The sequence below is a fragment of the Takifugu flavidus genome, chromosome 15 (genome assembly GCF_003711565.1).
Source record: "Takifugu flavidus isolate HTHZ2018 chromosome 15, ASM371156v2, whole genome shotgun sequence".
Taxonomy (NCBI): domain Eukaryota; kingdom Metazoa; phylum Chordata; class Actinopteri; order Tetraodontiformes; family Tetraodontidae; genus Takifugu; species Takifugu flavidus.
This window is the reverse complement of record NC_079534.1, coordinates 3,814,826-3,882,288: the sequence shown is the minus strand read 5'-3', so window position 1 is coordinate 3,882,288 and position 67,463 is coordinate 3,814,826. Positions and strand designations below refer to the sequence as shown.

Here is a 67,463-nt window from a genome sequence, read left to right as displayed (position 1 = left end):
TGAGTCCCCCCAGCTGCATTCTCACCCCGAGGTGCCGTTAAAACGTTTTGATGGTGACACTTAGCAAAGCTCGCAGCGTTAGCAGTTAGCATGGCCTGATCTGGGCTGGTGGATGCGGACCGAGCGGACGAAATGATGGGATACCTGATTTTTGTTACGCGGGCTGATAAGATGGACGTGTACAGAGGCAATTTTGCTGGTATTGATTCTCTTATCTAACCCGACCTGCCACAAAAGCAGCAGTCAAAGAGCAGCGGCCGCGGTGGAAGGATGGTTATTATGGGATGGGTATTATTAAGCTGATTGATGGGCAGGAGCACAGCAGCATCTCCAGGAAAGGGCAGCTTCCTCTGACTGTTCCTGCATCTACCAGGTGCATTTGTGGTTCCTGCAGCTAGGCTACAGCGCTGTCGCTAAGGATTAGCACAGCAAACATGTGCTTAGCGTCAGGAAGAGCTGGACTCTCCGTTAACGTTGGACTCATTTCTTACTGAAGATCAGAGGCGCTGCAGGGGATACCCAGCCCTGACCTCTGACCCCTTCATCCGGTCGGTTGCTTTCAATTTTCAGAGACTTTTAACTTCAGAAAGGCAGAAAAGGAGCGAGACATCGGGGGAAAAATGAAGTAAGGCCAGAATATCAGCTCAGGCTGCATCGCCGTTGAACTTTAGAGGGTTTGGGAAAATGACTTTGGACATTCGGAGATGGAGAAAAGAATTCATCCTCAGCCCAACCGGCTCATTTGCACTCTTCTTTTCCAGCTGCAGGAGGTCTCATTTCTCTCTGCAGGTCACCAACAGTGTTAGCGGCTCGACTCCTGTAGGAGTTTATTTTAATCACGGCCTTCAGCTCAGCCTGAAGAGACCCCAGAAACAGAATGACCACCGTCGCGTAGCAACACCTCACCACACGGACGTGGTGGTGGTGGTGGTGGTGGTGGTGGTGGTCCTCTGAAGCTGAACCTCATCGCCGCGTTTCCCTTCACACCAGGCAGACGGAGGATTCAAGGGCTTCAATTTATGGCTGGGACACCTGAAACGTTAGCTTGTTTCAGCTACGTGTGCTAATTGGATCGTCAACATCAAGAGCAACACCTGAGCCATGTGCGGCGCGCTCGTCACAGCATGTGAAGGGTCACGGCGACTGAAATAATGAAGAAGCACAACATCCACCATGACAACCACCAGCCAACAGGAGCAGCAGTCAGAAATGCCTCATATACAGCCGGTCTGACCGCCCCGAGCCTCTGATTGGATGATTGCAGCCTTCAGTAATCAGCCTGACCTGCTTCACCTGTAGCTCCACCTGTAGCCCCACCTCTACCTCTAGCCCCACCTCTACCTCTAGCCCCACCTCTACCTCTAGCCCCTCCTCTACCTCTAGCCCCTCCTCTACCTCTAGCTCCACCTTTAGCCCCTCCTCTACCTCTAGCCCCTCCTCTACCTCTAGCCCCACCTCTACCTCTAGCCCCACCTCTACCTCTAGCCCCTCCTCTACCTCTAGCCCCTCCTCTACCTCTACCTCTACCTCTACCTCTAGCTCCACCTCTAGCCCCTCCTCTACCTCTAGCCCCACCTCTACCTCTAGCCCCACTCTACCTCTAGCTCCACCTCTAGCCCCTCCTCTACCTCTAGCCCCTCCTCTACCTCTAGCCCCTCCTCTACCTCTAGCCCCTCCTCTACCTCTACCTCTAGCCCCTCCTCTACCTCTACCTCTAGCTCCACCTCTAGCCCCTCCTCTACCTCTAGCCCCTCCTCTACCTCTAGCCCCACCTCTACCTCTAGCTCCACCTCTAGCCCCTCCTCCACCTCTAGCCCCTCCTCTACCTGTAGCTCCACCTATAGCTCCACTTGTAGACCCACCTGCAACCCCACCTCTGGCCCCTCCCCTAACCCCTCCCCTTCCATCATGCAGCCCCAGAAGTTGACAGTTTCAACTTTCCCTGAACCCCCCTCCCCCCCATTGTCTTATTTTATGAAACAAAGAAAATCAATTTCCTCTGTTATTAGTGCCGCTGGCTGCTCTCCTGACGCTATTTTCTTTGCAACAGGCAGCAAAGATCCCCGAGGAATCACCTGGGAAGGAAAACAAAACAGCTTTGCCTCTTCTGTGTTCGTCACGGTTCAGCTGAATGGCGCCGACGCGACGGCGCCGTTTGCTAATGAACCCTCCTCTGATCTCCTGGTCGGGCTGCTGCGGCTGATGTGTGGGCTCTGGGGGGTCTCGGGGGGGTTGACGAGCACTGGAACGCTCCTCAGCCGTCTCAACAAAACAAGTACAGGATCCAGTTTAGGTTCTGTGTAGAGGAACCGCCGAGGATGTAAGAAGGTCCCAGAGGAGACGGATTCCTCCGAGGAAACATTTGCCGTTCTGATGTTCCGGCTGTAAAACTTCCGCCTCTTTAAAAACAAGGTTTCTTTGGTCTGAAGGTTCAGAGAGCTGATTTGATCTCGTCCTCTTAAAATTTGCCTGGATGCTCCTCTCAATTGCCTCTTTTCTCCCCCCCGACCGGGGCGACCAAATGATGGTAATCAGGAGGTGATTCAGGTGAGAAGGTTCCATCCGGCTGATTTCCCCGGAGCCTCGTTGCTCCTCGTCACAACCTTTTGTCAGGTAATCTCTGCTCAGCGTGAAGCCCCCGAAGCTCCGTCACAGCCCCCAATATCGGATTTTTCTGTCCATCCACCAGACGCTGCTGTAGTATTTATTTTTTTAGCCCAAACTGCTGCCGCTGCTGCTTTAATCGTGCGGTATTTGCAGCCTGTATTGACCGGCTCTTCCCTGAAGGAACGCAGCTTGTTACTCCATCAATTTGCTGATGGCCTGTGGTTCCGTGAATGACTCAGCTTGAAACCAGAGGCTCGCGCGCACGCGTCATCAGTCATTTGATACTTAGCTTACGCTAGCTTAGCACGGTCCCGGTTACGGCCTCACTCCGAGGTCCCTGGGGGACGTTCGGGTCGCTTCACCTGGAGACAGAACCTCAACGTGCCTGTCTGATGACGGGGTTAGGATTCACTCATTCACAAGGAGAAGGAAGATGGAAGAAGGAGGGAGTGGGAGTGGCCACTGTTGGACGCTGGTCCATCTGCTGATGGACGCGTCCGAGTCGTCTCCGACTGAAGCTGGTTATCAGCCAGCTGCAGCCTCTAGGGGGAGAACAAAAGGACGGAGGGAGGGGGAGACGGCCGGGAATGACAGGGGGAATTATACGGGAGAGCTGGAGCTCAGGAGTTTGCCAGGCTGTTCCAGCTACCTGTCATTTACACAGCAATTCTGAGCAGAAAAACTGGAAATCTTAAAATAACACACTCTCACACCCCTTCCGGACATTTGGAAATGTCTCATTTCCCCCCTCCCACCTGTGGTTGCCAGCAAATAAAGGCTGAAAATGCTAAAAATAAATAGAAGAAGCACACGATATTCCATCTTTCATGCTAGCGCTTGATTCGTTGAGCTAATTTTAGGATAAAATACGGAGTGTATGTAGGATTAGCATGTTGGCTAGGTTGAGAAAGTTAATGAATGAGTTTTTTTAACTGAACCTGCACAACATTCTGGAGGTGGCGGAGCTGAAAAGGAGGCAATAAACCCATTAAACTCAGCCACAGCATCCCACTTAGCCGCGGTTAGCATTTCAATACAACCTGCGTACATTCACGCAGCTTATTAGGACAAACGTTACACGACAAACTCCAGAAAACAACAAGAGGTTCCAGTATAATTTAGCTAGCGAGGAGCAGCGGATTTAATCACAGTCACAAGTGCCAACTAGCCAGAATTTGCTGATAAAAACTGGCGTTTAAATCATTCCGGACTCAAATGTCCATAGATTTAATTCCGGTTGCTCCGGATTGGATATTCCTGCCAGAAGAGGGCGCCAAATCCCGCAGGTGCGTTCAGAACCAGCCGGTACGAGGTCAAAGCCGACCACAACACAAGTTTTTTTTCTGCCAGACACACTGATGAAGGGTAAAAGACAAGAGAGGAGGCTGAACCGGGAGGTCAGGGGGGTCGCGGAGGTCAGGGTAGGATATTATGGGTTTAGGAATCGACCAGAGTTTTCCACCTCTGAGGTCACTTCCTTCTGGAAATCTTTGAGTTCAATCTTCATGCCACTTGCACGTGCACGCTTCTGTGTGTGTGTATGTGTATGTGTGTGTGTGTAAAAAGTGACACACACAAAAGTGACGTTCCGGGTTCTTCAACACATTCTGCACAGTCGAATCCATCAAGGGAAAATATTGGTTTGAGATTTGAAGGTTCAGATGTTTAAGTTTGACTAAAATGTTTATCTTTGCAGGGACGAGGAGCCGAGGAAGAGGAGGAGGAGGAAGAGGAGGAGGAGGAGGAGCTGAACTCAACTTTTATTCCTCTTTTCTCTCCTGACCTTCTCTCCATTTACAAGACAGAGTGAGGCAGCAACACTTAACTGTGAAAAAACCACTCTTTTCTCTGCTTAAAGGGCACACACACACACACACACACACACACACACACACACCACACACACACACAACACACACCACACACACACACACACACACACACACACACACACACACCTGCTGTGCCCTCTGACAGCTTCAGACGGAGCGCAGCAGCAAACTGATGAGTCCAACACACACGTCTCCATCAGAGGGACGCGAGGACGGACGCCCCGATGAAGAAGACGCGGTGGAGGCGGCGTGAACGAGGGACGGGGGGACGTAATGAGGTGGAGCGAGGCGGCGGGAAAACAGGCGGCTCGTCTGTTAATGAGCTCTAAACTAAAGAAAGACGCGCTCGTTTTTTTTCCAAGATGCATCTTTGACCCCAGATTTGGATTAATGGCTCCCGCAGGAACCGGCTAACGACGCTTCACAAGGACTTTTAAAAAGGAATCTTCTAAAATAGCTAATTACCTTTTAACGATGTTTGCCAGCTACTTCAGAAGTATTTACTTACATCCTCAGTCCTGTCTAAAGAGAACGCGGCGCCCAAATGACCAGCGGCGAGCTTTGAAACGACCTTGAACATTCAAGTGAAGGTCCTGGTGGGCGGGTGTCACCTTTCAGGACCGGACCCGGCTAAAGCTACGCCTTCACTCCTCCCGGTTCGTCCCTTCTGACCCGCTCGGCCGACGTTCCCTCAGATGTTGCTACATCTGTTGTTTGCTCTGAGGATTACAGATCGATATTAACCTGATTGCAGGCGAGTATCTGTGTCCGTCTGGACTTCCTGTCACCGGGAGCTGAAGGCTCCGCCCCTTTTCCCTCTTTAACATCACGTCTGCGGTTCATTAAGCATAAATCCTGACTGAGGAGTCAACACACACCCGGACTGAAGCTGGATTAAGCAGAGCTCAGATATTCAGATAAACGGGAGAGGGAAGGTTTTCGCACTTTGGCGCCCCCTACAGGCCGCTGCTGACAGGTCAGCCACGTGCTCACGTGGGTTCTTCAGCTTTTATTGACCTCGATCTCCAGCACGCGTCAGTTGTCAAAAGGATGGAAAATGGGGATTTAAAAAAAAAAAGAGAAGCATTTCTTTGTTCTGGAAGTTTCAGGGAGGAGATTGTGAGGGAGCGGCGGGCCGACCTGCCCGACCTGGACCTGACCTGGACCTGACCTGGACCTGACCTGGACCTGACCAGGCCGACGGGACAATTTCAGCCTCGACAACGTCCCAGCGAAAACAGTCCCGCCCCATCTGGGACCACCTGGGACGGTTTTGGCTGCGTGACGTAAAGCCCGTTGGCATCAACACGAAGGCGCCGATGCAACGCCTGTCGCTACAGGACGTGTGCAGTCGGAAGGGTTTCCCCTTGACCTTTGACCTGGACGCAGACGCAACACACAGGAAACGATGCTGGAAGCAGGAAGACGGGAGCGCCTCAACTTCCTGTTTCGATGAGTGAAGAAAAAATCACAAAACGACCCCTAAAAATTGGGTTCTGAGCTCTTCCAATGTGTTATTTTTCTACATTTGGAAGAATTTTCCGAACACCCTGCGCCGGTTTTCCTCCCGTTTCGGCTCCTTCAGGCGGCCCAGACTCCAACCAAACAACGTGAAATCACTCCGGAGCTGCTGATTGTTGCGGGCAGAGGTTGAATTTGATTGACAGGCCTGATCCGGCGGCTAATTGTGACAAACGGCTGCGCGTGCGGCCCGACCCGGCCCGCGGCGGCGGCGGCGGCGGTGGCGGCGGCGGCGTGGAATGAGCTTTAATTACAGCCGTTGTGGCGGCTGTGATGCTGTTTGTGCTCCGCTTTGCTCCACAGACTCTCCCTGCTTCATTATGGAGATGAGCTGAAGCTGCTGCTGGTTCTGCTGCTGGTTCTGCTGCTGGTTCTGCTGCTGGTTCTGCTGCTGGTTCTGCTGCTGGAACGTTCCCGCCCCCCCAGATTGAGCCGCGTGGGTGCCTCCATCCTCTCTGAAAAGGCGACCTTTGAATGTGACCTTCCGGCTCCTGTAGCCCGCCGTCCCGACACCCCTGAGGGCGACTGTGACATCATCCAACACCTGAAATCAGCTCCAGAAGTGTTTCATCTAAGAACCGCGACAATCAAACCTCCAAGTGTCATTCACACCTGGAAAATAGAACTCCTGAAGGTAATAAAAAAAAGAAAGAAAAGCGGGAATTCCTCCATGATAGATCGGGATCTGACGCTCTCAACAGCAGTCGCAGTTTGTTTCATTTCAAATCCACGCAGAAGCATCCAAATTTAGATGAATGACCTTTATTTAGTGTTGTTGCAGTACAGCAGAACACCTGTAAAAGGGTTCAATTAAAAGAAAATAAGTTTTTTCTGATGAAATAGCGTCCATTTAATTCCTGACACGGCCCAACACTGCCACCTAGCGGCAACTGCCATCGCGCAGATCATTAAAGATTAATTTAATTTATTTTAATTTAATTTCCTTCTTCAAATTTAGGTTTGCTGTTTTTGTCACTTCGCTCTGACTCTAATAAAGTTTGTTTTTAAGTAAAATAGCTCACGTTTTGTGGTTAATTTGAATTTAAGCTGTTGAAAAACATTTTTGTGGGCATTATCCATCTTTGTTGTAAGCGGCTGGAATTTTTGATTCCCCATTTGGATTTTTCCTGGATTCTCCACGGTTTGGATTAAATATCGCGCCTCAGAAATCGATTATTTAGGAATAACTGCAAGCGTCTCAGATGTTTGGCGTTCTGGCGCCACCTGGTGGCTCAAAGTAGCCTAAAAATGTCCAACATTACCAGGTTTTACCCATATTTATGATCTAAAACTCCTGTTATTGACATTGAAGGTTTTTCCTTGAAATCTAGATTTTAAAGTAGTGTTTTTAGCTTTAACCTCAGAATGTTCAGTCAGATCTTTATTTAATGCACAAGCAGACAAATGTGACGCAGAGACGCCGTCTTATATTTTATTTTGATGGGAGTCATAAAAATGGAGCAAAACTAAAATACAAACATTACAAAAAAAAAAAGACAGTGAATTTACAAAGGTGAGGACAAAAAAGGAGCCATTCGCAGCCTTCGACAGTACAAGTTAACAAGTTGGCACACAACAGAAATCGGTGGCGGGGTGATCGAAATTTGGCTTCGAAATGAAAGAAAAAGGGGAGGAGTCACGTTTCCATAGCAATATCCTTCATAACGAGTCATGCGTTTAACATCACAGGTTTCAGTAGCTTCATAACGACGCAGTTGGGATGCACATGTAAGTTTCCTTCATCACTTAATTCGTGGTTTTTTTTTTCCTCGGTCAAAACAGAAATCGGAATTCTCTTTTTCTCTTTTGCGTTGATACAAACTTCATCTCCCAGGAGCACATTTTTTTGTCTGACTTGAAGATTATTTTTCATACTAAAATATATTATTGTATCAATTCAAACTACAATAATGTACACTACAATGTGTAATAAATAACTGTAAAAGAAAATATAAAAATAAGACACATAAATATAAAAGTTTTCTAAAAACTAAACAGTTTTTTTTGTGAAAAGGATTCTAATACTGCCATTGTTAAAAAAAAAAAAAACAACAACAAAAACACACACTAGTACTAAAAACACTGTTCGGTAAAAGCAACTGAAATCACTCGGTCACCACATTCACTAACGTTTGTTACCTGAAGTGCGACACAGCTTCTCACCTTTTACTGGTTTTAAAACAAGTGCACATTTACCGCCGACCGTCCGACTTCCGTCGCTCTCTCCCGCTTGATCTTCGTTTAAAATCTTAAGAATGAAAACTTTGAGCGGTTTCTGGAATTCTTTTGATCTTCCACATCAAAGCAGACAAAAGCCGAATGGGTGCCCGTCGAGGGGCCGGGGGGGCGATTCGAGGCGGCGGCTTTTTCGCATCTCCACAGGTTAAAGTTCACAATGTTAACGATGATTCTCAGCGACTCGTTAAAGCCCAAGCAACAACTCGGTTACGTCGCAGAAACGTCTCGTTTTGGCCGAAACTTTTGCTCGTCGCTTTGCTTTGATGATTTTTATTTTTTTTAAGCTTTGATTTACAGTTGCGCAGATTCGACCGATGAAAACCGTTTCTGTGGTTAAAAACACTTCAAAGGCCTCAGAATTGTCCTCAGTTTGAGTCAAAGTGACGCGTTGGCTGTTCTGTGCAAGTGGACAAACACTAGTAAATGTGGGTTTGGTGTCAAGGAGAAATAATACTGGCTACATGTGTGAAATGATAACACTGTTCAATGGCACTTTAACAGCACACAGGTCTTGCATAAGGCTGGAGGCATCGGGCCGGAGCAGGAACCACCCTGTTCCTTCACAAAGAGTCGCACGATTAGCTAAAAACACTGAAACGCTGACCTGAAACTCAAGTCGGATAAATTAGGAGAAGCTTGGTAAAGAACGGCCGCCTGTGTTTTGGAGCCTGCGGCTGAGCTGATGTGGGCGGAGCCTAATTTTCACATGTTTGTTTGTTTGTTTGTTTTCCTCCAGGAGGCTCCGCCCCATTCGCTCCAAAACGCAGCCGCCCGGTGCTGGCTTTGAGGTTGATACTCCACATTCCCTGATAGGACTAATTTGGTTATGGCGTTCAGAAGCCCCTCCCCCCAGGACCCCCCCCCCCTCCCTCCCCGACCCACCCACAAACTTCCCCCAGAATACGTTGTTTTCCTTAAGGCTAACAGTCAAACTGAAAACAAAAGTTACGCTAGCTAGCACAGAACTAACACTAACACGGACAACATGTGGCTAGCTCGAATGTTAACACTGACAACCGTACAATGCATGAGGCATGTATCCGTAGGTAAACCAGGAATACTGTCGGTAAACCAGGAATACTGTAGTGCAGAGGTTTTTGTTCGTCGAACGCAGTAAAATACTGATTTAGGAAACTTCATTGGCAATAAAAAGGTACAAATGTCTCGTCTTTACAGGTTAAAATGCTTCCAGAGGAGAACGAGTTTAGTAACACTGAGCAAATGAAAAGCAAAGGAAAGAACCTGGGATGTCTCAGTAACCGTGGGCGACGTCTGCTTTTAAAATCTCTCATTCTATAAACAATTTTAACACTGATATTTCATTTCTACAAGAAAAAAAAAAAGTCTTTTTTTTTTTTTTTCCTTTTTCTTGAGTTCAGGCACACCCGGGGTTTTGTACACAGTAGTGGACCGATAGGATCTTTGATTTCCTGCAGTTCAGTCTTGATTCCCTCCATCATTTGGCGTCCGTCTCCGCCTCCTCCGTGGGCGTGACGGCGTCCGGACCCTCCCCGACGCTGCTGTCCCTCTCCGCCTCGCAGCCGGCGCTCGCCGCCGCCTCCCCGTCCATCTCGTCGTCCTGCACGTGATCGTCCCCCAGCTTGATTTCCACCACCTCGCCCACCACCTCCCCCTCCTCCATCTCCCCTCCCTCCTCGCCGCCCTTCGCCGCCTCCTCGCCCGCCGCCTCCTCCTCGTCCTCCTCGTCGTCGAAGTTGCCCTCGTAGATCTCGCACTCGCCGTCGTCCACCTGCACCACGCGGATGTCGTCCATGCAGATGGCCTCGTCCTCGTCCTCCTCGCTCTCCCTCTCGTCTGAGTCCAGTTGGGAGGGCGGGGTGGCGGTGGGGCTGTCGGAGGGCGGCGCGGCGCCGGGGCTGCTGAGCTCCAGCGGGACGCCGCGCGGCCCCGGGCTGGGGGCGGCGTGCAGGCCGTCCTTCTTGCAGTAGGAGTAGCGGTGGTTCATGTGCTGCGAGTACGAGCCCGAGTGGGAGAAGCGCTTGCCGCACTTGTCGCACTGGTACGGCTTCTCGCCCGAGTGCAGCCGCGAGTGCTCGATCAGGTGGTGCTTGTGTTTGAAGGCCTTCTTGCAGATGCTGCACTCGTGCGGCCGCTTGCCTGCGGACGAGAAGCGAGAGTCAGAGGAACGCCGACGCCGCCGCTCGACCGGCGTTCCTGAGCTCCCCCCCCCCGGCGTGTGTGTGTGTGTGGTGTGTGTGTGTGTGTGTGTGGTGTGTGTGTGTGTGTGCGCGCACAAACCTGTGTGTTCGTATTTGTGTCGGAGCAGGGAGCTGCCCTTCTGGAAGACTTTGGAGCAAAGGTCACAGGGGTAAACGCCGTTTTCCAGCCGCCTCTTCTTGATGATGGCCAGCTCCGACTCGCTTTGCTCTTCCGCCACGGCGACGCCGTCGGAGCCGCTGTCCGGACTCGTCTCCTACGAAAGCAGAGAACACCCATGAGCCCGGCCCGGCCCCGCCCGGCCCGGTCCCGCCCGCCCCGCGGCGTGTACCGACCTTGTGGCTGTTCAGCACCACGGTCTTGGCTCCGGTGGTGGTGGTGTAGGTGTAGGTGAGCTGTGGGATGAGGATGGTGCGCTTGGTTCCGGTGTTGATGGTGCTCAGGCAGCCCACCGGGCCCTGGCCGGCGATGGCCACCAGCGTGGGCAGCTGCGCCGCCGTCACGATGTTGACAGGGTTTCCCGCCTGCGGCGCGGCGACGTAGATGGTCTGGCCGTCCTTCCTCAGGCAGGCCAGGTTGAGCGGCTTCTCCTGCCCTTTGGGGGCAGATGTGACCTCCTTTAACTCCAACTGAGCTGCCAGATGTTTGGGGAGGGACAGGTCCAGCGGCTCCGCCTGAGAGTTGCTGATTTCCGCCTCTTCCGGCTCGCTCTTCACGATGACCAGGCCCTCGGCGTCGGCGCTCAGAGGAGCGGCGTCCGCGGCCGGACTCCCGCGTTCCGAGGACGCTTTTCCGGGCGAGTTCTTCCCCCCGTCGGCCTCTGACGGTTCGTCCAGGGAGGTCGTGGGTCCCGTCTTTGCCGGACCCGCCGCGGCGCTGTTGTACTTGTGCGAGTTCATCTTGACGAACCACTTCCGGACCACTTCCACGGGAATACTGACGGACTCGGAGAGCTTGGCCAGCTCCTCCTCGTTGGGGTTGGCGTTGGAGGCGAAGTAGGACTTGAGGAGGGAGAGCAGGTCGTCCACGGGCGGCTCCGCCACGGTCACGCCCGCCTCGCTCAGCAGGTCCGCGAAGGACGGGTCCAGAGCGGCGGAGTCCACGGCCTCGCCGTTGGCGGCCTTGTGGTGCTGGAGGAGGTGGAGCGCCTCCAGGTTCTCCGGACAGTCGTCACACAGCAAACAGGTGCTGTTGCTGTCCGGGACCTGGGCGCCGCCCGCTTCCGCCGCCGCCTCCACCTTCGCGATCGGCACCGACTCCGGCTCCGTCTTCACGATGCTGAGGTCGGCCGCCTCCGGGGTGGCGGCCTGGTCGGTCCTGGTGGGGGTCGGCGCCGCCGCGGCCGTCGCCGCGGGAGCGGCGTTGTTTTTGGAAACGAGCGGCGTGGGCTGGGTGACGGCGGTGGTGGCGGCCGCGGGGCCGATGCTGTAGTTGATGATGATCTTCGTGGTGCCGTCGTGGTCCACGAAGGCCGGCAGGCTGATGATCTGCTGCTGGGCCTGCTGGACCACGATGCCCTGCTTCCCCGGCGTCATCACGCCGTTGGCGCTGCCCAGCACCTGCCGCAGGACGTTCCCGTCCATCGCCACCTTCAGCACGTTCTGCAAGTCATTTAAGTTGATGCTGATGGGCGACATCAGTCCCACCGTCGGCACCACCATGGCGACGCCCTGAGGCACGGCCGCGGCCGGAACCACGCCGGGCTGCGTGGCGGCTCCGTTGACGACTCTGCCGCCGCTGGTGGCCGCCGCCGCCGCCATGGTGGGCTTGCACTCGTATTCCACAGGTTCGGCTTTGATCTGGGTGACGGGGAGCTGCTCCTGCAGGGGCTTGCTCTCCGCCTTCTCCTTCAGGACGCCGCGGCTGGGAGCGATCAGGACCTGCGCCACCTGGGCGGCGTTCGCCGTGGTTTTGATCAGGGTCCGAGGGGCGCGGCTGACGGGCGCCGCCGCCACGCACTTCTTGCTGCTGATGTGGGAGCTGTAGGAGCCGGAGTGGGAGAAGCGCTTCTTGCAGTTGGAGCACTCGTACGGTTTCTCACCTGTGGCGAGACGCCAAAAAAATGAGCGTTATTCTCGATTTAAGAGCGACTTCACAGCGAATCTAATCAGATCTTTCGAGGGGGCGAGGGTCGGCCTCCGGCAGAGCTCAGCCGAGCTCGGAATCACAGCTCCCGTCTCCGAGCGCCCCCACGTCCGGTTAATGATCAGCTGGATCATGTGACTGCAGCGCGGAGCCTCTGCAGGCCACCGATAAGCTGCTGCTTCTCCCACAGCCCCGACCAATCAGGCGAGCGCAGGGGCGGGCTCTGCGCCCAGGTGTGAAGGCCTCAGGGGGCCTGAAAAGGCTTTTCCACAGAACAATAGGCTGCAGCGTCCCAGCAGGACCAGTACGCATGTCGAATGGAGGCTGAATGACAATGGTCAAACATCCACTCTGGTCTCTTAATACTGGTTCTACTGGACTTGGATGGTCCCCTGACCCGGGTCGCCACATGTGAGCGAGCTGCCAGAACAATAAACACAAAGTCCAGATACAAACACGCGGTGACCAACTGGGACTGGGTCTCATTTTGGACTTCACCACACTAGGATCAACGATTCACGTGCGTGTGGTTGTAACTGAAGCTAAAGGTTGCTAATCTCACACCATGTGCACGTGCACGAGGGCAGGAGCAGACGTGGTCCGCAGGTCAGACACATCTGCTCACTTTCTGGCTCAAGCGGGAATTTCCAACTACTGTAAATATCAAATGCAAAAAGGTAAAGATAACCTGGCTGAGAGGAAGTTCAGTAAATCTGGAGAAGAAGAAGAAGAAGAAGAGAAGTTCTTACTGGTCAGAGCTCGCTGGTGCAGACTGGCCGGAACAGCTCGCGCCGTGTTTTGGCTAATTTCCTCTAAATCTCAGGCCTCAGACTGGAGACCGTGTGGTGGCTGGAGGCCAGTTAAGCATTTCTCTGCAGGCTACAGACGCTGGAGCTGCAGGTAAGTGGCTCCTCCTCCACTAGAGCTCCCCAGGAGAGGAAGAAGGAGAACGCAGGAGTGTCTGACTGACCAATGAGGCGAGCCCTGAGGTGGACCCTGCAGCCAGGTGTGAAGCACTGGGGGCGGGGCCAGTGGCTCCCTTTGTCCCCAGGAGTGGACCATGTGCTCCGAGCAAACCCTCTTTACCCACTTTCCACGCAGTTTTTGGGGGTTAAAGTTGGCAATAGTTGTGATTTGGTACATTTAAAAAGGCCAAATTAAGTCGCCAGCTCCCACAAAAACAAATAAATTCACCCAAAAGTTGAGGTGCGACCGAACGGTCGCCCTGTGGGGCGTGCGTGCGACTGAGGGTGGCGGTCGCCGCGGTAACAGCTCACCACTGTGGATGCGCAGATGCTCCTTCAGGTGGTGCTTGTACTTGAAGGCCTTGAAACATTCGGTGCACTTGAACTTCCGCGTCCCCCCCGTTTCGGTGATTCCTCCCGTCGTCGACTGAGAAATCTGACGCTGCGACAGTTGGAAACAGAGTTAGAGTGAGAAGACGCAGAATGGGGGTTGTTGCCCCCCACTTTCCGCCCCCCCCCGGGTGTTACCTGCTCCCTGCTGCCCTTGTGGTGGCTCATGTGCCTCTCCAGCTGGGAGCGGTAGGTGAAGGTGTAGCTGCAGTGCGAGCAGCTGTAGTTGTCCTCGCTGGTCTCGTGCCGATACTTTATGTGCTCCTTCAGCGAGGCGTTGCGCTTGTAGCCCCGGGAGCAGTAGGGGCAGGTGTGCAGTTGGGAGAAGGAATCAGGGGTTCCTGAGACAGAGAGGAGGAGTTCAGCCCACGCTGACAGAAGCGGACGGATGGGAGTGGTTCTGTTGTCCAGGTTACCGTTTTCATCGGCGCCTCCCGTCTCTGCTGGGCTCTGCTCATCCTCGGGAGCTTCGGGATAGATGATGGCTGTGTCTCCCTGCTGGAGAATCTCCTCCACGAGTGTGTCCTTCACCTCCTCTTCATCCTCCGAGACGCATTCTTCTTTAACTACGGAAACACGCGTTTACAAGGTTTTAGGAGCACAGCTCACACTGTTGGATCTGTTTAAAAACACTCAGATTGTTCATTTAATCTTCCAGTTTGTGGCACAGACAAGCTGAAATGAACAATTTTAGGAGAAAATGTCAAGATTTAACAGGGGTGCTGTTCTTAAGCATGACCACCAGAGGGCAGCACAAGCCTGTTTAAGGCGCCTTAGAAGCTTATTTAGCAGGGCTATAAATAAATATTAACGTGTTATTCCCCACTGGGCTGCTTGAATGAGGATCTCATTTGATGTTTGTTTATGAGCTCCTGTTATTACATAATAATATTCCAAACAGAGCCCTACAAACACACACCTCACTGAGCCTAAAACAGCCATTTGGACCGAGCAGTGAGGTGAAACTCAACCTGGAGCTGGGAGAAGATTTATACTGCAGCCAGGACCAGTGCCAAAGGCCACGCCCCTTCCTGCTGAGCTGTGTCAGCAACAGGTGCAGCTGTGTGTGTGTGTGTGTGTGTGTGTGTGTGTGTGCCCATAAAGAGGCGGGCCCAGGCTGAGTGCTGTTAAGCCTCATTTTAAACACACAGATCTCGATCTCAGCTTCCCATGACCTCATCCAGAAGGCTTCCAAATCTCTTTCCACCTCAGAGATGCGCTCGCCTCGGCTGCACGCCGCTCCTTCCTCTCGCCGCTGGTTTATCTGCGTTATCGCCTCCTCTCTCCCCTTCCCTCTGTTTAGCATCCACCCAGCTGCGTTACATGATAAACCACCGGTTGCCAGTTGGCCTGAGCGAATATTCTTGTAACCACTTTGTGCAGTTGTTGTTGTAATTTCACTGGAATGAAACAAGGGGTTTCTGGCAGCAGCACCAGAACATTTAAAGTCTTCCTCTCCGTCCTTTGTTTCCATCCCTCCTCCTCCTCCTCCTCCGCTCATACACCTCTGCATATTTTCCCACCACACACTCCAATTACACTTAATGTCTCACACACACAAAAAAGCCAAGTCATAATGATGACCAGGACTCCGCACACATGTGGAATATCAGGATGGAATGAAAACAGGAAACCATGGGGTGTGCAGCTCCACACACACACATGCGTGCTTACACTCTCGGTGTACAGCTACACACACCTGCCAAGTTCGCCCCAGCCCAACACACACACACACACACACACACACACCCAGAGCGCTGCAGTTGAATATCCTGCCAGGAGCTGTCACAGTGAGGCTGCGGTGTATTTATAAGGCTGTGCTGGGGCCCAGACTGCAGGGGGAGTTACACTGACCGCTGATCCCTCACCAGAGAAGCCTGCTTTCCATTCCAGCTCCCCAAGAAAGGAGGAAAGTAAATCAGAAAATCCAAAAATATCGAGAATCCGTCCCTTTCCTGCAAGGTTCCACCGCAAGATTGAGACTTTTCCAGGACCTGTGTCCAGAAGCTGCCAGGACTTCTCCGGTTGCTGGTTTGTTCATGTTTTCCTAAGAGGGGCGAATGGTTGGAATCTATGGATGCAAATTAAGGAAGAGCAGGAAAACCTGCTGACGGCTCCGTTTGGTCATTACCAAAGGACACAAACGTTGGTGTCGCCTCATTATTCCCACCTGGAGTAACTGAAAATCAAAGTGTGATAAGTGGAGACCGCCAAACTCCAGCAAAGAAAGGATGAGCTACATGTCCATGAAGAGGAAGGACAGCACCAGCGTGCTGCTCGAGGCTTCATCTGCTCTCAGCTACCTGCAGCTGCAGCAGGAGGCCTCCAAAGTTCTATAAAAACAACAAAAAGAGAAATAACAGGCAGGTTTTCTGAACAACTACCAACTCAGCAGAACCCACTGTGGATAATTAACATCTAATAATATCCAGAGTTGCAGAGCTTCAAACAGTCGGGAGAAACTTTCCTGCAAACATCTTCACCTGAGTTCTGAGCCAGAGAATAAAGAAGGAGCAGCAGAATCAGGCCAGACAAAAGGTAGAGGAGGAAAAAGGCAGAATGAGGAGGAATACAAAGAGGAGAAGTGAGTGAATGCACAGAAAAGAGGAGGGGGAGGAAAACAGAGCGGCGCTGCTCTCGCCATGTAAGGCTTTATTCAGAAACAATGAAACGGGCCCGCCGAGTCCTATCGCAGTGTCACATTCTCGCCGTCTCCATGGTTTTAGCACTTCCTGCTCACCTCTACCGCCGCCTTGTGAGATGAAGGAATCGGGGATTAAAACGCCACTGAAACAGCGAACACAAACCAATCGGGCCCTGCAGTTGGGGCCACGACGCGGCTTTGGCGCCGCCCATCGAGCCGCTCGTCTGTCTGGGCCCGAGCCTCAAAGCTTTTCTCCCCAAGGCGATGCTCTTCAAAGAGCTTCCTTCAGACCATCTGAAAAACAAAATTAACGCGCGGGAAAAAGAAAAACATCTATTTCTGGTGGCGCTCACAGCTGGTGATGCCCCAGAAGCCCCGAGAAAGAGGAAGAACCACAGGAAACCGAAAAATGAGTTGAGGCGCAGCTGTGACGCGTCCTGCACGGGTGGAACGACTCGGCGTTCCTCTGCCAGGAGCCTGGCGTGGACGAGGAGGAGCCGACCTCACCTCCGTCCCACACCAGGCGGGGCTCGTTTCCCTCGTTAGCATGTTAATGCTCACAGTAAAGCCGTGAAGGTGGAGGCGCCATAAATCACAGCCTAAAGCATCGGGGATCGTTAGCAGCTCCGCTCTTTGGGAATATCAAACAGAGCCGAGCAGCAGCGGCTTTACACCTGTGCGAGGACAGAGGTGAAGCTCATTCCTGCCACCTATCAAAGCGCACGCGTGTGTGTCAGAGCGAGACGGCGTTCAGCCTTTAGGATAGAAGGTTCTGAAGAATATCGGCGAGGAGCGATGGAGCGCAACATCTGTCGGAGAGAGAGAGGCGGCGCTCCCCCCGGGCCAAGAGGAGGCCTCGGCTAATGTGATCAAAGGGGGAGCAGACAGACGCACGGACACACTAATCAGCGGCAGGAAGTGGGACGCGTCACGCAGGAATCAGACGTGATGGAACGGCTTCTCCACGTTTGTCACCGGAATACCGGCGTTCCGCTGATGGCCGACGGACGTGAACATCTGGAGTGAAGCCGGCTGACTGATACCTGCTGCCTGACCCAAGCCGTTGGTGCTGTTGTCCCGCCTGATCCCGCCTCCCAGCTCCCTGTGCTGCTGCCTCCAGCCAACACTCCTCCCCCCCCCCCACTTGGGTTGCTATGCATCTTTTCCTTGACAACAGGTTGTGCAGACAGTCTGAACACCTGAGCAAACGTCACGCTGTTGCCAGTCAACACGTCACGCGGCTGCCGGCGACCTCGTACCTCCGTTCACGCCGTTGTGGGGCAATACTGTGGCGGCGGCGTGGCCGTCCTGCAGGGGGGGCCCCTCCGCGGCGGCAGCCTCAGGCTCCTGCAGGCTGTCCTCCTCCACAATGTGCAGCTTGTCCTCGTCGTCCGAGTCTGAGCTGGCCTCCAAGCCATTGTTGAAGTTTGTCACTGCAAAAAGGGGGGAAATCATCATCAGAGTTCAGCAGCTAGCTTGTTAGAATTGTGATTAGCGAGAGGTCGGCGTCCTGCTGCTGTAATTAGTGTCGGATTTACATCAAGGAGGCAAAACAAAGGCAGTTAACAGCAACTCCAGACGGCAGAAGACGCGGCTGTAATCATGCAAAGCAGCGAAACGTGTAAACGTGTCTCCTGAACGGGAAATATAGCGTCACGCCGTCCTCGCCAGAAATCTAGAAGAAGAGGCCAAAACAAGAAAATGATGGATCCATCAGGTCGACATCTTAATGAAAATAATAACGAAGGACCAGCGAGCTGAGACACTTCAGCCCTAAAATAGGCAACAGCTCTGTTCACACATGCTAATGTGTCAGATCTTCACCTCCTCTGCTGGAGGACCGGAGCTTCTAATCAAAGCATCTCTGCACAGGAGAACATTAGCGCGGAGCTTCTACAGGGAAACTACTGATTGAGCAAGAGAGGGGAAAATAAAAGGACCTGAGACGACATCTAACATCCCAACGCCCCAGCGGCGAGCGTGCAGATGTCCTCGCCCCCTCCGTGCGGCACAGAAAACACACTGGTTTATCAGGGAAAGCAGCTGAACGGAGCCGAACTCACACATGGTAGAGACACAAAGGGATGGAAGTGAGGGCGACTACAAGGGTTTAGCTTTTTAATTGCTTCTTTCACCGTGGACACGTGTGTGTGTGTGTGTGTGTGTGTGTGTGTCCGCGGTCTTGTCTGTGCTAATGCATACGCATGTGTGTGTTTGGACGCTCTCTGCAGGGAAACGAACGCGGAGGTGTTGTGGCGCCTAATGAGGAGAAAAGTTTGGGTTGTTATTGTGGTGGCGGGCCTGTGTGAACACACACACACACACACACCACACACACACACACACACCACCTGCAAACAGACAGCTCTGCGTGTGTGTTAAATGTACTCCTGCACAAAACGAAGATGCTGCGAAACACACACACACACACACACACACACACACACACACACACACACACACACCTTCCCTGCTGACTGCGGAGACTCTGCCAAATGTTGGAACAGGATGTATCTTATCGCGTCTGCGCTGATAGAATCAGTGTTAGTCACGAACGTCTAAATACGAAGACAAAGACGTTTGGTATCAATCTAAACCCCCGGTTAAGGAAAGAAATTAATAAATTATCAGTTAATTACCCTTAAAATGTTTTCTTGCTCAGATCTGCACCACAACATCTCTCAAAACTAATCAATTTCATTCGTTCTTTGAAGCAGGTAATAATGTGATTAGACTTCTTTTCATATCAACCCTTTTTAGACATCAGTATTTCAAATTAACTGATCTGTAGAATGAGTCTATAAAATACTTTAGAGAAATGTCTAAAACGTTTGAACGTTCCTTCCATGGTGCAGTTCCGTGAACAGCCGGTAGGGGGAGCAGCCAGCAGAGCATGAGACTAATGTTGTGGAACAACTTTCCCCTGGGTGTGTGTGTGTGTGTGTGTGTGTGTGTGTGTGTGTGCGTCCTGACGGGGAATGAGACACAAAGGGAGACCTGTCTACATCATCACAACAATGCGTCAAGTGAACTGTTAATCCTCCATCTGGGGCGCAGAGACTAAGAAAGGGAAAGAACAGTCTAGACAATAGCCCTCCTCCCTTCCTGCCATCCACGTCTCCAGCGGAGAACATGTCAATTCATTATTACCGCCAACTACTTTCTGGCCTGATATTTTCCCCTGAACTCTGACCCGAGGGCCCAGATCCAGGCCTTCCTTCACCGGCAGGAATCAGGTTTTATTCAACTCCGGGCTGCGTTTCCCATCTCCTGACAGAAACAACATTTTTGCTCACTGCATCTCTCAGGAACGGAGAAACAAGCAAAAGGACGAACGCAAACAACTATAAATCAAACTGAAAAAGCTGCCCGCTGCTGCGCAGGCCTGCACGCCGCTGCTGCTGGCGAGGCCTTTGTTGGAGACGCTGCTGAAAGCGAAACAAGCCGAGGTGCCACTTGGAGTCGTTTGCATACGAGACAGAGGAGCTGGGTGAGAGGTTATCTGCAAACTCTGCTGTAAAATACCTCTATAGGAGGACTTCAAGAGGTCACCGTTGTGGACCGGCGCTCTCCTCACAGAGGAGCTTGTGAGGGTTTCCAGGGCGATGGAGGCAACAGCTAATCAAACATATCAGTCGTGCTGCGGCGGCCTGGAGCCGCACCGCTAAACCTCTTTCACCTCCTCAGCTGGATGGTTGATAGCAGAGGAAATATGCGCGTATCACAGGGTGGTACTCAAACCCGAGGCGAAGCTACGCAGCGGCGTGCATTAGCGGGACAAAAGCATGAAAACGAGGCAAACGCATGAGCAGAAAACCGGCCAGAACAGCCTGGAAGCAGCTTCCTGGCTGCTGCAGACCCACATCAGGACATGTGAGCGTGGAGAGGAAGCGCACGCGTCTGGCTAACCACAACACATCCCTACATGGACCACATGTCCCCGTATCTGGGTCAAAGGTAGACGGCTGGGCAGAGAGAGGAAGAGGAAAAGCCCAAAATAGACGAGTCATGAGTGAATATTCGCTTCAGAAGAGTATCGGCTCTTCCAGACACGTCGGCGACTCGTGTCCAGCTGCAGCGCCGCTGCAACTTAGCCTGAAGTGACGTTGATACCTGCAACACATCAGGCAGCCACCCAGTTTTCCACAGTTTTCCACAGTTTTTCCACAGTTTTCCCAGTTCAACTCATTTTGGAGCTGTGGGAAACATTGCGGAGGCACTTTTCAGGGAACACCAGCGGTGCCTCCGAGGTCCTCGTGGAGTCGTCGAGCGGCGTTGGGGATGTTTGAGGCGTGAAGACCTGAGCAGCAGCCGCCTCGGGAGCACGCGACAACGCTGAAGAGTCAGCTGACAGACGTGGTCACGGCGGCATTTACTGATCCCAGGAGCAGCTGAACACACGGCGCAGGTAGAACTTTGCATGGCCGAAGAGGAGACATGAAGAAAGAAGAGCAAAACTAATCAGACACCAAGACTCTACCCTCCCTCTCTCTCCCTCCTCTCTCTCTCCCGCCCTCTCTCTCCCTCTCTCTCCCTCTCTCTCTCTCTCTCCCTCCCTCTCTCTCCCTCTCTCTCTCTCTCTGTACGAGTGTGTGTGTCTGTGTGTGTATTGACCCAGTGCAGCTGTGCAGTGTGGGACCCCTGCCAATACACTAACAGACAATTACCCACTGTGTTTTTGTGCATGTGTGTGTGTGTGTGTGTGTGTGTGTGTGTGAGAGAGAGAGAGAGAGAGAGAGAGAGAGAGACCAAACACAGATGTATACATCGGTAAAGCTGTCTGCCTGCCTGCCTGCCTGTCTCTCTGTCTGCCTGCCTGTCTCTCTGTCTGCCTGCCTGTCTGTCTGTCTGTCTGCCTGTCTGTCTGTCTCTCTGCCTGTCTCTCTGTCTGCCTGCCTGCCTGTCTGTCTGTCTGCCTGCCTGTCTCTCTGTTTGCCTGCCTGCCTGTCTGCCTGTCTGTCTGTCTCTCTGTCTGCCTGTCTGCCTGTCTCTCTGTCTGCCTCTCTCTCTGTCTGCCTGCCTGTCTGTCTGCCTGTCTGTCTGCCACTACCATGGCGAGCAGCTGCAGAGCTCCTTGTTAAAGGGAGCGACACCTTCTCATCCTCATCTGACTGTTACCTAATCACCAGCCAGGTGACTAGTGAAATGCTCTCACCTGTGCTCTGGTTTGTCCTGATTATGCGACACAACTACACGTTTACGTGAAATCTTCTTTATAATTGGGGGCTTTGATTGACTCCCATCCAGATACTTAAGCTTTTTGATGTTTAGGTGTATTTCTTTTAAAAATCCGCCTTAATCATTGAATCCTTACTTTAAATAGAAACGCTGCTTTAGATTTCTAGACCTGTATCGAGTGTAAAAGCCTGCAGCACTGAGCCACACGAGGAGTTGGGCTGGAGTGGACGTGACGTCGGGCTGAGACGCAGCGGCGCAGACAGCAGGAGGGGCGTGGCCCTGCCGGAATACCGCCAACCACCTCTGGATAAGCACACGCTCCACAGCTAGAAAGGCAGGAAAGCCCCTCCTGCTGTAGCCAGCTATGAAATCCATAGGTCAGGGTCTCTCCCACTGCCTCCAAGGATACGGCATCTGCCGTGTGTGTGTGTGTGTGTGTGTGTGTGTGTGTGTGTGTGTGTGTGTGTGTGTGTGCACGTGCGTGTCCACAGTAATCAGGACTCTCCAGCTGCTTCCTGTTCAGCCCAGGTGCTCAATCAGACCCCATTGGACCTCTCTCCTCCTCTCTCCCACACACACACACACACACACACATGACAGAAGGAAGTGTCTTAAAATCAGGTTTTAGCAATATTCACCAGGAAACCAATCTACTGTTACTTTAAACTGAAAGCAGATTAAAGCTTACAGACTCCATCATGGAGCACAAACGTGTTGTTCCCCATGCAGCCACCAGGGGGCCACCACAGATCTGCCCTATATTAAAACAAAATATACCATAAGCTGCTGAAACGGAGTGAACCCGTGTGCTTTGACAGGAAAATGTGTGTTTTGAACACACCTGAGGGTGAGACAGGCTGCACACCAGTGAGCAAAGATGGATAATTTAATATTCTCAAGCTCTAATGAGGTTTGTTGTCTTCCTCCCCCCCTTTCCCCTCTCCTTCCTTTGTGTTTGCAGGCAGACCGCATCGTCCTCGTAGGAGCATACCGTCACAACCACCAGCACGTATGGACGCTCTCCGTCAGCCTGTTACCAACGCTGACGCACAGAAAACTCTCATTTTAAAGCTAAATACTCGCAATAACGCGGTAAAATACGACACCGACGGCATCTGAGCTTTTATGAAAGAGCAGCAGATTACCAAAAAGGTAAATTTGAGAGTCTGCCCACACCTAGTTTACCTACCTGAAGTCTCTGGTAAGAAGATTATGAAATCTAGGTTAGTCCCTGTGAGATTGAGGATCCTCTTTTAAAAGGCACATCTCTCAGCGCTCCGTATCAAAAGAAGTGATTATTGTTTAAAAGGAAGTCTTTGTGCTCCAGGAGGGAAAATTTTAAAGTTCTGACTCTTCCGCTCCACTTTCTAATACACGCCTGAAATAGTCGAGTTTGTGACAAGTTACGTGGAAACTGTGATAAGATTCCCTCTCAGAGACGCCGGCGCCTCTGACGAATGTGGGATTTCACAAAATAATTTACTTCACGCGTCCGGGGCCTCTGAAAACTTTTTCAAAAAGTCCCATGAGCGGTTCAAACCTGACACCTGACATCATTTCCCCAAAGCGTCCTGTTCGCTGCGAGCGCCGCCGACCCAGGCGTGAGTCAGAGGACGCCGCCACACCTGAAACGTGTGGCCTCACGTGAGGTGAGAATGACCTCAGAGAGAAAAAGAGGAAATCAAGCAGCACCTGCCACGTCAGAAATGGCGTTTTCAACCTTGCACTCGGCGGGAAGACGCGGTCGATCAGTCATCTGCAACGCCCGTGTGTCATGAGTGGTGCCGGGCGGGGGGGGCGGCGGTACCGCGGGCTGTTACGCAACGCCCTCAGCTCGCTCTGATCTCAGGTTTATTAGATCTGCTGAAGAAAATCAGCCATTGGAGGTGCACCTCTGCACCACGCCGTCCTCCGTCTGGTGCCGGAGTTCATCGGACAGGCAGATAAACACTCGCGTCGCTGCGGATTAAAGCAGATTATTACATAAACTCCCCCCCGACTCTGTTCGGGGGAGTCACGGAGGTGACTCTCATTAAGGCTGACCCTAAACCTCAACCCCGAAGCTGCAAATAAAACCTCAACAGCGCCGAAAATGCCTTTTTTATTTAAAGAATGAGGCAGCTTCTGTGTGGATTCATTCTATACGTGTCAATTTGCACACGCGACAGATAAATAAGCGCGGCTGGGAGGCGTTATCGCTGGGACGGCACAATAAAAAGCCTGTTTCACTCTAAGGAGAGCGCACGAGACGTGCAAACACGTGTGATTAAAAACCACAGAAAATCAAATGAATGAAGGACACTTCGTTTCACGCAGGACAGGAAGTGTGGAACTCTCCCATTACGGTGGAAAAACACTCACTTTGAATTTGAAAAGCCTTGAAAAGTCTCTGTTCCTGCCACCTCCTGGATATTTTCTTTGTGAGCTGCCTTCCCCTTTGACCTCTGACCTTTCCTCACAACAGAAAAAAAAAAGGGCTTTGTGTTTGTTGAGTTTGGAGCCGAAGCGGCGTCGACTTTTGTGGGTTTTTCCGACGTCCCTCCGAGCCCGACGGTCAGTAAAACATGAGCTGCCAACTAGATGCATCTTTGACATTCAGCTGCCACAACGGCTTAGTGCTACCTGCCTGACAGCACACACACACACACACACACACACACACACACACACACACACACACTCTCACACACACACACACACTGTATTTGTTTGACAAGTATAGGATCAGCAGGATTTAACTCACTATGACAACAACTGGGTCATATTCTAACATGGTACTTTTAAAAACACACACGCACACATTTGTACTTCTATTTTTGTGAGGACTTCCACACAACACATTCTTCAGTCCCTCACCTTAACCCTCCCATCGCAACTAATAGACCAACCTAAACCTTAAAACCAGGTGTTAACCCTCAAACAGCCCTAGGAGGCAGTGGAGACAATACACACACACACACACACCCCGGCTGAGGCCCCCCATAGTTCTACCTTCAGGATGTGGCGTGGGGACGGTGTTTCACTGGTCACTTCCTGTTTATGTACCTCAGTTCAGTCCCTGCTCAGCTTAATAAGCAGTCACTCTAATCAGCCCATCCAGGCGGCGCTCTGACAACAGGATGCTGCGTTTTACAGGTTGGATATTATGCTTTGATCCCCCGTAACAACTGGAATCTCCTGGGATGTTAATAAGTTAAATCGCGAAAATTCCCTGCATTTTTCCGACTCCAGAAGAATTCGTTTTTGATTATCAGCTGATTAACTGCTGACGCCGAGGCAACAGAATTACGGCGCCAATAATTCACGGCAGATCTCAGACCAGCTGCCTGGCGCTCACGTCGCTTCAGCCTCGGGTGAAAGTCTGTCTCGGCCGAGCCTTCGGTTCAGGTCAGCTGATACCTCAGTTACAGCTACGTCGTGATTCTAATCTTGGATGTTTAGAGCAAAACCAAGACTAAAGTACTGCACATATTCCACTTTGAAAAACCTAAAAGCCCGTCGCTGTGTGTGGAGAACAAGGCAGACAGGTGGTCAATCAGGCTGCACGATCATTCTCAAAGACACACACACACACACACACACACACACACACACACACACACACACACACACACACACACGCTCAATAATCCAGCAGGGCGTTTCCCTTCTCTCTGCAGAGGAGAGCTGTGACCGTAGCCCCGGTTCTGTTTCATACTCCGGAACTTTTGTGCATCTCAACGCTCCGTTCTACAGCGTGCCGATGAAGGCTGCCTTCCTTTATGTTCCACAGTGACTTCAAACCACGAGTCACGGAGCCGGCGTCCCCTCTGCGGGACTATTTTCAGTCAGCAGTGAGTAGGATGCTCGTGGGCTAATCACAGATATAATGCTCTGCTTGTCGGAGCTGCTCTCTATTACGCTTTGACAAACAGAGAGAGAGAGAGTGCTGTGTCATGGCTGCCTCGGCAGGGATAAACGATTAAATGGAGCTGGACTGACCCTATTTTCTACAAGTCTCTGATGTGGACCCGTGGGGACGGATGAGTAGGGACGTTACATAAGATGTACTCCCAGCAGACCGCCTCACATTCAGAGCAACAGTCACACAGGAACTGACTGCCAGCGCAGACCTGGTGTTCATGCACCCTGTTCATGCACAAGATGAGTAAAGCACAGCGAGGGTGCTTCCCCCAGCCTCTCCTCGGCAGCTCCGGTCCAAACCGGAACACGTCCCGGGGCACGTGGCAGCGGCCCGACTGTGAGAGGGCAAAAATCAATCCCATAGCTTGGGTTTCAGTGCCAGGAGGTAAGCAAGAGCTCAATGGAGAGAGAAGCAACTGATTCAATTTGCCTAAAACCCCAGCCATTACTCAGGGTTGCAGAGGGTGTGTGTGTGTGTGTGTGTGTGTGTGGTGTGTGTGTGTGTGTGTGTGTGTGTGTGTGTGTGTGCAGGAACTGCTGCACTAGCATTTTCTTTCCTTCTCTAATTCCATTTCATGCAGTTCTGCCCTTTGGCATGTGCCTTTAAATCTTGTCAGCTTTCTAAATAACTAAGCACGTGCTCATCTGCTTCGTATCCAGGCCTGTGGAAGCGCCACACATCACCTGTGGGGGCCTTTAAGGGCACGTTGCACCCACAGCACAGGCTCCCCCACACAGAGCTGCTAAAGGCTCATTCACTCATTCATTGACATGATCTGCCCCCTGTTGGCCCCTGAACTATTTGATAATGCCTTCAAGCTTTACTGGCCCAGTTTGAGACATCAAGTAGCATCAAACCTCATCACTTCCCCCCCAAAATCCTCTTAAAAAACCCAGAGACACACACTTCCAGTTCCTCGCAGGCCCGTTGCCGTGTGCCTTCATGTAACCTGGACCTCCTCACCTGGGCGTCTGCACACCTGCGGCTCATTTCTCTCATCGGTTGCTGGTTCAGCGCCAGCCGGGACTCTTTGTTCCTGTGATTGCTGGCTTTGTGCTCATGGTCTGTCTGTCACCTCACTGTTTACCTGGACTTTACCCACCTGCCTACCTGTGCTTGCTAGCGAAGCGAATACGTCGATAAATCACCCAGTTTGCCCCAACCACCCCCCCATCTAGGAAATGAAGGTTCAAATTAAAGCAGATGGGGAAAAAAGTCATTAATGATGATAAAATCTTGAAAACCATTTGGTTGCACTGTCAAACCCAACGCACAAATACTTCCTAAAGCATCTGATGATAATAAAAAACACAAAGGGCGGCGCTCGGCGCCGTTATGATTCGTCTTTACGGGGTTGCGATCACGCACAAAGGAGGCCAACTGTGCTATTGAGCTGCGGCGAATTCGGTTAGTACGAAATGAAGTCGCGAGTGCAGCTTCTCCACATGCGACAGCGACGGCGTCCCCGTCAGCGGAAGCAGCGAAAGCTAGCAATTAAAATTCGACCCTTTTTTTTTTTAATGGCGTTCGGGCAACTGAGACTCATACCGGAGAGATGATGGCACAAAATCAAACAGTTGAGCCGCACAAACATGACATTGATAGCAGATTAACGCGCCGAGCAGCCGGTAAACACCACAGAGACGAGCCAACCCCCCCCCCCCAAACTGAAGCACAGCGCCTCAGTGAAAGAGCAGCAGCCCAGGAGGAGGGAGAGCGGCCCAGCTTAAGGGCTGCGCTTCACCAATCGGCGCTAAAGAGGTTGGAAAGGTTGCTGCCACTACTGAGAAACTGCAGAGGCCACCTCGGCATGGGGGGGGGGAGGGAACCAGACCATTGTGCTGAGGGGGGAGGAGGATTCTCTGAGCACATGGCCTCCCTCCACATGACACACTGTAGGAGAGGAGAAACCAACAATGCATATCAAACTGAACTGGGATGAAACACACTCTTCCCTGGTCTCATGTAAGAGTTTGTTTTTACCCGTTTAACTGGTGCAAAAGTATAAAACCAGCTTGACCAGCAGATTTGTTCTCATTTACTTCCTAAAGATGCTACTTTTCTGTAAAATGATGCAGTTTTGAGCCTCTTAATGTGATTTAGGTGGCCAGGAACCTTTCCTGTCCTCCACCAGGTGATGCCACTCTGCTAATGAGCTCAATCTAACAGGTCTGGCATCCTGGCGCGTTCATTTAAAAGTAATCAGACTTTTATGAAGCACAAGTTGGAAACAGCATGACGGATATCAATACCAACTCAAACAGGAAACGGGGATTTGTTAAATGCTCCATAAACACGAACGCACAGCACTCTCGTGTCAAACAGGGGGCACATCTGGACCTGGAAGTCAGGGCATTAGCCAACGTTTTCATGTGAAACGCGCTTACGCAACGCTTTCCCAGCCATATACGGACGGACGCGGCGCTATCCCGACGTCAGCAAAACAGGCGGCAAACGGGCTGATATGAAAAGCATGACACTTTTCTGAAGCCTCCGAGGCAAATGGGACTGTTTTGTAGATGTGGCAGCTACGGGGGGGGGGGGGGGGGGCAAATCTGGGCCAAAACCGTGATTCTCGTTCCTCCTCATCGTGGCTTTGGTGTCACAACCTGCTAAAGCGCCGTCATCAGCTCCGCCAGGGCTCCCAGCTTTAGCAGCTAACGTCGGTTCACGGCGCCACCTCTTCCCTCCGTGACATTTCACAGCTGCGCGACATCATCAAAGCTTGCGAAACCAAGGAAAACACCCGTGAAAAAGGTTGATATCTTCCACGCTGGTGCCGGGCCAAGCCGCCTGCCTTCCCCCCGCCAACAAAAAGACTTCAGACCTCTCGAGTTCTCGGCGAGGGGAAAAAGCCTGATTACACTGGGCACTTTCCAGGCCTGATGCGCATGAATGCGAGTGGGCCGCAGCCGCCGCGCTGCACCTCGGAATCAGAAACAATACCGTGTGGGTTTGGAAAAAAAACAGGGGAAAAAATGAAAGCTGACCCAGCAGAAGTGTGCAACGAGATGGTGAGCGTTATATATGACTGCTGCTGCCCTGCTGGGGTTTAATTAAATAAATGTGATACCTCAGTTCCACTTTCAGCCGGTCTCGGAGGTGAAGAACAGCCGCGCGCCGCCTGCATCAGGTCTTTCGGTGTTAACCGCCAGCGCTTTATTCTAAATTATAGTTATTTTCCACTGTCGGCAGAGTGCTGTTCAGGCTTTCCTGCATCTGCTGGTGTGGAGCTCCTCTCTCCATCCCACAAGTCCAAATTCAACCCATCTAATTGCAGCCAATAGAACAGCTGAGGGACTTTGTCAGATCAAACTGGGATAAACAGAAAAAATTGCGAGGTCGCCTTGGAGTCAGTCAGGACAACACAAATGGAATTATACCTGAAAGTTAACACTATTTATTTTGCTTATCGTCTGCAGGTTTAGGCCATAAATTGCGGTTCCTGACAGTAAAATACCCCGAAGCACAGAACAACCTTGTATTCTACGGTTATAAAACAGCCCGGATTCCTCTGTGGAATCAGCTGGGCTTTCTGGACAGCTGGGTTCAATCCCGCGAGAACCCAGACTTCCAACCTGTCCTCCGCTGCGGATCACATTTTCCCAAATTCGGGCCGATCGTGACCTCTGACCCCCGCGCGAATGCGATGCCCTGCGGCGAGACTGGTTAATTAGAAGGAAAAAGGGTGGCTGAAATGGAGGAAGCTGCAGTTGGGGGCATTCCATGCACAGTTGCTGCAGCACTGCTTTCCATCCTGTCAGTGTCCATCTTTGCTGTGGGTGGGGGAGGGGCTGATGTCTGACGGGGGTAACGAGGTTAACATCCTCCCAGTCAGACCTCCGTATGCCTGTGCTTGTTGGGAGTGAAGCCATGAAAGGATGCTGGGGCGGAGAAAGAAAGCGAGCACTAATCCTGGACCAACTTTGACCTGTTTTTAATAAAATTGTCCTCTCCGTGGTTCAGGCCTGCCAGCAGAATTAATCTCTCCATTCTATTAAAATGTGTATCAAGGAAAGTTCCATCTTATCATGATCGTTGGCCTGATTTAAGCCCCTCAGGTGCTGCTGCATTAGCGATCCTACACTCGCTGTGCTCTTCTTCTCATCTGCTTTGTATTCAAACCCCCTCCCAAAAACTCCTTGGGAAACTGTCCAGGAAGTGACTTTTCCTGCCACGAAGATTCATTCGACTTTGTGCGCGTACTAAAAGAAACATGCCTTCTGAAACACAACCCCCCCCCTCCCCGAGGGAGGTACGCATGACCGCGAGCAGCTTCTAAACATTCCCAGTCACAGACAGGCAACTGGTGTCATCACAAAGTTGCTCTCGAATAACACTGCTGACGTCGGCGGCCTGGTCACGCCGAGGTCAGCTGCGAGCTTAGCTAGCATCCTTCCAAATGTTTGCTCTCATTCTGAGGTGCGCGCTGGAGGCTGAGCCCGAACTGGCTGCAGGTCAGACCTAATCTGAGCATTTAGCATCGGTCTTGTCCAGGCTGGTGCCTAATTATCGACTCTTCCGTCTGTAAACTGAAGCGCGAAGAAACCAGCAACATTTTCTCTCATATTTCTTTGGTTCGACAGCTTTGGGAACCAAACCTTTCAATAATCCACCTGGGTGACGGCAAAGTCCAGATTTCCTCACCGTTTAAGCCTTAATGAATGAGACTGTGTATCCAGTCGGCAGACTAATTTCATAAATCGGGACACAGATGGAGGACGGAGAGAGCGGCGGCCTCCGACTTCCCTATCTTTGATTCAAAACCCAGCAGGCTGCTTCACGCCAACCCACCGGCTTACATCACAATACTCCACAAGACCGCCTTGTTTTTGGCTCCGCGGGGGCAAATCTGCCGTCTACTGTATGTCGGGAGCAGGCGGCAGCCGGCGTGAGTCTGCAGGCAGCTCGCTGGTGCACAGCCTTGGCTGGATTGGCATTTCTGCCCTTCAGAATGACGCCTGTTCCCCCTGCTGATTGAATTTGGGGTGGTTATAGTTAGCCTGCTTTTGAAGGCTCGTCGGCAAGTCGAGCTGGAAGACGAGACTGTTCCGGTGCCCGATTATGAGAGCGCTGGCAGCCCCGGCGGAGGGTTTCATGGCTGCGTGGCACAGACATGGCCCATATGCTTTCAGGGGGAAAGCCTCCAACCAAAGGCAGCACTCACTTTGTCTTTAGTTTGGCAGTCAAACCTGGAGAGTTCGTCTTTGGAGGATCCTCTGAAAACGCTCAAATGATCTTTTTTGTTTAATAATCAAATATTTAAAACCCGTCTGGGCAAAAAAGAAGTCTGAGCAGCACGAACCTCCCTTTAAATGGGCTGTTGGGGGGGGTAATGAGCTTCTAGCCTACTTTTTCTTTTCAGTTGTGCTTCAGGAAAACATGAAAAATCAACAACTTAAAGCTGTTTTGTGAAGAAAAATACAAAAACTTCATCCTGCCTGCAGCAGGTGTGCAAAGCAATTTCCCTTAATGTCTACGGGGATACACCCACACACGCACGCGCGCGTGTGTGGGTGTGGGTGTGCGTCTCACAATGCAGGAGGGGGAGGAGGGGGAGGTGAATACCCAGACAGGCCTTAACTTCCAAAGGCATTTTACCAAAACATCTACCAAATCCTGGACAACAATGCACAGATATAAGTAGGTGTTAAACTCCCAGAGCTGCTCTTCCCAGTGTTCCCAGTGTTCCCAGCACAGTGCTCCTCTGGGTGCATGCTTATGCAACACAGCTGGGGGGGGGGGCATTTGTATGCTGGAGCCTGTCTGCTGCAACGTTGTCAGGCGGTAGTTGTGAGACTTATAATTGGGGTTGAAACCCCGGCACACCTGCCAGGCTGCATGTAAACACACACACACACACACACACACACACACACACACACACTGAGTCATCAACACAATCAAGACATGCAAGCAAACACACACAAGCAGGCTTTGAAATACATTTAAGCTCCGTTTGCAGGCTAAATGTAATAATCTTTTTTTTTATAAAAGCAGCGAATGGTGAAGATAATTATTTATCCAAATGCACTTAATCTATAATTAAATGGGAATTGTTAGTTTCCAGGTATGCTTGGAACACAATAATTAACCTGATCTTTTGATGGCTTGGCTTTGGGCCTCTGTCTACCTTCTCTGTGTTGCCTTTTTACCAGCTCGGCACCACAACGTAACCTGTCGGTAGCGGGTTCAGCCCAGAAAGGTGACATTACCCACCGCGCTCAGCCCCCATCTCGACGGGACACAGAAACACTTCACCTGAAACACAAACCGACCCAGAAGGTGAAAAACGTCTGCCATGTTTCGGTTTTCGTTCACTTAAAATTTCCGGTCCCTGAAAACAGGCGACACTTCTAAACAACAACAGTTTTCTGAAACAGGAAGTAGCTGTGCATGTGCACCACGGCTATAGTCATCAGGCCGATCGGACAATTTTAATTTGCTTTGCACATTATTGTTCTTAAGGAGGAGGCGTCTGCGCACGTGCTGCATCATGCAAAACACACTGCCAACTAGTGGTTTGGGGTGGCAACTACAACATCTTCAAAATGGTTCCATCAGGTGCAGCATCAGGTGTGCTGAGCAAGTGACATGGAGCAGGAAGAAAGTCCCAAACAGAGGAAAACTAGTATTAAACCGAGTGGGGAGCGTCCATACAGCAACCTTATAGCAGTGAGATTAAGTCCTACATGCCTTTACCTCCCTGCAGCAGATTTAAATTTATACTGCACAGTCACTGCAGAGTGGCACAAGTTGACACTTTTATGGTGGCTGCGGTAATAAAGAAGTGTGGCAAAGCAAACAAAATCCTCCGCACACACGGGCGGCCAGATTCTCATGTATAAACCGGAAAAACAAATAAAAAATCCTGTCTGAGCAGCAAAAACCAACCAAAAACGACGAGAAGCCCCGCGGCATCGTGCCTTCGGGTCTGTGGTGAACGGGTGACACCTCAGCGGCGCTGCAGCTGCGAGACCGTTGCCAGACGGGCTTTGATCAAAGCGACTGAGGCGTCCCGCGTGGCAGCGAAGGCGGCGAACCCTCAGCAGAAAGGAGAACACTACAGTATGGGCTGATGTAGCAACGTGGTCAGAGTAATGGAAACACTGCAGGATTTTACGAGACGTGCTGCCACTTCATGAATAATAAAAGTTAAGAGTTGTTTCCAAATCCATCTGTCTGTCCATCAGGTTTAATCTACTTACTGGAGGTTCGGTCTCGGTGTGGATAGCTAAGATTTTCCATTGCAGCTGTAGCGTAGCATCAGCGGCTGGATTCCAGGGTTGATATCTGCCTGCTCTGTCCTACTGGGGAGGTGCAGATGAAACTGTTTATCCAACAAAGCTTATGATTATCAGTTATTCAGCAGGTTGGACGAGCAATTCATTGATTTCTATCTGCTGAAAGTTGCTGTTTTCTTCCAGTTGACTGACTGTTACAACGTGGAACTGCCCTGCTCAGCACTACAGCCAGCCTATTTTCTTCCACGCCAGAATAAAAACTCAAATCTGAGCACCACTGGTAACATCACAGAGCACGATCACTAAAAACAACGACCAGAATAATCACCGCCTCTGACGTTAGACCTGAAGCACTTCTTTTGTCAGGGACTCCCGATAGTCCAGTCGCTGTCGTGTCACCGATGTAATTAGTTCTTATAAAAAGCTAGCGTGGCGTGGTTTTGGGACCGAGCCAAGAGCCACGGTGGGCGATAATGCCGCCGCTGTCACAGCTTCGGTCCAAACGTGTTGCTTGATGCCCACAGCTGATCGCGAACCACACGCTCATCCGGCTCAGCAGCAACCTCAATTACAGCAGCGTCACCTCGGGCGGTGTCGCCTCTCCCTCCGTCCCGTATGGGTGTAATTCATCAGGGCTTGGTGGCCTCCATTAGCGCTCCTCCACAGGGACAGGACAGCCTCTGAAGCACAGCACTCAGAGACTATGCTGGGCCCCACACTTTACCCTAACAGCTTCATCAGCTCCACATCCCTAGAGCCACACACACACTTAACCAACACACACACACACAACCTCTGGAGGGCCCAATTAGCAACCATCACCTGTAATTCAATAACAACACTCCCTTTCTTTCAGCCTCTCCAGCACTTTCTTCCACTCATCCGTGAATGTGTTGCATGTATTAAACAGGGGGAGCGCTAATGTCCTCCAACATCAACAAATTTAAATGTACAATCGCAGCTTTCTGAGGATTCTGAATGGGCCGGCAGATTTTGTTCCGACCCTCCAAATCATTTCTTTTCTTCACCTCCTCTGGCTCCAGCGAGCCTGGAAAGCACAAGGTGGAGGGGCAAAACCGCCTCTTAACCCAGACGCTAATCAAATTCTCTCTTCAAATTCTACGTGTTTCGTCTCCGTCTTGATTGAATGGTGGAAAATGGCGAGACGACGTCTGTCCAATAATGACTCAGACATCCGGGATTTTTCGCTTTTTATTATCTTTCTTTTTTAGCATGAGGAGGAGACGTTTGCGCAGTGGAATTACTGCAGCCAGCCACTAGAGGGCAATAAAGACGTGCTGGTGTCATTGGTGAGGAGCTTTCACTTGTTTGTCTTAGCACACATTTTATTTTCCACACCGATTTTCCAATCCACATTTCTCAAGTGCAGCAATTCCTGAAAAATGCAGGTCAAATCGCTGAATCACTGTTTCCGTATCACACACACGCTTCGGGTGGGGTGAACACAACCCGTCCCCCTGAGACTTTGGGTGAAAGGAACAGAAACGTACCCCAGAGAGATGAGCTGCTGTGTGGCAACTGGAATAGATGGAAGAACAAAGATTACCACCGACACACCGACAGGTTTGAGGATTATGACGAGCTGGACCGACTCACGATGAGTTCATACATCTGTGAGACTAAACGGGGGATTTGTGAGGGCTGACAGTCCCTCCGAGAGGAGGTGCGGTCGGGGTATAAACGCAGCAGCCTGCTTTCTCCCCGTCTCATCCTTTCCTTTCATTCACACCACAAGCTGACAAAATACCGGCGACAGTGGTGAAGGCAGCGACGCGACTGAGGCCAAATCCATGTGCTGAGCTTCTAATCTAATTCTCTGCTGCACTCCCACCTGTCCTGCTGCTGCTCTACCCACAGAGGTCTCTGGGGGGTCTTTACTGAGGCCAGGCCCCTCCTAACCCACCTGTCCACTGCTCAAGATTTATGTCAGCCTGGGCCACCTCCCCCACTCCCACTGCAGCCTTTTATTTTAAAAAAAAGATGAATTCAAAGATGCAAAAAACGGCATTTAAAATGATTTGCTATAGCACAAACTGACAGAAGCTGTTTAGACATTTTTCCTGCGGCTTCATGGGATCGATGCAAATGTGCAGCTTTACATTTACATATGTGTGGAACTGAAATTTGTTTTTATTTCCAATAGGAGGGTTTTTTTTAACATATTTGGCAACATGCAGATTTTGATGAGATTTACTGCCTAAATCACTGGTGCAGATGTATTCAAACTGCTCTGTTTTTTTCTTTTTGCTGCTTTTCTTTGAGATCTGTCCCAAATTTCAAGAAAGTGAGGCTGAATGGCCCCTATCAGGGGTACAGCGCCGTATGGATCATCCAAATCTTTAGGTCAGTGCTGAGCCGGAAGGCAGCAGCCCTGGGCTGGATTCTCCCAGTTTCTCCTCTGCTGCCGGGCGGCAGGAGGAAAAAAAGAGAATAGAGGATGGCAGGATATGCAAATGAGCCTTCCAAAGGAAAAGGAGAGGAGTTTCCCACCGGCTGAGTGTGAAAGAGTGCTCCCCCTCTCCCACACACACTCGCAGGACTTTGAATGGGACTCTTTCTTTTGACACACATGGGCCTGCACAGCGCCCACACATTTGCACAAATTCATGGACAAAAACTCATGTAAACGCATTAAAGCTCATGCAAATGCAGGCGCGGGCCCGTATCTGGAGGTTCTGACGCAGATAACAAACGGGACGGGTTGTCTTTGGGTGCTCGGCCTCGCTTGACACCGCAGTATACAAAGATTAGAGTTTTAACTGCTGGGGGATTCACGGGGAAACATGAATATTCAGGCGGTTTAATGAGGGAGATGAAAAGAAACAGCAAAGCAGGTTCCTCGTGAGAAGGTTTAGGCCATCTTTGAGAAAGCGACTCGCTGGCAGACCCGTTGAGATTTATACGCACACGAGGCGCTGGAGGTAAATCTGAGTCCTGGTTCCACGTTTGGGCTTTGTTCGGCGCGTAGGCGTCGCTCGGCAAACGCAGCCTTCGTGGCGTCGATTTTAAACGGCAACGTAGGTTCAGATTAGTTACCTTTGCTCTAATCTTGTTTCAACATGGCAGGACTGGCCAAGATCTTTTCTACAACTCAAGCTTCTCACATGTGGTTTCTGGGGTCACAGAGCTTCAGGGCTGCTCCACTGACCTCTGACCTCTGCATGGAGGGAGGTTGGGTCTAAAGGGGAGGGGGCCCTGGTGACGCGGGGAGCTAACTGTTTTAAAGCCACGCATATTTCACATTCATGCCGGCTAAAGAGCAGCGCGGCCTGCGTGATGCGATTAGTTCAAGGCTGTCCGCCCCAACTGGAAACAGACCAGCGCTTGTCAGACGTAAACCAGCGAATCAATCCCGCCCGGGTCACGCACACGGACAGCGTTTGCTCCTTCCAGCCCGCTCCGTCACGCCGCAGCTATCAGCCGCCATCGCCGTCTGCACGGCAACGGCAACGGCATCAGTGGGAACTGCTGATTTTCATTCACACATAACAGAGCATGCAAATCAAAAACAAGCAGGCCTGTGTTTTTATGCACGGCCCGAAGGAAAGGAGCTGCTCACTCCCACTCTCGTCCACGCAAAGGGATGTGTTCGCAAACACACAACTCAATTAGTGGCAGAAGCAGCGCCGGTAGCCTCCAACGTACACCCTCCCCCTCCGGCCCATAAAAGGCTACAGGAGGGGTTAATGCTGACTTGCCAGAGACATCCTGTAGTGCTTTGTCATTCCACAGGCCTGTGTGTGCCAGGGAAACGGCACACAACTGCAATGAGGAAATAACGCAAATGGCAAGTGTTGGCGGAGCCGAAACCGCTGTTACCCGCCACCAGCCCAGGACCGTTTCCCACCAGCAGCTGCCTACAAAAGATCAGCTAATAATAATAATCGTAACACGCGTGGGATCAGATGTGTAATGAGTCCAAAGGAGTGTACCGGGATGAGCTTTGCCTCAGGTGAGCCAGGTTTTCCTCACATATGTCCAGATCATCTCAGAGGTTACAAACACAGACAGGTTAATTTGTTCTGAAGGATGAGCACAAGTCGAGGAGAGAAAACACGCAGCCGCCCCACAAATGCATTTATTTGAAGATGCGAGCTCGGCGGAAGGCTGGAGGTGTGTGTGACAAGTGAGGCCTCTTAAAAAAGTAATACTCCCCTGAAAACTGACAGAAAATGGGAAACGGTGAGAAAAAACAGCACTTTTTCAAACCCCAGCCTGCTGATCAAAGATCACCAAAATGACACTAGTTCTCCTTTAAAATGTATTCAAAGCACTTTCTTATCAGGAAACCCCCCCCCCCCCCCCCTATAGGAAAATGCAGCCAGTGAGAGTAAACAATGCACATCTGAGAGTACAAGACTGACTCAGACCGTCGAAACTGAAAACTGTCAACGCAACCAATCCAAACATCTGACAGTAATTATGACAAAATCCAAACCGTCAAATCTTAAATTAATCAAACCACACAGCCAAAAAAAATAAAAATCAAACCAGTTCCAGACTGAAAACAATATCTGCATGTAAAGAATCAATATCAAGGTCATCCAAAGTGACTGGGATTGCGTAAGGTTGATTAGCACGCTCATCACATATGGACACGATACACGATGATACACTTTCTGAGCCCAGGTAGCTTAAAGGCGCATGCTAACGCCGAAATATCCTCAAATATCCTCGGAAAATGGTTAATATATACACCAGTGATGCTCAAAAGGCAGGTTGGGTGATGAAAAAGGCAACAATTAATTGGATAAAGCTCCAGAAAGCAGCTAAAAACAGAGATCCTCCTCCTCATCCGTCTCAGATGCGAGCAGGCCTGTGAATGTGAGCGCTCCCGCTCCGGGACTGGGAGTACTGGGAGTAGGCTCCACTGTTTATCCTGTCAAGGTATGTTAACACCAGGCCGCATTCCTATAGTCCCTAAATTGCAGTGTTGGATTTCAGCCGAGCTGCGCACACACTCCGGCACATACTGTCGGACTGGGGGGGGGGGGGACCCACACGCCGGACCCACACCTGCCACGCGTGGCGCTTCAAACCCACCAGAACCCTCAGGTACTTGCAGCTCTGCTCCTGGGCGGCACAACGGCGTGTTTACAGAGGCAACCTGCGGGTGAAGGTTGGTTTATTTACCGAGGATAATTCCATTTGAGCGTCACAATGACTCACCCGTCTCAGTCGAGGAGGAAATCACAACTACTGCAATGACTCAAAGAAAACTTCTGCAGCCCTGAGCTTGTTCGCGTCGCAAGAAATAAGAGGGTTTATCTGGAATTACACTTGGCTACTAAAACACACTTATGGGAGGTGTAAGAGTGGCCCTCGCTTGTTGTCACTGTAAATGGGGGGGGGGCACAAAGTGGCCAGAGCGGTTGAGAATGTGAAAGATCTCAGCACAATGGGAAGCCTTTGTAATCGTAAGCGATGGTAGCAGCTGTGAGCCACATCACGGCGATGGCAGGTCACGGCGCATTAGCACGGGCTAATGTTTGGCGCATATCAGCTCCTTTTGTGGAGCAGAGGGGCTGGGGGGGCTCCGGGCGTCAGGGAGGACTGGCGCACCTTTGATTTGAAGCAGGCTGCAACACCGCAGGCGCATCTGCGCGCGCGTGAGCCAAAGGTACCTTGTGCCATCTTGATCAGCGCCGCCAGGACGCGCTGCTTTTGTTTTTTAATCTCATCTGAGGGCGAAGACGCGGCGTTAATCCGAATCAGGCGATCGGATGCGCCGCGAGGGCACAGGTTTAACATTCTGCCGTCGAGTGGGTGAAAATGCACCTTTAAAGGTGTTGCATCACCTTGCGTACCTGGCTGTCTCCGGTCCAGGAAAAATAGCGGCCCCGCCTTCACTGCGGTGATGGTACCGACCGCCATTCTCCCGTGCACGCCACTCAGGAGGCTTTCAGGCGAATTACCGTAGCACAATAGATGGAAAAGGAGGGTTTAACAGGCTGCTGTGAGCGCAGTTACACTGCACGGTTGGCTACAGTGGAAAAACACCTCGCGCACCGCTCGCTTTCCGTGCGCAGCACACGCGCACGTACGCAGCGCTCGATTGATCAACCAGTCTGCACACACGAAAAAAGATTACATAAAAGGGGACATAGAAGACGCGAAAGTGGGTCAGGAACGCGCGTCGGTGAGATAATTCCCGCGAGAATGAAGGCAGGCGAGCCGCCCTGGGGAGGCGAGCATCCAGGCGAAGCCCGCACGGTGGGGGAAAAAAATAAAAAAGAAACTAGCCCGCAAATCAAATCGGTACCTGCACAAGTTGACATTTGGAGCGGTTCTCCGGACGCGCGGAGGCGGTACCAAACGGCGAAAAGATCCTGCTGGCGAGCCGCAGGTGTTATTTTCTGTCTGTTTCAGGGCCGTTTGTCATCCTGGTTGTCCGCCTTCAGGTAAACATGATGATGATGATGGTGATGATGATGATGGTGGTGCTGATGATGGCTCCTGAGCGCGCAGAGTCACCGTCGTGGCGTCAGCAGGAGGAGGAAAAAAAGGTGCTTTCCACCCTCGGCTCGCACACACCATAACGGAGTCAGAAATATATAATTTTATGCTTTTACCCTTTTATTGGCTGCTGCGTATTAGGGTGGGAAGTACAGGTAAGGTATCCGACCAATGAGGGACGGGGGCTCCAATTTAAAGTTATTACGACCAAAATACTCTATTTATTTCATCCTCTCCTGCCTAAAACGTCCCGATTAAACCCCCCACAGCCGAACACACGCTTATATTCTGCCATTATTTTCATAAAGGAGCCTTTACGCCGACATTTCTCGCCACCATCTGTCGTCAGGTGACCCGTGCTGCCTTTAAATGCACCCGTAAACGTGTAAACGTGCGTATTCCAACTTTAAACGCACACGAAAGCAACAGTCAGTGCACGCAGCAAGCAAGAGGAAGAACAAAATAAAAGAGAGAGCAAAACTGCCGGAGGATAAAAATACCCCGAGTGGATTAAAAATATAGTTTCTCTTCTTACCTTAACGAGGCGAGCATGTGTGTGTGGGGAGCTGATGCGGGGAGGGGTGAATGAAACAAACATCCCATCTCTGTGCCATCACCGCAGCAGCGGCGGTTAGTCGACCAAACCGGGCAGAAAACCGCATCTATCGCCGCATCCGCACACTTTCCCATCCGGCCGACAACAGAAACAGCCAGAGTCGGAATGATTCTGAACGGGAGGGAGCCGAGGCACCGACCGGGGCCGTGCGAGCTGCAACTTAACACGAAACTAACCCCGCAACAACCTCGCCCTAAAAAAAAAAAAAAAAAAAAAAACATCCTCCAAACTGCGCGCAACGAGGCCACGTTGTTGTGCGAAAGCTCCGCAACCTGCCGTCAAGTGTTGCTTCGTGTGGGAAAGTGGCAGAAAAGTAGCGAAAGAAAGGCAGGAAGAGTGGGGAAAAACTCAAAGTCGAGGCGGCTAAAGAGCGCTCCTCGGGCTCTTATTACCAGCGGATAACGGTTCACCCATCCAGGCGGCCCCATGCGCCGCTAGGCGGAGAGAGCAGCCAGCCAGGTATAACGGTACACCCGCACACTGGGACATGAAGGCGCAAGTACTCCGCAAAAGTCCTCGAAACGTGGTCCAACTCACTTCCAGACACTTTCAACGGGACTTTACCGAGCGATGAAGTCGGCTGGAAGCCGCCCGGCGGCGGCCGCGGACGGCTGGGGACTTACCGCTGCTCCGCTTCGGGTTCGCCTGTTTTCTGCGCTTACACCTGGGGCCATCCGCCATGATCCTCTCGCTGAGTCTGAAGCGCAGCCGCTCGCAAGTTACCTCCCTCCTCCACCTCCTCCTCCTGCCTCCCCCATTCTGCCGCCTCACCCTCCCCTCCCTTTCCCCCCTGTCCGCTTTACGACATCACCTTCCTCCCCTCCGTTAAAAAAAACACCTGGTTTACGACAGGCTGCGCGCGTTTACGGCATCACCTTCTCAAACACCTCAGCACGTGGCCCCTCCTACTGGAGGCACGTGGGTGTGTTCTCGGAGGGGAAGCGCCGTCCCGACCCCTGTGAGGGCAGGAAACATGAAAATATTCACGTAAAACAGCAATTATTCCCTCCACAGGTGGAACATTCTGGAAAAGGTGGAGTTTATGGAAAATAAAGTGTCCCTGACAGGCAGCTGAATGGTCACCAGTGGAGTATAACAGGACAATCCCACTAGTTTATTACATATTTGATGTGTGGCTGTTGGGCATTTTCCTTTTATTTCATTCTTCTGGTTATTATAAATGTAATTACAAAGAGGGTTATTGATTTTAGCTCAAATGTTCCATGTGACTGATTCTAGTTTCTGGTTCTTTAAACACATGTCGTCCACATGCACACTCCTCAGGGCACGCTCTGGCCGGCCGTCGGGGTAGCTTTCAGGGGTCAGATTATTCTCATAAATGTGTTTATTTGGATGTTTCCTCAATAAAACGGTAAGAAACCTCTGTTTATTTTGCGTGTGATTGCTAATCTGTAGGGCTGAAAGCAAAGCTATTTTATTGTTTTATTCTATTCTAACCCCGTTTGCATCTCTTTTATGTGTCAATCCTCTGAAACTCAGACGAAAACAAGGCTGTTGAGGTACGAGGTGCTTTAAAATCTGATCATTTTCATCCCGACCGACGGCGTTGTCCTCAGCAGGGATGAAAGTTCAATGTCGGTTCACAGCAGGTCAAAGGAATGACCTTTATAGCTCCGTCAAGCTATTCTTGTAGATGCCCGTGATCGGGTTTCCACTTCGGACTCACCGGGAGGGCTCCTCTGGATGTCCTCCTCTGAGGACGCGGCCCGAGACTCACCGGAGAGAAGTGCGGCTGATGACATGCTTTATGTTCTGGGCGGTTCCACTTTTGTTGGTGAGATGAATCCATGATGGTGAGCACATGATTCAGGTCACAGGGGTGGAGGGCGTCCTCACGTTCCCGTGAATTACCATAAGTCACGCCTCCATTTGTTCCAATCATGCATTTAGATCTGGTTTCGTCGTTCCAGTGGTGGAGGACAACCTGTCCGTCGCCTTTGGCAGACGTTTCAGGTCCCATTTCCTTCATTTTGGGTGGTCGTTCACATGCTAACGCTAACGCTTCTACAATATTCTGGAAAATGATCCTCCATTAGTTCTAATGGAGGAGAATGGTGAACACTGATGCTGACTCATCAAGTCATGCTTTGTCAGTTTCTGTGTGTACAGTTTTGTTTATTTAATGCTCAGGTTCTTGCCCCCACAATGGCACTGTCATCCAGATTTAGGTGGGTTGATAAGCAAGTCTGAGGCCTCCACTGGGTCACATCCCTTTCCTTGAGTAGGAAGGTGGTTTAGCAGCCGCAGACATGTGAGGGGCCACCATCGTTTAACGTGTGGCTGAGGGAACTTGTTTCATATTTAGAGCAGATAAGATGTCATATGTGTAAAAGTGGACCCTAAATCTAGCGCTTCCTCTAAGGTTGTGTGTGTTGTGAAAATGGCTCCAGCAGATGTTGAATGTGTCCTCTGTGGATGCTGCAGCGGCAGGCTTAGCTAAACAATCCAGTTTTAACTCTTTCCCATCACCAACGGCAGCGCCTGTAACTGATCTCCCACTGACAGGATGTGAACGGCTGGAGGAACCTCTCCCATTCAGGGAGTTCTGTCCTACAGCGGCTCTACAGGCATCCGCTGCCTGTGATGTGAGAGAGGAAATAGATTCCATTATCCAATGCTAATTTGCTATTGACATGAATATGTGGTCCTTTTTTTTTCCACCAGTTTAGTTAATCCATTTGTGATTCTGCAGGAAAATCCCTCTGAATGAGCCGCCAGCCCATAAAGTGCGAGCATTGTCCTTTGAAGAGGCGAGCCCTCGGGCTACATGCCTTTTCATCCCTTCCTCAGCCTCCTGCCTTTGTGATGCGTCAGGTAGGGGTCTACCTTGGAGAATCTACACGCTGGGGACAAATTTAATCCCTGGAGGGGAAAACGTAGAGGGAGCGTTTGCTGCGGGATGTTGTTGGGTGTCAAAAACCAAAGAACACATGTAACTTTGATAGCGTGCAATCAAAGCAGGACTGCATCATGGACAACTGCGCATTAAAACATGCATTAAAACATGCGTCTGAGTCCAGCGCTGGGATCATCTTTCAAACTCAGGCAGTAGGTTTGTCGGGGGCTTCGATATTTGGCGGTTCGTTTAAAAGGCAGGGCCACCTCTAAATTATTGATGCCTCACTTCTAGCAGCATATGGAACTCTGAAACGCTCCTGGTGCTGTTTCTTTGCTCCATCTGCCCCGATGAGGGCGGGGAACCCTTTCAAATATCCGCTTAAGTTCGGTTCAGACGACGTATGGGTGACTGCCCACGTGAAAAGGCGCGAGAACTGGTGAAAGGGTCTCTGTTTAAAATCAGCCACCAGCACTTTTACATGACAAACCCCTTCGAGGCTGAAGCTCCTGCAGCAAAGCGTGGAGCACACGTGGGTGTGGGGTTGAGGCTTTGGTAAATCTGAGCCCGATTTTGCTGGTGCAACCAAAGAGTTGGTCCCCAAACGGCCTGTGGTCCAGCACGCCCTCCGGCCTTCCTATTTAAAGGCAGGTGAACATCACCTCAGACTGTTGCTGGAGATGTCCCTGCACGAAGGGCGAGGTCTGTCGGGCTTATCGGACAAAGCCAAAGGGAACTTTTGAAACCACCTCCGCCGTTGTCGGTGCCATAAGTTTGGCACCTCGCAGATGAATAATGTACTTTTGTGCCAGGATGAGTAATGTGGGCACAAATCACTCGTCTGGATGAGTGGCCGGGGAGTTGATAATGGCGGGTCCTCATGTGGAATTCATCCTTCTCCTCCTGTCATTCTTCCTCATTAATGATGTGCTCTGAAGGCTGAGGAGCCGAATGGCATCATGAATACAAAAAGGAAGAGTCGGCCTGCTTTTATGACCACCTAAATCATGGATTTATTTTGAAGCACTCCAGTTTTAACCCCGTCATGGCAGCCTCCAGTGTTTGTCCTGCGTGTTTATCGGGCGTCCTGTAACACAAAGTACTGTTTTATTGACTCGCCATCGATTGAGACAGCTGGACCCGAGCTTCAGGTTTTCCTTACATCCTGTCACCTGAGATAAGCGGCGTGTTTGAAGGGACAAAGTCTGCGGAGGCATTTTCGGTTCCACTCAGGTACGCCGTGCAGGGGTGAGCTGGCTGACCACTGACTCAGGTGTTTGCTCTTCAGTGCCGACAGTTTAAACAGGAAAGCAGGTAATAGGTGAATATTGACTTGGGCTGTAAAATTGTATCAAGTTATGCTGTCTTGTTATCTTCCAGTGTTTGCTAGCAAGGCACCCAGGCAGAAACCCAGTTATACACGCGTTGTAAGCAAGCCTCTGGAGAATATGGTGTAAAATTAAGGCAAACTAATTGTGGTAACAACCCTTCGCATCACAATGGGGATCAATGGAGCCGCGTCCAGTTCAGGTGATGGCCTGTTTGCTCATCCCAGCAGTGATAATGGCGAGCCTTTATCAGCCAGCCTTAATGAGTCACATGCAGGAAGAGGAGCAACTGATGTCATTGTGCATCACTTCATCTCCACAGAGTACAGACACAATGTCTGTGTGTGTGTGTGTGTGTCTCTCCACGCCAGTGGGCATACAGTACTCTGCATGTGTGCGTTCTGAGGCGCTGCCTCCTGTTTAAGCCAATACCTGGAGGCTGACCTCATTTGCAGCAGCGCTGCAGCTCCAGACACATGGAAGTCACATTACTCAGTCCTTTGAGCCCCGCTAGGATGGAGAGAGTCTAACTACAGACCGCACTCAACAAAGGGCGATTTTTAACCTAGAAGCTCCTCTTCCTTCGTGCACTCCTCTTTTGAATTTAAGACCCTTTTGCATAGACTGGTTACACATAGGAAGGATTATTCTCATTTATCCCGTCTCAGCATATTCTTGGCATCTCTGTGCAACGCAGCTTCATTTTATTGATTATGGATCAACTACTGAAGGTCTTTCTTGGTGTTTCTGAAACACGCTGCTGAGGTTATTCTATTCTGAAAGGCCCCTTTGCTCAGCCTGACTTCCTGCCTGGCTCCATCTGCCCAGCTTGATGCAGCTTCAGTCAAAAATAGACCAAAGTGAGGTCTATATTTATGTGCCTGATCCACTCTGTAGGTAACTCTGCACGCGGCAGCAGCCAGTGTTGGCACGCCGCTGTACAGAACTTCCTCCTACGCATCTGCTTTCGGCCGCTGTGGAACAAGTTTAAAGCAAAGAGGTTCAGGAAAACAGGCAGAAGCATTTGGACAACACCTCAGCGCAGCTTTTTGAAAACAAGCAAGAGTTCTTGGACCGTCATCGGTCCAAATATTGCTCTGGCTGTAGCCGTGGATCCGGGACCACTGACTTAGAGGACTGGGACAAATAGCTCTCCCCAGTGGCACAAAGGTACACTGCAGTAAACACGTCATGGCTGCCGAGTCACAGCAAGCTTAGCATGGTCCTGTTCCTGGCAGACCAAACCAACTCTGGAACCACAGTTTTAGAAAAACCAGTCATGATGGTGGCATCCCCGAAGAGGTGCAGGTTAAAGCGTCACATGTGCCTGTTTTCCTCCATGTTTCAGTCATACATCTGCAGATCTGGTGGTAAAAACATACAGATGATGAGAAAACTGGGACCTGGTCTATGAGACACTGTGTGTTGACCTGAGGATTTAGCATCTACAGCAAAGCTCCTACAGACCCGCCTTCATGAGCAGGACACATGAAAGAAAGGTAGCAGCCAGTAAGTCCTGGTAACAGGACAAGCCAGAAATGACTGTAATTAAGTCTCAGCTTAAAAGGAGGCGCTGGGGCGGCGGCTGAGTGGAGGTTGTGGCTCACACAGGCAGCAGGACGAGCTGTCAGGTCAGGGTGTGAGCTTCAGCAGTTAAATGGAAAATCATCCGACCCGTCAGGTGATGTGGCCTTCCAGGTCAGCTGATGGAGCCGACGGTGTGACAGAACTCTCACATTTGCCTTTTCCTCTCCTTCTACAGTCACATGACATCAGCCAACACAGCGAACAAGGTTAGAGGGGAACTGATGGACTGACCTCCTTCCTGGTACGAGTTAAATGGCTGCTGAGCACTTAAATAAAACCCGTTCCTCTCAGAAATACGGCACTGAAACCGAGCTTTTCGCGCTCCCGGGAGTCAACATGTGAATCCTCACTCTGATATTGAAATGAGACCTGAGCCGTTTCCCACAGGACGTCAGCGTTTAGCCCTGTGACGCCGCCTGCTTCCCCAGCCTGCTGCAGCCTTGTGTCAGCATCTGGGAAGGTCCAGGTGTTGGACCAGGTTCTGCAGCACTAACCTGCTTTCATTTCCTGCAGGTGTGTGCGTGGGAGGCGCTAATGCACGCAGGCTTGCATTGAACGGACCTATAAAAAATACACACACTGCAGCTATTTTTCCGTCCGCGCGTGTTTCACGCAGTTAAAAAGAACTGTGGCTAATTACAGCACGGCTCTGACGGTCCGTGTTGGTCCTTGTCGACCACAGAAGAAGGCGATATTGTTCCCGACACGTCCCCCGTGGTCTGACATCCCCCCGAAGAGATGACCTCACTCTGCCTCAGCCGCGGTGCATGATGGGAAAAGGAGCAGCGCCCTGTGTGCGAGAGGAGGGTAAGTCATGGCGAAGACATCCGAGTGAGTCATCCTGCCTGACATTATTCAGGGTGAAAGTCAGACGCGGCGCTCGTCATCCCCCCACCAACAACTGGAGGAGGAAGGGAGAAGACGGGAAAAGAGAGCCACGATAAAAACTAATGAAATGGATGTTAGAACCACTGGGATGATTTAAATACTGCAGACTCACGTTCCCCAAGAGCACCCAATGTCACTTACGATGAGGATCAAAGGCGAAAGCATCCCATTTCATAACTGTGACTTTAGCAAGAAAAAGCATTAAAGCGGTCAGGTGCAGCACGAAGGTAACCTTTGACCTTCAGATGATCGATGAGGGCTGCTGTCAAACCTGAGGCAGCTTGGACATCCAGCGTGGGTCGTTTTCACCAGCGCCCCCTGGAGGTCAGCAAAGACCGTGCAGCGACGGGGCTGGTTTGGTCCTTTCATTCGGCTTTGGCAGATGTTGAGCAACTGGAATTGGTAAACTTCAGTGTTTGTTGCTACATCCAGGAATCCGCGATATCCAAATCTGGCTCGTGTGAAGCACAGGATCTCCACCACCACGTAGGTGAGCCCCCCCCCCCCCCCCGATCGCCTCCGCTCTCCCTGTTTTGACACTAATTGCACTTTGCACAGATCAAACCGCCTCGCGCTTTATTCCTCCGTCACCTCCAAATTCGCTCCGACACTTGACGGTCAATGAAAGAGGCTTCATATCTCACATCAGTCTCGCATCGCCTACGAAGTGATAAAAGCCAGATTTAATATTCAGACTGCCCCCCCCCCACACACCCAACCCTCAACAGCCTGTCAGCTCTGCCTCAACGTGGGTAATAGCTGAAAACCCCTTTTCTCTGATGTCGCTTCACAATATTTCACCCCGTGGAAATTAACTTCTGCCACAAAACGAAACAGTTTCGCTTTAATCCGACGTGAAAAACGAACTCTCGAACAGTTTGTCGCCGTGAGCTACACGGAACAACAAACCCAAACAGGCCTTGCAGCCCCCGTTGACACCGTCCAAAGGTCAGAGGTCACCCAGTCGCACTGAATCAGGGCCAAACCCCCAGCAGCTCCGCTCCGGGTTCTGTCTTGACCCACATGTAAACAGGGCAACAAGAACGAGCCCTTTAGCGGCTAATTGACCCAGAAGCAGGTCAGTCCCCCCCCCCCCCCCCCCCCCCCCCCCACAGGAGGTCTCCTCTCTGCCTACCTTGGCAGGAGCGCCGGCAACACCTAGAACAGGGGAAGTGCATAAAAGATTAAATTATGAATGTGGCTGCGGCCAGGCGGAAGGAAAAGGTTGTGATAATAGCATGACAGCACACTTAATTTGCAGATAATTGCACTGGCGGTGCTTTTAAGGCCCCGTCTCACGCTGGCATTTTTAATGAAATGGGGAAATCATAGTTGTCACCTCACCTTTATCGCCTCCGTCTAAAGACGCTCAGGAAGAGCGGGAACGTGGATGGGAACGCCGTCACACCCTCCTCCGGGTTTAAATGCCACATCGGGGCTGCTTCTGCGCTAACAGGCGTGACCTCCCGGCGTGGTGGTCGCGCCGGCGTTCCCCGGGAAGCTGCACGTCACCGCCCGTCCTTCAGTTTGTCCCCTCCTGGAACGTGCACGTCCGGCCGCTCCTCAGGTGATTGATGACGGCTGCCGTGTGGTTGGGCAACAGGGAGCAGAGTCGCAGCGATGGAGCCTTGTTTAATCCCTGACTGGGGAGGGAAAAGCTGGACGGGACCGGCCGCGGCCCTCCCCAGTGCTGCGGTGGGTTAAACCGGTGATGGTTCTTACTGGGCACCAGCTGGACTCTGGAATATAATACCCGACAATAGCGAAGGCCCGAGAGCGCACGTGCGCTGAAAATAGAGGTAACACAATATTCCTGTGTGACCCCACTCAAGGATGAAATCCAATCCCCCCCCCCCCCCCCCTTCCCCTCCTGCATCAGCAGCAGATGTTTCTAATCTGCTCTGGGCTGCTGGTGGGCGCTCGCTCAGCGTCTCCAGGTAGGAGACAGAGGAGCATCTCAGGCAAACGTGCGCATGTGTGAACACGTGAGCTGAAGAATCCCCGTTAATGATGTCATTCATGCAAACACTTGGGGGGGGTTAATGAGTTGAACAAGATTTTCTGTATCAGCACTGATGTTTACACAGAGAGACAGACCTGACCTTCCGCGCGTGTGTGTGTGTGTGTGTGTGTGTGTGGTGTGTGTGTGTGTGTGTGCGACTCACCAGCTGTTTTCATTAGGCCATCTGTGGTGTCAGGATGGTAGTGTGATGACACACACACACACACACACACACACACACACACACACACACACACACACACGCCTCACTTTATAAAGATGGGGCAGAAAATCAGTTATTTTATGCTAAAAATTCATTTCTAAAATGTGCAATTTCTGCTTGGCCGATGGGAAAGAAACAAAACCAAATCAAAATTAAAATAACTCGTTTTACTTTTCACTGGCTGGGATTTATTGCATTTAAAACAGGAAATCTTGGGCCAAACATGTTGCAATATTTCACAACCAAGACGGTAGAAATTCACATTTCTAACTGCTGCATGACTCACACAGGCTGAGAAATGGAGAAAAAAGAAAGATTAAGAAATAAAGATTCAGTCAGAACCTCTCGGAACCTGCCAGAACCTGTCAGAACCAAGCTCTCCGGTCAGCACAACTGAACGCATTAATGGTTAAAGTGGTGTGTGATGGTGAAATACTTCTCGAAAGCTCCAATGACTGGGTTTCTCCAGCTTCGGCTCCTCCTGTTTCACACCCACCCGGATGCAACCACCAGTTAAACCTGGGTAAAGTCGGTCTCATCTTGGCACCAACGAGTATATTAAACGAGATTTCCCCCTGCAGCCAATCAGCCGGATGATTGCTGCGACTGCCAGGATGCTGTAAAGTATTACGGAGCCGATCTGTGAACAGAACAGAGCCGGTGAGATTCTTCCATGTACCTGTCAGCCTGGAATGATGACTGACTTCCTGTGGGCTGGGAGAAAAACTAATAATCTCCAGCTGGACAGAGAAATCTGCACCGTGTGTGTGTGTGTGTGTGTGTGTGTGTGTGTGTGTGTGTGTAAAGGAAACTTTACACCTACAGAGGATGACTTAAACATGTGTGAATATTTGGCTTCACCTGGTCCTGGTTCTTCTCCGACCAACTGAGCTGGGAGGGAAACTGGAGCCGTGGAACTAACTGGGACTTTACAAACCAGGCTGCTTCTTACTGGCTGGAAACTCTGCAGCTCCTCAGAAAAGAAACTCCAAGGACTCGAGTTCAGACACACACACACACTAAATCGCTTTGTCAAAAGAGTGACAAATACGCTATAAAACACATCCAAAGCATAAAAGCGTGGACAGATCAGCTTTTGTGCCCGTGCCGTGTTTTTAACTCTGAGATTTGTGAGGGTTAAAGGTGGGATCCATTCGACTTCAGCCGTATTTCTCTAAAGTCGTATAAGCAAAAATCCTTCACCTGTTTCGGATAAAGTCTTTATCTGATACAGAAATTCCAGCTGTGTTGAAGGTGAGTGCAGCAACGTTCCCGTCAGAGAGTACAGTAAATAAATAAGAAGCTCCTGCCTTTACCATCCGTAGTACAGCAGAGGTTCAGTTCACGTTAGCATAAAAGCTATGGCGAAGGGAAAAGGACCAAAGACACAATAAATGAGATTTGATGGCACCTGAAAACATCTCTCACCTGAAAATTGACTACTGAAATCAAGGTCACAACAGCTTTTGCATGTCACATGTCCATCCGGAGGCCAGCCGAGCCGTTCGTGAAAGCAGCCAGTTAATTGCAGGCGGGCTAATCTGCGATCACCTGCGGTCACGCTGACCTTGTCTTAATGGCACCGTGCACACCGTCGCTAACAGCAGCGGCAGCTAATGTGCTGCACGTTAGCGCTTCTTTTCTGTGATTCCACACACAGACAGGTCGGAGAGGCGTGAATCACCCATCTCTGCGCCCATCCAGCCCAATTATGACCGCTAATCCTCCATATTTACTTTTGGAACAACGCCCCCCCCCCCCCCTCACTAAATCTTCCGTCCGTCTCTGCTTTTCCTGTTATCGGGGGTTTTCTCTGGAGACCATAAAGAACGTCTACTTAGAGTCCTGCTGTGTGGGATTCACTGCCGCATCCATTTGCTTTTATCTGCAGCGTCACCTCTCGGATTTACTGCGGTCGGAGCGGTCTGGCAGCCGTTTAGGTGCCGACGTGCACCGGGGGCCTGGGACGGCCCCTCTCTGCTCTCCCTTAAAAGGCTCGCACAAGCAGTTCAGCGCCGATCTGAAAGCAGCCATGTTGGAGCCATTATCAGACCTGCAGAGGTTTGGCCCACTACCTCAGCCGCATGCATTCATCAGCCCCAGTGCATAGCTGGGATTTCTGGCTGGAGGAATGTGTGCGTGTGTGCGCGCATGCCTGTGTGTTCCATCCTGAGGTGTGTTTTCAATGTTTCCATGCAGCAGGGAGGTCCGTGCTGCAGGCCTCCCCCCACATTAAAGCCACATGTCCGTGTTTTTCTTTCCTACAGGCGTGTCGTGCGTGCTGCGGTCACACACGCACGAGGTTGTTGTGAGGTGAAGGGCGCGTCAGGGCCCACCGCGTGAAGGCCAAACTGGTTTTGGGAGCTTTTAGAAGCATCCCAAAACTCCATAATGAGTCAGGCGTTTTTCCAGGTAAAGCCTGGAAAAAGTGCGGTCGCTAGGAAGCAGACCGTGAGTCACCTGTCACCGGTGCTAATGAAACAGACGTTTCCTAAAGAAAAGAAGGATTCCTGTAAAATGAAATCATGTCTAACAGTGTCAATAACATTCATTTTTGAACTACGAAAAAAAAACATTAATTCGTCTCATCGCCGCTAGAGGGCGCCGGAAACACCGCAGCTGACGTAGCCAGAACCTATAGCGTTTAATCACTATTATTTATCTATAAATTTGATTTTTTTATATTCTGTATAACGTCGAATTCATCATGTGACTTTACTGTGTGGAATAAACTAACTAAAGACTCTGAGCTGTTCTGAAAACATCATCAGCTACGGCACATTTGTCTTTATTGTTGTACCCTACAGTCACGTGCGTTTATGTTAGAAAGGTGGCGTGTGTGAGTGTGTGCACGTCTACTGTCTCACACGCACAGGAAAGGCTTGTGTTTCATGCTTCCTGTGATGCGTTTCCCAGATCTTTGGCTGATTTGTTGATCCGAACCATCCGTTTCCCTGCCGGTTCAGGTGAGGCCCGACTGCAAACTGGGCTTTTCCTGGAAAGTCGGGATTCTACATTCATTATAAAAACAAGAGAATCCTTAGAATAATAAGGCTTATTTTCTCATATTCACGTCAGGAGAAAGTTCATCTTACATTGTACTTATTTTTCTTTAATCGTAGTTACAGGTTTGTTTTAATCTAATTAGTTAAAGGTCTTAAACCAGGAAAACATTTTAAATTTAAATGTGCAGAAGTACACTTTCAGTTATATTTAAAGAGCATGAGTACAAGAGGTCCAGAACACTGATTCATCTGGGGGGGGGGGGGGAGAAAACGGGCTTTGTGTGCTGGTTCATTCATTCGCGGTCTCAAGGTTTTGGGTTTGATTCCCACTCAGGTTTCCAGAAACCGGCCAGTTACCCTGGCTCTGCCTGCATGTGTGTGTGTGTGTGTGTGTGTCCTGTGATGGACTAGTGACCCGTCCCAGGTGTGTTCCCTCCCTCTGGTCCAGAAGTTCTGCTGTACAGTGAAACCAAAGGCAGAGAAAAGAGGAGACCTGCGTTCCTGAGACCTGCTGTCAGCTAAATTTAGCCAGAAGATGTATTCCTGTCAGGCCCCCCGACCCCCTCCCACCACACTGAAGCCCTTATCTTAATTATTACCAGACCTAAAACTGAACACACACACACACACACACACACACACGGGTCTTCCTGTTGATCTAAAACCAGCCAAGGGCGGCCTGGTCCTATTGATGACACACATTGTTTATCTGGGCGTCTGTTCTTCCTGTAAGGTTACATGCCCAGAAATTCATCGAGTGTGTGTGTGTGTGTGTGTGTGTGTGTGTGTGTGTGTGGTGTGTGTGTGTGTGTGTGTGTGTGCTGATAAGACACACGCAGGTTAAGGGAAAGATCCCAATAAATTTCCTTTGCCTGACTCACTCACACACTTAACATTTGTTTCTCATGTAATAGATGTTGTTTTTCGCCCTCTTTGCAACCATAATTTCCCTTCATATGAATTTCAAATCAGCTGCAGGTGAATTGTGACACCATTAACAGTGACTAACCTCAGCACTGGCCTTCAACCTGACACGTTCGAGCTGAAATGACAAGAAACGACTGATTACCACTCTTTCAGAATGGTCAAATAATCATCACCCTTGTGGGAACATATAGCTGAAACAAAGAACAATGTACCGGTAATTTTGACGAATAATTGTGCCAATCAACCTCCTGCAGCCCCCATTTTTGGTTATGTCACATATGTCTGCTTCGAGGCAGCGATGGGGCGCCGCGACCTGTGGTGACGCTCGAGAGGCGGACAAGTGGCGACCTTTTCCGCTGCATAAAAGTTCCAGCCTCCGGTTCTCACACCATCTTATTAAACCCCAGTGACCTTTATGGCCATGGAGACTGTCTGCTGGAGCAGGCGGCTCACAACAGACTTGACCCACGGAGCAAAAATCAGAGAGAACGTTGGGGATGTCTCCCACCTATTCGCCATGTGCGCTTTTGCGCGGCCGTCTGATCAGATTAAAGATTTGCATCTTTGTCAGAGATTTTCAAGTCTAAATAAACAAGGCGTGATGAGGGGAAACACTGCCGCCTGCTGGTTGTATCCGGTAACTGCAGGGAAGTGCATTTTCCTAACAAGGAACATGTGATTCGAGTTTCCCAAATCAAATCAGGCATGAAAGCACGTCTATGGAAGCCGGGAGAGCTCATTTATACTTCATACAATTAAAATTGTATGCTTAATATGAACTGCAGCATTTATACTGAATATATATTCAGAGATTTCAACCCAGGAGACATCATGTTAAGACGAGGATCTTTAGTGTCTGAGCTTCTCTCCAGCTCCAGTATTTTGATAGTGGTGTGAGATTCTGACACACAGAACACCCGAGGAGCTGCCCCAGCATGCTCACACATCACTAACCGTGAGTTATTTCAATCCTCCTCTCCGTGATTGATGAGCAGTGTCACTTTTATACAATCTTCCACTCACATCATTTGAAAATGTCCTTTTATTTGCATTACCTGCACGCACACACCTTCCCTTTTCCCATTAATATCAAATGAAAGTTTAATAACTTGGTGTGGAAATGAGCTTGCAGAGAAGAACACAAGTGCGGGTTAATAAACATAAATCAACACAGCAACATGATCAATGGCTTCTCGGAAGTGTTGTGTTGGCAGAATTATTGTCTCTAATTCAAGTGCATCAACTCGAGTCGAATTCCCTGATGGCGCAGATGTGCTTCCATCAATAATTGATCATTTCATTCGCTAATTAGCTGCTGGTTTTTGATGCACCTTAAATGTCAAACGCTCATGTTATCGATACGTCACTGAAAATGAGAAAACGCATTGTTTTCTGAATTATTTACGGATCATTTACATGGCATTGACTTGGAATTGATTCAATCGTTCTCTAAAAGAAAGCCCTCGGGTGAAAAAAAAACTGGTTCTTGCTTCTTGTGCTATTTGTCACCTAATTGGTTCAAGAATTCAGAATCCCTCAGGTGACAAGTAGATGATTTGCTCTTTATCTTCGAGCTGCGGCAGCGACGCTGTCACCCTTTAATATGATGCTGTGTAATGAAACGTTTCCCCTGCTGACGTCTCCTCTGTTTTCTTATTCTAATTACGAAGCTGCAGCACTTTTTGTCTGTTCGGCTCTGGTCTCTCAGCTGTCACAAACCCTCTAAATGAAGCCGGAGGTGCTCGTGGGTCTGTGTGAACTACTTTCACATGATGCTACAGGCCCATAAAGTGCTTGCATGCACATTTGTTACAATACAGTACATTCTTTGTTAAATTTGTGTTCCGTATATGGTTGCCTCGAGGTTAATGGTCAAACTGCTTTAGAAAATTTGACTCCTGAGCCCAGGAGCTCTGACCTGGTACGTATGGTCGCATCACACCCAAGTCACTTTCAGACTCAAACCCGAACTAATATCCCCAGTGCAATATTATAGAATAGTGTTTCCAGACAGAAACTAGTAGCCATTTCTTGTGCTTGAGTGTAAAATGAAAATTAAAAGTAATGCAAGATATATACGCAGTTCTTAACTTTGAGATGCACAATTCCTTTGAATATCATAGTCAAACGGTCTCAATGCAGTTTATTCCTTGTATAAATCACACGGAACCTCTATCAGAGTTCTTACACTGTGACCACAGCGCCCTTGTGTGGACTCGTGTAGTATTACAGGTCATAACATTACACAACAGCCGACCACCAGTCACGATGATGAGGCAAACCTGAAAATGCATTAGAAATTTTCCCCATAATAGTTTTTAAAGAATAAAAATCGCTTTTTAAAAACTGAAAAAATTTGCAACCGCCATTTTCATTTTGACATTTCAGTACATTGTTATTCGTATGAGTTTTATATATTTTACTGAAGTTAAGTAGCTCCTGCAAAGTGTTAAATGACATAATACTGTACTTCATTGACCATGTAAAAGCTCACGTTATTTTAATATTAGGGGTGTCATGTTGCTCGTGTCAATAAAGCTTTCCTGTTTGAAAAAAATAAGGAAACGCGCATCAGCCAATCAGAAGAGAGGGGCGGGACTTGTTCTCCTTTGACAAAATAAAGACGGAAGCGGCGTGACAGCCGCCGACCTGCGCGTAGTAATCGGTGTGTTGCTGTCTCAAACTGCTCCGTTCGGCCCCGAATTCCCTCCTTATTGCGTTATATTACAAATGAGACAAACGTCAGCGTTAGCAAACCGCAGCTGATACTCCCGCGCACGAAAATGGCACAGGGCGAAATAGACTACAATATAGTGTTTCCGGATGCCGTGACATCAGGTGAGCAGCCTTTCATTGTGATGCCTGCCGTTAGCTCACGGAACACGGTGCCATTATCTGAGCGAGTGCGTGTAACCCGGCTACGAGCACGTTAAATCAAGCCTGCCACGCTTGCCCGGTGCACAGGGGCAGATTCGCCCTTTCATGGTCTGTTGTGTTTTCAGAGAGACACTGGCAGAAGACAAAGGAGCCAGTTGTGATTCTGCTCGGCTGGGCAGGCTGCAAGGATAAACACCTCTCCAAGTACAGCTCCATCTACAATGAACAGGTGACAGTGCGTCAGGTGCCACAGATCCTGGGCCCGAGGGGATCCGGGTCCGGGCCAACCCACGGGAATCATCCCCTTCTGTATTCTCCCATTTGCTAGTGTTGCGTTTTAAAAGTGGAAAATTTACCTGTCACGTGTCATCAACAAATGTTTACCTGCTAACCTTAAACCTGGAGCCCCGAGTCACGTGAATGAATGGGGGCGTGGCCAACGCACCGTTTCACATATTTTACCATTATTTTAAGTGTTTTGTGCAAATATGCAACTATGGTGTCGCTCCATTGTGTCATTAATGTCTTTAAAGAAGAAAGCCAAGCATTTTTAATGAAATATAAATGGAATTCTTTTGTTCACCTTTAGGGGTGTGTAACCCTCCGCTACACGGCTCCTTTGAAGACGATCTTCATCTCGGAGTCTTTTGGCTACAAGGAGCTGAAGAGCACGGCCCTGAAGCTGCTGGAGATCCTCTACGACTACGAGGTGGAGAACAGTCCAGTTCTATTCCACGTATTCAGTAATGGAGGCTTCATGTTGTACCGCTACATCGTGGACTTGCTGCACACCGATAAGCAGTTTGGCTCCTTGTGTGTGATCGGGGCGGTTGTGGACAGCGCCCCGGGCAGCAGGAACGTCCGCGGGGCCATGCGCGCCCTGAACGCCACCCTGGGCCCCGACGTTAGCCCCGTGCTACGATCCGCGCTCCTCGCCCTCTTCGCTGTGTCCGTTTTGGTGCTGCGTGTCATCCTGTACCCTCTGACCAAGTACATCCACAAGAACCACTACGACGCGGTGCGGGAGCGGCCGCCCGGCTGGCCCCACCTCCACCTGTACTCCACAGCCGACCAGGTGATCCGACACCGGGACATCGAGACCTTCGTGGACGCTCTGAAGCAGAAAGGCGTCCCGGTGGAAAGTTTTGATTTCGTCTCCACCCCCCACGTGGGTCACTTCAGGAAGTTCCCCGAACAGTACGCCCTCAACTGCCGCAACTTCCTGGCTGCCTGCGTGAAGGACTCAGAAGGGTCTGAGATGAAGAGGCGGAGGGTTCAGGACCAGTGAAGGGGGGCTGGTTTGGTCTGGAGGAGCTGCCTGGAACATGAGCCGGACACCTGGACGTTTTCCGCTCCACTTCCAGCGTCTGGTGTCAGTTTGTGCACTTAAAAATCAGCCCGACTTCAAACCCGATCCACTCACTGTTCGGCATGAAGGCCAAACTCTGCCTGCTCATGTTTCCATCAGAAAAGTGTCATAATAGAGGTGAAACTACGACTGGAGGGTACCATTGTTGGGAACCATTGTTGGGAACCATTTGAGTTGTGTTGAATGTTGCTGTGAAACGTGATGCACTGTAGATTAGTAGTAGTGACGCTAAACCTGAGGTGACTCTTGTATATATGAAGACGCAGTTCTTTGATTTTAATATCACTAAAAAGAAGAAGGCAAACACCTACATTTTTAAGGTTTCAGAAATGCTGCCTTGGATATTGAAAACCCTCCTTAGAATTTGTTCTTGACTCCATCTAGGCTGATAATGAATGTCCCTTCGTGTCCAGCACAGCCTGTGTTTTTACTGACGTGCCTTTAATAAACAGAACTCCTCAGACGTCTGGCAGTGGTTTATTCACCACCAGGATTCATGAACACACCCCCCACTTTAGTCTTCGCTCATCAAAATATGGATAAAAGGAGTTAATGTTAACTTAAAGGAGGAAAAACAAGATTTGCCTGAGGCATCGTGGAGGATCTGAGGGGGCTCTTGGGGCCAGCCTCCCCTGGTGTCCTGGAGCTCCTCCAGGCTCCTGACACTGCTGCAGCTGGTGGCAGGAGGTCTGGAGAATCGGCCGGAGTCACAGGGTGACACCAGTTATCTGCCCCATTTGCCCCAACAGCAGGTGAAAGTGATTCCCAATCGTTGGGCTTCTTCACTAGACAGACTGACGTCCCAGAAGAGACTTTGAGTATCTGCTCCCTTTTTTTTTGGTCCAGCTTAATTTGTTCGAGGAGCTGGTTTGATATTTTTAAGCTTGTCATTTTCCAAAGAGCGATCAGGTGACCCAGAGGCAACAACCAGCCCTCTCACCCCTCCTCTCTCCCCGGGCGCAGTCCCATTGTTCCGGCAGAGATGGTTTTGGAATGTCTGTCACGTCCGGAGTGACATTTGGGAGAGTCAGCTGGCATTTGTCTCTGCACCAACGCTGACCTGATGCATCATGTATAGAGCCGCTCCGAGGAAAGTTTACGCTCAGCACAGACACATGAACATCTCTGCCATCACACGAGACAGACAGATGGATCCTCCCTGAGAGATCCACAGACTCTAGATCAGCTCACCAGTATTCCCAATCCCCCAGTATACACCTGGCTCCAACACTGGGGGGGGGGGGGGTCAAGCATGATGAGTGGTTAACTAGCTGAACAGTCTATTTATACTTACGTGCATTTGGGACTTTACCTGATTAGAATTTGGTCTATTGGAGGTGTCTGAAAATTCATTAAATTATCTGCTGGCATGTACAGATATAATAAACAATCTTATTAATACAACCATTAACAGGTATTTATTTTAGACAATTGGTAATTGCTAATATAATTAAAATAATGAGATTAGGGGGAAATGACGAGCGCAGTAGCACAGATTGTCCAGAAGAGGGCAGCATTGCCCCGCAGGTGCATCCTGTCTCGCTCGGGCTCCAGGTGACCAACCTGACCGCCTCCACGTCCAGCTGTGGGGTTTGAATCTTCAGGAGAGATAAAGGCCGTGAAACTCTGCTCACAGAGGCCGTCCCTGCACTCTTCCTGCTCTGAAACGAGGGGAAGCGGCCGTGGTTGCCACCTCTTCCCAGGCGGGACGTCGGGGGTCGGGTCGAGGGGAAAGGATGACACGTGATGGTCACCAGAACGAGAATCAAGCAGGAAATTAAGAAAGTGATTCTTTTCAGTTAATGTTCAGTCGTAAGGAATAGATGGGAGGAGCCTTGACGTCACAACACCCCCCCCCCCCCCCCCAAACGCACTGAGAGAAGAAATTACCCCGTGGAAGTTAATGAAGTCTCACAAGTTGATGAGGGGAAAATTGCAGCGAAGAGGGGTCAGTGCTTTCTCTTTAGCCTTTCCCTCTTCCGGGGAAAATTGCTGCGGTCAAGATCCATACTTTTAGAGGACGCCGAGCACTCCATCGCAGGGACGAGGAGAGCGGGGCGGGCTGGGGGTGGGGTGGGGCAAGATTAATGGTATTAAGTGGTAGCACTTGGCAATGTGTTAACATATCGTCCATGTTCTGCGTCCCACACTGATAGTTTCATAGACCTTGGCTTTATACATTGACTTTTAGCCGTGATTTACAGGATTCAAATCATCCATCTGGCCCTTCATCACCAGGACCCGCCTGGCGGCCTCCTCGGTGCCCGTCTGTATCAGTCAGAACCTCAGAACCAGCATCTGCTCCCCGGGATTGCTGGTTATCATGCAAAGCCCCACAAAAACGAACTTTCTTTCAAATGACCAGGTTGCCCCCCTCCCCCCCCCCCACTTGGTTTTAATGTCAATCTGAAATGAAACGCTTTTATTTACGTGCATGTTGACATTTCAGATGGAACCCGAGAACCCCCCCTTTCTAGATCATTGGTTGGCGAAGTGCGATATTTTATCTGACAGGCACGCGCAACCAGACTGGGGGGGGGGGGGGCAGGCATCTGACGGCAGATCCCTGTGACTCCTGTGCTGATTTGATGTGATGTTATATAGTGTTTGGCATTTTGATTTTAAGCCTGACATACTGTGACGTTATTGACCCAAAAGAGAGGAAAAAACGCAGGTTTAACGTTAAATTTCCTGAAGCTGCTCAGGTGTCATTGCTCCATTTACATGATGATCTGTTCTCTGCCTCAAACTGGGGCTTTACCTCCTCTTCCAAGGCCCAGCTTCTGCCCATCAGAACCAGAACCCCCCCCCCAGTTCTTTTCATTCTGTCTCTGTCCTCTTGCTGAAGGAAGCCACAACTCTTCGCCCCGTGCCGTCGCCATGGAAATGCCAGCAGAAACGGATCCTATATGGTTGCTTTATTTATTTTAATTACCGTCAGTCCGTCGGGGGAACATTTGCATCCCTCTGTCTCATCTCCTCCAGCACCGAGGTCCGGGTCAGGCGGCTGCACCCTGGCGGCTCTGCCGGGCGCCACAGGTCGGGGCCTTGTGATGGCGTTGAGCGGGGAGTCACCCCGTCTTCCCTCTAATGAGCAAAGCGTCTGGTGGGAGCGGAGTCCGAGACAGCGTGAGAGCTCCGACACACACACACACACACACACACACACACACACACACACACACACCACACACGCACACACGGTCACACGAAGACACCCAGCGAAGAAAACCGGAGGATCAGGACCAGCTGCCTTTGACTAACTTTAAAAGGTCTCCTGGCGTGTGTGTGTGTGTGGTGTGTGTGTGTGTGTGTGTGGTGTGTGTGTGTGTGTGTGTGTGAAGGAGAGGGGATCACCTCGTCGAAACACTTATCATAATCTTCACTGGTCTATCTCGGCCCCTCAGCCTTCTACTTAAGACAAAGCGCGGCCGCAGAAGCGAGGGAAGGTGAGATGAAGGAGGGAGAAGAGAGAGACCACGATGGAGGGAGAGATGGCAGCAGTGGAGAAACCTCTCAGCGTGCGTGCTGCCGCCTCCCCATCGCGTGCTGCAGCAGACTGTGTGTCCCTGCCTATTCAAAGGGAGCTCTGGCTGCGGGTGCGTGTGTGTGCGTGGGCGTGCACGTGCGTGCGTGCGTCTTCATGAATGCCCTTGAACAGAACCCCTTCTGCTCTGCAGATCCCTGCTGCCACTGGAGAACATTTGACAAGCAGCAGGCTCTTGTTAGAGTGCTGTCAAATTAAAGGTGTGTGTGTGTGTGTGTGTGTGTGTGCGTGTGTGTGTGTGTGTGTGTGTGTGTGTGTGTGTTTTAGAGGTTCTTTTCGGAGCCCTGTCAAATTAAAACTACCAAACAAACTGCGAGTGTCATGCACAGGCCGAGGTGCACGTAGGATGGCAGCAGAAGGCCTTTTCTTGTGTTTGTCTGTGTTCTCGTGTGTGTGTGTGTGTGTGTATCCTTTTCTGTGGGGTCCTTTTATTCTGACTTGTGTCTTTGATGCTTGCGCAGGGCTGTGAAGGTAGAATCTAATGAACAGTGTCTAAATGTGTCACACACACACACACCACACACACACACACACACACACACCTTATGTGCTATGAAGCCTCGGTAAAAATGAGTTTTGGCGTGTGAGGACACAGATCCTGCACATTAGCCTGTTAGCATCTGTGGTCCATTGTCGCAGGGATGCTAGCTGCTGAATATCGGCAGTCTCAGTTGATGTTTTAAGGCAGCATTATATTTGGGTTTATCTGCATCTAGACTTTATTTTTATGAGCATCATTTAATGACAACACTCACACACTTCATCTATTTGTGCGTGAACACACTCCCGTCTGCTCCCTGCAGAAACCGAGCTGCTCTTCTAACTTTGCCTCGGTTAGGAAATTGTTATGATTTATGAAGTTGCCGGTGGACTAATATCTTTAGAAGTTTTATCTTGTATGGGAGCAGACGATTCATCTTAAAGAGTGATGAGGGGAGGTTGTTCTCTATGCAAAAGGCATTAAAGCTAAATGAGGAGTCTATTACTCAAATCGGCCTGCTAATCCGTTAGCTAAAGACCCCTGGCCGCTAACTAAGCAGATTAAGATATGTCACTGCCACCACAGCCTGGACAATAGTCCACTACTTATGATCTCACACACACACACACACACACACACACACACACACACACACACACACACACACACACAAACACGCACACCTTTGACTCATCTACATACAGTTTCTCCCTGCCAGTTCACTTCATAGAATTAATTCTCTCTTCTCCTCCCAGTTTCTGTGTGTGTGTGTGTGTGTGTGTGTGTGTGCGTGTGTGTGCGCGCGCGCGTGTGCAAGAATGCACAGGGGACCCATGAAGAGGCCGTGTTTGTATGGACATAGACAATTCATCATGGCTTGATTAACATACAAGATTTTATCGTCTTTCTGCAGACACAATAACTCTCTCTCTCTCTCTTCCTCCCTCTCTCTCTTTTCCTATCTCTCTCATATAGAGATAATTACTCATAATTTATTTCCTCTGCTTAATTAAGTGATTTGCCTTTCGTAGTGGCCTAAAAAAAATGGAGACAGATGAGACAGTTTGAGGATCTTAAGCATCAGTTTCAAATGAGACTTTCTGGTAGTTTCCAACAGAACCTGATGAGCCCCTCTGTGGCTTCATCTGTCACTAAATACCAAAAGAACTGTGCACAGCAGCTCAACTCCAGCGATGTCATCTTCGACAGTAAAGCAAAGATGATGTCACTGATGACGACAGCAGCAGCATGAACCCGGTGTGACGCAACAACCCGAGTGTGACGCAACAACCCGGTACTGACGCCTGACCTGAGCCGGGCCTTGTTTCCAGCCACCGGTTGGCACTAATTAATGGACTGGAGCCCATTCAGCAGGACAAACCACATGCATTAAACATGACTGGGCCCCGTTCTGGTGGGGGGGGGGGGGGGGGGGGGGCTGCAACACGTCTAATTGGGTAAAACTGATGAGCAGAAATCGATCAGAAATGCAGCTTCTGCTGTTCTGAATTAGGAAATAAAAGCTTTAAAGTTCTGTTGATTGTGCAGGTGCAGAATCTGGGGGGGGGGGGGGGGGGGGGGTTCTGACAGACTCATCTGCCAGAGGAAGAATGGAATTTAAGAATTCCCCAAAACGAGGAGAAAAGCCTCCCAGAACTTTGGGCGCGAATCCCCCATTTTTCCGGGTTTTCTTCTTGTCCTTTTAGAATGAAACGCGTCCTTGGTGGCCGTCGCACGCGCTCACAGGGAAACGCGCACACCCGCAGCCCTCATCCCTGCATAAATTGCCGTTATCCGAGCCCCCCCCCCAACCATCACCTCAGCTGACAAAAGTTAATTTGCACTAATGATGTTTTACTCCTCTCATTACCTTAAATCGTGCCCTCCGCTTCCCTCCCTCTCTTTCTGCAGCGGGGGGGGGGGGGGGGGGGGCAGAGATGGGAGGGGAGCGGGAGCGCGGCGGCGTGCACGCCGGTGGAGCAACTGTTATTGTTGTGGATGAAGCCGATGTTCATCTGCCCCCCCCTCCTCCTCCGGCTGTTTAATATTTTACACCATGGTGTAATTATCACAGATGTGGAGTTATTTTTGTTGGGAGGCTCCCTGGGGGGTCTTTACTGTACAGCCGCCGTATTTATGTTGAAGGCTTAAGTGGTGGACGTTGGTTAAGGTTAGTGGTGGTGGAAATGATAACGGAGTCCGAGCTTAACGGGGGTGGAGTGTTTGATGTGGAGCGGGCCCCTTTTACGGCGGGAATAAAGCACAGCATTAGACCCCCCCGGCCTCACAGCCGCTGCGCTTCCGTCCCCGTTTCAGCCAAGTTTTGGGTGTTTTCCACCGCGTCTCTTTGCTATTTCACAGGTTTTCTCTGTTCTCTTCACAGCTCGTTGATGAGGATGATGAGGATGAGGATGAGGATGATGATGAGGATGAGGATGAGGATGAGGATGAGGATGAGGATGAGGATGAGGATGAGGATGAGCAGGAGTTAGCCCCTCAGAGAGACCTCTGTCCGACATGGAGTCCAGCAGAGCTCAGCTGGATTTCCACCACATCTGGTTTGAACCCGTCCTGCATCATCCAGAAATCAACATCCTCCTGAGTTTGGGGAGTTTTCGCTCCACGTACAACAAGGCGCACGGTGACGTTAAAGGTGATGCTTCTTTGTACTTTTTCCTTGAAGGTGAATGGAGCTAATCAAAAGTGAGCAACCAAGAAACCATTAAGGTGTCATTGCTCAAAACGGGCACTGATCATTTTACTCAGATTTACGGCTGCTGTTTAATTACTTTGGAGTCGTTCAATTCAGGGTTTACTTTTTGGCCATATTTCATCCTTCTGAAGTGAGCTGCGTGGGCAAAAAGCCCCCGACAGACCGTATGTCATCGGCGGAATAACAGCCATTTTGCTCCGCTTCCACGTTTATGTGAAGGGTGAGGAGATGAAATTGATCCGGGATCACCTTGAAATCCGCCCCGCCGCGGAGAGCACGGCCGAATGCCTTGGAACAACTTTTCCACTTATGGACACAAGGTTTTTCCTGGGACGATATGTAGATAAACTCCTTTAATCCTGAGCTAGCCTGCGGCTGTGGCGCAGCTGTAAACAGCTATCGGCCCTGAGGAGCCTCTGCTCTAGACCATGTTGGAATCTCCCCAAGTCTGATCGATCCGATAAATGAACACGTCGCCTCCACTGAGTCTGCAGGAATCGTTCTCCGGACGAAAGTTCCGAGGCGGCGAGCCTTCCCGCACATCCACTCTGAAGCGTCGCGCTCATTAGCGGCCGATTGATGCGGGCGACGGCATTAGTCTGGAGCCATTGGCAGCTCCTCCTGAGAGGGGCCATTTTTACAATTAGTTTAGGGGGTTATGAATGTCCACATGTTCTGTTTCAAATAGGCAATGTTCATTTTTTATATGTAATTGTTTCTGGAGGAGGCTTTTAGTGAGAGATGAGTTAAGATTCTATTAAAATCTTCCTCTCCGTCCCTCATCACGCACGTTCCGGGGTGACGATATATGTGGCGGCAGCGCGTCGCGCAGACTCAGCTTCCTGTGGTTTCAGCGCCGGGGAAATTGTTGGGCTGACTTTTAACGGACAGCAGCACCTCTGGAGATGACGGTAGCGGTTCTCTGTCGTCCCCGGTAACGTCGCTGGCCGCCCGACCTCTTTGATGGCGCCCGCGGCGCGTAAAAAGGCCTTGAAGAGGTTTTCCCTTTGTTGTCCTCGCAGATCAGTTTCACCCGGATCATCATTGTCGCCGTAGCCAGGAGCACGACTGATGTCGACATGAGTACGGAAGCCTTTCTGTTTGATGTTCATTCACACACACACACACACACACACGTATGTGATATGAGTGATGATCAGTCTGTATGAAGGGGTTGGACAACCAGGCAAGCACTTCCTGGTTCACACAAGTCCCCAAGAGGATACCTGTGTGTGTGTGTGTGTTGTGTGTGTGTGTGTGTGTGGACAGCAGCCGGTGGTCAGGATGATGTGTTGTCTTCTTCTTGGGTCCTTCAGCATCACTTGCCTCCCACCGTTCTTCCTCGTGAGCGTGCACGTGCATCACACGTGCAGCTGCAGCCTCCAGATCCCTTTTTTTGGATGATATCCAAGGGAATGTGGGAAAGATCACCCAACAGTTAGAGAAGTTTTTATGTTTGAGTAGTTACTGATGCCGAAATGTGCCGCCTGTTTTACAAGATGCCAAAGGGTCGGCCGTTGCCATGGTTACCAATGACGCAATGATGCTGTGAGACAGCAGACGCGGACAACTGTTCCCGTCCTGCAGATCTTCTTCTTCACATTAGATATTAGGATGTTTAGAAGTTCGAGGCAGAGACTGGGAGAGATTTGTGTGAAAACGTGATGAGAATCACACAAGTGTGTGTTTACACAGTGTTACGTCATCACATCGGTTTCACTCTTTGGCAGCACAAACGTTGTTTTGGCCTCGCAGCTTATCTCCATGCATCGCCACATCCTGACCCACCGGCCTCTGGGAGGGTATAAAATCACACGGACCAAACATAATAAAGGTAATTTAGTGCCAAGGCAAATTCCATAGCTCTGGGCCTCCGCCCCATGTTAAGCAGCCCGCTGACCTTTAGCGTCTGATTTCATAAAGAGGGACAAAATCCGATTAGCTCTGGACAGGAAAGGTCAAACACACGGGCAGTTGCAGAGGGAACGTCGCCGCTAGCTGGTGGAGGATGTGCAGGATGGCTGCAGCGATGCAGCGCTCAGAGTGTGGAGCGTCTGTGGGTGGGAGGGGGAGCTAGCGCTGGCAGTTAGCCTCCATGGCCTCTGTGGCTATTAGAGAAAGGGCAGCATATCGGACACGGGGGCTCCTCTTTCATGTTCCAGCAACCATTTACACACACACACGCACACACACACGCACGCACACCTGGTGGCATTGCACCACGTTCAGCCCGATAGCATCTTCTACTCACTGAGCCTTGAAGTGCGTCACCGTTTGGAGCTTTGTGTGTGTTGATTTTCTGTCCTTTTTCGTCACGTTTACTTTCGGAGATCCGCTTGATGTGGAATGTCACGGCACATTGTGAAGTTGTCGTCTCCAGTGACTGTTCAAATCTCTTCTTGACAGGCTTTTGTTGCCCGGCCCAGAAGCTAATCAACCCTTGCGGGGGTTCATTTTAGGCAGAATTTGACTGAAATGTCTGACACCTTTTCCTTCTAATTTAGTTTGCTGCCAACTAATAGTGTATGAGACATTTGGCCTTTTTGTTTGGGCACAATACCAATACTACAGGTTATTATTGCCACAATATCTTTAATGAAGAAGCTAAATAGGTAAAAGAGCGTCTCAGGTTGTTGGTGTGGTCCTAATTCATTATTTACAACCAGTATTTCTGTGTGCGACACAGTTCGTGGACAAATTTGGAGCTGTGTGTGCTGCTGATAAATGTGCCCAGACAGTGTCTGTAAGTGTGTGTGTGTGTGGTGTGTGTGTGTGTGTGTGTGTGTGTGTGGACAGCGGCCGGTGGTCAGGATGATGTGTTGTCTCCTTCTTGGGTCCTTCAGCATCACTTGCCTCCCACCGTTCTTCCTCGTGAGCGTGCACGTGCATCACACGTGCAGCTGCAGCCTCCAGATCCCTTTTTTTTGATGATATCCAAGGGAATGTGGGAAAGATCACCCAACAGTTAGAGAAGTTTTTATGTTTGAGTAGTTACTGATGCCGAAATGTGCCGCCTGTTTTAGATGCCAAAGGGTCGGCCGTTGCCATGGTTACCAATGACGCAATGATGCTGTGAGACAGCAGACGCGGACAACTGTTCCCGTCCTGCAGATCTTCTTCTTCACATTAGATATTAGGATGTTTAGAAGTTCGAGGCAGAGACTGGGAGAGATTTGTGTGAAAACGTGATGAGAATCGCACAAGTGTGTGTTTACACAGTGTTACGTCATCACATCGGTTTCACTCTTTGGCAGCACAAACGTTGTTTTGGCCTCGCAGCTTATCTCCATGCATCGCCACATCCTGACCCACCGGCCTCTGGGAGGGTATAAAATCACACGGACCAAACATAATAAAGGTAATTTAGTGCCAAGGCAAATTCCATAGCTCTGGGCCTCCGCCCCATGTTAAGCAGCCCGCTGACCTTTAGCGTCTGATTTCATAAAGAGGGACAAAATCCGATTAGCTCTGGACAGGAAAGGTCAAACACACGGGCAGTTGCAGAGGGAACGTCGCCGCTAGCTGGTGGAGGATGTGCAGGATGGCTGCAGCGATGCAGCGCTCAGAGTGTGGAGCGTCTGTGGGTGGGAGGGGGAGCTAGCGCTGGCAGTTAGCCTCCATGGCCTCTGTGGCTATTAGAGAAAGGGCAGCATATCGGACACGGGGGCTCCTCTTTCATGTTCCAGCAACCATTTACACACACACACGCACACACGCACGCACGCACACCTGGTGGCATTGCACCACGTTCAGCCCGATAGCATCTTCCACTCACCGAGC

General features: G+C 50.5%; 2 protein-coding genes and 1 long non-coding RNA gene across 6 annotated transcripts; 1 reads left to right on the top strand and 2 right to left on the bottom strand.

The window, feature by feature from the left end:
* Positions 1–7,378: 7,378 nt before the first annotated feature.
* Positions 7,379–40,637, bottom strand: LOC130538600 (zinc finger E-box-binding homeobox 1-like). 4 transcript variants are annotated; one of them, XM_057056343.1, is made up of 8 exons: positions 40,503–40,637; positions 17,720–17,893; positions 14,233–14,382; positions 13,955–14,157; positions 13,739–13,868; positions 10,712–12,417; positions 10,458–10,632; positions 7,379–10,316 (listed from the first exon to the last, which is right to left on the bottom strand). In XM_057056343.1, the coding sequence occupies exons 1-8, from the start codon at positions 40,558–40,560 to the stop codon at positions 9,655–9,657; spliced, it is 3,258 nt and encodes a 1,085-aa protein (XP_056912323.1). In that variant the 5' UTR covers positions 40,561–40,637; the 3' UTR covers positions 7,379–9,654. The 4 variants fall into 4 exon arrangements, with proteins under 4 accessions (XP_056912323.1, XP_056912324.1, XP_056912322.1 ...); XM_057056344.1 differs by lacking the exon at positions 40,503–40,637 and adding an exon at positions 39,070–39,755; XM_057056342.1 differs by lacking the exon at positions 40,503–40,637 and adding an exon at positions 38,615–38,911.
* Positions 40,638–43,724: 3,087 nt separating this feature from the next.
* LOC130539456 (uncharacterized) lies at positions 43,725–44,167 on the bottom strand. Its single transcript, XR_008954135.1, has 2 exons — positions 43,909–44,167; positions 43,725–43,823 (listed from the first exon to the last, which is right to left on the bottom strand). It is a non-coding gene; the product is annotated as an uncharacterized LOC130539456 (long non-coding RNA).
* Positions 44,168–55,306: 11,139 nt separating this feature from the next.
* On the top strand, positions 55,307–57,405 carry tmem53 (transmembrane protein 53). Its single transcript, XM_057057222.1, has 3 exons — positions 55,307–55,534; positions 55,699–55,802; positions 56,163–57,405. The coding sequence occupies exons 1-3, from the start codon at positions 55,480–55,482 to the stop codon at positions 56,859–56,861; spliced, it is 858 nt and encodes a 285-aa protein (XP_056913202.1). The 5' UTR covers positions 55,307–55,479; the 3' UTR covers positions 56,862–57,405.
* The last annotated feature ends 10,058 nt before the right edge of the window (positions 57,406–67,463 follow it).

Bases quoted from the DNA above. Each gene is read 5' to 3' on its own strand.
- LOC130538600 (XM_057056342.1), bottom strand. From the start codon at position 38,681: ATGGCGGTCGGTACCATCACCGCAGTGAAGGCGGGGCCGCTATTTTTC. The intron at 14,158-14,232 runs GTAACCTGGACA...TCTCTGTCTCAG, and splicing joins GGGAGGCGCCGATGAAAACG to GAACCCCTGATTCCTTCTCC. The intron at 12,418-13,738 runs GTGAGCTGTTAC...GTCTCGCCACAG, and splicing joins GCATCTGCGCATCCACAGTG to GTGAGAAACCGTACGAGTGC.
- tmem53 (XM_057057222.1), top strand. From the start codon at position 55,480: ATGGCACAGGGCGAAATAGACTACAATATAGTGTTTCCGGATGCCGTG. The intron at 55,535-55,698 runs GTGAGCAGCCTT...TTGTGTTTTCAG, and splicing joins TCCGGATGCCGTGACATCAG to AGAGACACTGGCAGAAGACA. The intron at 55,803-56,162 runs GTGACAGTGCGT...GTTCACCTTTAG, and splicing joins GCTCCATCTACAATGAACAG to GGGTGTGTAACCCTCCGCTA.